General features: G+C 45.4%; 1 protein-coding gene across 4 annotated transcripts; it reads right to left on the bottom strand.

Annotated features, from left to right (window-relative positions):
- Positions 1-13,671: 13,671 nt before the first annotated feature.
- CNPY2 (canopy FGF signaling regulator 2) lies at positions 13,672-69,793 on the bottom strand. Of its 4 annotated transcripts, XM_069758381.1 has the most exons (7): positions 66,735-66,859; positions 59,313-59,377; positions 59,172-59,228; positions 49,048-49,198; positions 36,530-36,727; positions 20,388-20,484; positions 13,672-13,854 (listed from the first exon to the last, which is right to left on the bottom strand). In XM_069758381.1, the coding sequence occupies exons 2-7, from the start codon at positions 59,321-59,323 to the stop codon at positions 13,811-13,813; spliced, it is 558 nt and encodes a 185-aa protein (XP_069614482.1). In that variant the 5' UTR covers positions 59,324-59,377; positions 66,735-66,859; the 3' UTR covers positions 13,672-13,810. The 4 variants fall into 4 exon arrangements, with proteins under 4 accessions (XP_069614482.1, XP_069614484.1, XP_069614483.1 ...); XM_069758383.1 differs by lacking the exons at positions 59,172-59,228; positions 59,313-59,377 and adding an exon at positions 69,620-69,793 and having other exon boundaries at positions 49,048-49,163; XM_069758382.1 differs by lacking the exons at positions 59,172-59,228; positions 59,313-59,377 and adding an exon at positions 69,514-69,751 and having other exon boundaries at positions 49,048-49,163.
- Positions 69,794-72,089: the final 2,296 nt, after the last annotated feature.

Here is a 72,089-nt window from a genome sequence, read left to right as displayed (position 1 = left end):
TCTTCCTGATGTGCAGGAGCCAGGTACATAGTCATCTGTGTCCAGTACTGAGGTTTATCCTTGGCCAAGGGTGTAGGATCAATACCCCTAAAAGGAATAGGGCTCTGCAAAGGCTGCAAGGAAAAACCACAGCGCCTTGTTGTGAATTCTGTTGTCGGGCTCCCTCCTGTGGTCATGAATGGTACTTCGGCTGGTTCTGTCCATGGACTTCCTCTGGTGGGTGTTTATGAGTTTCCTTCCACAGGTGATGAGGTTAATTCGTTAGCTGCTGCTCTATTTAACTCCACTTAGATCTTTGCTCCATGCCACCTGTCAATGTTCCAGTATTGGTTTAGTTCACTCCTGGATCGTTCTTGTGACCTGTCTTCCCAACAGAAGCTAAGTTCCAGCTTGTATTTCTTTGGTTTGCTATTTTTCTGTCCAGCTTGCAATTTTTATTGTTGTCTTGCTTGCTGGAAGCTCTGGGACGCAGAGGGAGCGCCTCCGCACCGTGAGTCGGTGCGGAGGGTCTTTTTGCGCCCTCTGCGTGGTCTTTTTGTAGGTTTTTGTGCTGATCGCAAAGTAACCTTTCCTATCCTCGGTCTGTTCAGTAAGTCGGGCCTCACTTTGCTAAATCTATTTCATCTCTGTGTTTGTATTTTCATCTTACTCACAGTCATTATATGTGGGGGGCTGCCTTTTCCTTTGGGGAATTTCTCTGAGGCAAGGTAGGCTTTATTTTTCTATCTTCAGGGCTAGCTAGTTTATTAGGCTGTGCCGAGTTGCATAGGGAGCGTTAGGCGCAATCCACGGCTATTTCTAGTGTGTTTGATAGGATTAGGGATTGCGGTCAGCAGAGTTCCCACGTCCCAGAGCTCGTCCTTTATTATCAGTAACTATCAGGTCATTCCGTGTGCTCTTAACCACCAGGTCCATTATTGTCCTGACCTCCAGGTCATAACAGTACAGGTGGCCCAAAGTACTAATGCATCTCAATAGAGGGATAAGAGAAGTTCTGAGACCATTTTTTTTCTTTGCAGTGTGTTTTGTTTCTTTTTTCCCCTTTACCTCTGGGTGGTTCAGGACACTGGTGTAAACATGGACATTCAAGGTCTGTCCTCTTGGATGGATAATCTCACTACAAGGGTACAAAACATTCAAGATTTTGTGGTTCAGAATCCGATGTCTGAGCCTAGGATTCCAATTCCTGATTTGTTTTTTGGTGATAGATCTAAGTTCTTGAATTTCAAAAATAATTGTAAATTATTTCTTGCCTTGAAACCTCGCTCCTCAGGTGACCCTGTTCAACAAGTAAAGATCATTATTTCTTTGTTACGTGGTGACCCTCAAGACTGGGCATTTTCCCTTGCGCCAGGAGATCCGGCATTGCGTGATGTTGATGCGTTTTTCCTGGCGCTTGGATTGCTTTATGACGAACCTAATTCAGTGGATCAGGCAGAGAAAATCTTGCTGGCTCTGTGTCAGGGTCAGGATGAAGCGGAGATATATTGTCAGAAGTTTAGAAAGTGGTCTGTGCTCACTCAGTGGAATGAATGTGCCCTGGCAGCAATCTTCAGAAAGGGTCTCTCTGAAGCCCTTAAGGATGTCATGGTGGGGTTTCCCATGCCTGCTGGTCTGAATGAGTCTATGTCCTTGGCCATTCAGATCGATCGACGCTTGCGTGAGCGTAAAGCTGTGCACCATTTGGCGGTACTATCTGAGCATGGGCCTGAGCCTATGCAATGTGATAGGACTTTGACCAGAGCTGAACGGCAAGAACACAGACGTCGGAATGGGCTATGTTTTTACTGTGGTGATTCCACTCATGCTATCTCCGTTTGTCCACTAAGCGGTTCGCTAGGTCTGCCACCATTGGTACGGTACAGTCTAAATTTCTATTGTCTGTTACTCTGATTTGCTCTTTGTCATCCTATTCTGTTATGGCATTTGTGGATTCAGGCGCTGCCCTGAATTTGATGGACTTGGAGTATGCTAGGTGCTGTTTTTTTTTCTTGGAGCCCTTGCAGTATCCTATTCCATTGAGAGGAATTGATGCTACGCCTTTGGCCAAGAATAAGCCTCAGTACTGGACCCAATTGACCATGTGCATGGCTCCTGCACATCAGGAGGATATCCGCTTTCTGGTGTTGCATAATCTGCATGATGTGGTCGTTTTGGGGTTGCCATGGCTACAGGTTCATAATCCAGTATTGGACTGGAAATCTATGTCTGTGTCCAGCTGGGGTTGCCAGGGGGTACATGGTGATGTTCCATTTTTGTCTATTTCGTCATCCACCCCTTCTGAAGTTCCAGAGTTTTTGTCGGATTATCGGGATGTATTTGATGAGCCCAAAGCCAGTGCCCTACCTCCTTATAGGGATTGCGATTGTGCTATTAATTTGATTCCTGGTAGTAAGTTTCCTAAGGGCCGATTGTTCAATTTATCTGTGCCAGAACACGCCGCTATGCGGAGTTATATAAAGGAATCCTTGGAGAAAGGCCATAGTCGCCCGTCGTCATCACCGTTAGGAGCAGGGTTCTTTTTTGTGGCCAAGAAGGATGGTTCTTTGAGACCTTGTATTGATTACCGCCTTCTTAATAAAATTACAGTCAAATTTCAGTATCCTTTGCCGTTGCTATCTGATTTGTTTGCTCGAATTAAAGGGGCTAGTTGGTTCACCAAGATAGATCTTCGAGGGGCGTATAATCTTGTGCGTATTAAACAAGGCGATGAATGGAAAACAGCATTTAATACGCCCGAGGGCCATTTTGAGTACCTGGTTATGCCATTCGGGCTTTCCAATGCTCCATCAGTATTTCAGTCCTTTATGCATGATATCTTCTGAGAGTACCTGGATAAATTCCTGATTGTGTATTTGGATGATATTTTGGTCTTTTCGGATGATTGGGAGTCTCATGTGAAGCAGGTCAGAATGGTGTTCCAGGTCCTTCGTGCGAATTCCTTGTTTGTGAAGGGGTCAAAGTGTCTCTTTGGAGTTCAGAAGGTTTCATTTTTGGGGTTAATTTTTTCCCCTTTTACTATCGAGATGGACCCTGTTAAAGTCCAGGCCATTTACGATTGGACTCAGCCGACATCTGTGAAGAGCCTGCAGAAGTTCCTGGGCTTTGCTAATTTTTATCGGCGCTTCATCGCTAATTTTTCTACTGTTGCTAAACCGTTGACTGATTTGACCAAGAAGGGTGCTGATGTGGTCAATTGGTCTTCTGCAGCTGTAGAGGCTTTTCAGGAATTGAAGCGTCGTTTTTCTTCTGCCCCTGTGTTGTGCCAGCCAGATGTTTCACTCCCGTTTCAGGTTGAGGTTGATGCTTCTGAGATTGGAGCAGGGGCTGTTTTGTCGCAAAGAAGTTCTGATGGCTCGGTGATGAAGCCATGTGCTTTCTTTTCTAGAAAGTTTTCGCCTGCTGAGTGTAACTATGATGTTGGTAATCGCGAGTTGTTGGCCATGAAGTGGGCATTCGAGGAGTGGCGTCATTGGCTGGAAGGAGCCAAGCATCGCGTGGTGGTCTTGACAGATCACAAGAATTTGACTTATCTTGAGTCTGCCAAACGGTTGAATCCGAGACAGGCTCGATGGTCGTTATTTTTCTCCAGTTTTGATTTTGTGGTTTCGTACCTTCCGGGCTCTAAGAATGTGAAGGCTGATGCCCTGTCAAGGAGTTTTGTGCCTGACTCTCCGGGTGTTCCTGAGCCGGCGGGTATTCTCAAAGAGGGGGTAATTTTGTCTGCCATCTCCCCTGATTTGCGGCGGGTGCTGCAAAAATTTCAGGCTGATAAACCTGATCATTGCCCAGCGGAGAAACTGTTTGTCCCTGATAGGTGGACGAATAGAGTTATCTCTGAGGTTCATTGTTCGGTGTTGGCTGGTCATCCTGGAATCTTTGGTACCAGAGAGTTAGTGGCTAGATCCTTTTGGTGGCCATCTCTGTCACGGGATGTGCGTTCTTTTGTGCAGTCCTGTGGGACTTGTGCTCGGGCTAAGCCCTGCTGTTCTCGTGCCAGTGGGTTGCATTTGCCCTTGCCGGTCCCGAAGAGGCCCTGGACGCATATTTCTATGGATTTTATTTCGGATCTCCCCGTCTCTCAAAAGATGTCGGTCATTTGGGTGGTTTGTGATCGCTTTTCTAAGATGGTCCATTTGGTACCTTTGTCTAAATTGCCTTCCTCCTCTGATTTGGTGCCATTATTTTTCCAGCATGTGGTTCGTTTACATGGTATCCCGGAGAACATCGTTTCTGACAGAGGTTCCCAGTTTGTTTCGAGGTTTTGGCGATCCTTTTGTGCTAGGATGGGCATTGATTTGTCTTTTTCCTCGGCTTTCCATCCTCAGACAAATGGCCAAACCGAACGAACTAATTAAAGTTTGGAAACATATCTGAGATGCTTTGTTTCTGCTGATCAGGATGATTGGGTGTCCTTTTTGCCGTTGGCTGAAGTCGCCCTTAATAATCAGGCCAGCTCGGCTACTTTGGTTTCGCCATTTTTCTGCAATTCTGGTTTCCATCCTCGTTTCTCTTCAGGGCAGGTTGAGTCTTCGGACTGTCCTGGTGTAGATACTGTGGTGGATAGGTTGCAGCAGATTTGGACTCATGTGGTGGACAATTTGACATTGTCCCAGGAGAAGGCTCAATGTTTCGCTAACCGCCGGCGCTGTGTGGGTCCCCGACTTCGTGTTGGGGATTTGGTTTGGTTGTCGTCTCGTTATGTTCCTATGAAGGTTTCCTCTCCTAAGTTTAAGCCTCGTTTCATTGGTCCGTATAAGATTTCTGAGGTTATCAATCCTGTGTCATTTCGTTTGGCCCTTCCTGCTTCTTTTGCCATCCATAATGTGTTCCATAGGTCATTATTGCGGAGATACGTGGCGCCTGTGGTTCCATCCGTTGATCCTCCTGCCCCGATGTTGGTTGAGGGGGAGTTGGAGTATGTGGTGGAGAAGATTTTGGATTCTCGTGTTTCGACACGGAAACTCCAGTACCTGGTCAAGTGGAAGGGTTATGGTCCGGAAGATAATTCCTGGGTTTTTTCCTCTGATGTTCATGCTGCCGATCTGGTTCGTGCCTTTCATTTGGCTCATTCTGGTCGGCCTGAGGGCTCTGGTGAGGGTTCGGTGACCCCTCCTCAAGGGGGGGTACTGTTGTGAATTCTGTTGTCGGGCTCCCTCCTGTGGTCATGAATGGTACTTCGGTTGGTTCTGTCCATGGACTTCCTCTGGTGGGTGTTTCTGAGTTTCCTTCCACAGGTGACGAGGTTAATTCGTTAGCTGCTGCTCTATTTAACTCCACTTAGATCTTTGCTCCATGCCACCTGTCAATGTTCCAGTATTGGTTTAGTTCACTCCTGGATCGTTCTTGTGACCTGTCTTCCCAACAGAAGCTAAGTTCCAGCTTGTATTTCTTTGGTTTGCTATTTTTCTGTCCAGCTTGCAATTTTTATTGTTGTCTTGCTTGCTGGAAGCTCTGGGACGCAGAGGGAGCGCCTCCGCACCGTGAGTCGGTGCGGAGGGTCTTTTTGCGCCCTCTGCGTGGTCTTTTTGTAGGTTTTTGTGCTGATCGCAAAGTAACCTTTCCTATCCTCGGTCTGTTCAGTAAGTCGGGCCTCACTTTGCTAAATCTATTTCATCTCTGTGTTTGTATTTTCATCTTACTCACAGTCATTATATGTGGGGGGCTGCCTTTTCCTTTGGGGAATTTCTCTGAGGCAAGGTAGGCTTTATTTTTCTATCTTCAGGGCTAGCTAGTTTATTAGGCTGTGCCGAGTTGCATAGGGAGCGTTAGGCGCAATCCACGGCTATTTCTAGTGTGTTTGATAGGATTAGGGATTGCGGTCAGCAGAGTTCCCACGTCCCAGAGCTCGTCCTTATTATCAGTAACTATCAGGTCATTCCGTGTGCTCTTAACCACCAGGTCCATTATTGTCCTGACCATCAGGTCATAACAGCGCCTGGCGAATTCTAAGTCCATTAAGTTCAGGGCAGCGCCTGAATCCACAAATGCCATGACAGAAAAGGACGACAATGAGCAAATCAGGGTCACAGATAAGAGAAATTTAGGCTGTATAGTACTAATGGTAACAGACCTAGCGGCTCTCTTAGTACGCTTAGGGCAATCAGAGATAACATGAGCCGAATCACCACAGTAAAAACACAGCCTATTCTGACGTCTGAATTCCTGCCGTTCTATTAAAGTCAAAATCCTATCACATTGCATAGGTTCAGGACTTTGCTCAGAGGATACTGCCATATGGTGCACAGCTTTGCGTTCGCGCAGACGCCGATCAATCTGAATGGCTAGAGACATAGATTCGCTCAAACCGGCAGGCGTAGGAAAGCCCACCACAACATCTTTAAGGGTTTCAGAAAGACCTTTTCTGAAAATAGCAGCCAGAGCCTCTTCATTCCATTTAGTGAGCACAGACCATTTTCTAAATTTCTGGCAGTATAACTCTGCCGCTTCCTGACCTTGACACAAGGCCAACAGGGTTTTTTCTGCATGATCCACAGAATTAGGTTCGTCATACAATAATCCGAGCGCTTGAAAATATGCATCTACATTCAATAATGCCGGATCCCCTGTTTCAAGAGAAAAAGCCCAGTCTTGAGGGTCACCACGCAGCAAGGATATGATGATTTTTACTTGCTGAATGGGATCACCAGAAGAACGGGGTTTCAAAGCAAAAAACAATTTGCAGTTATTTTTAAAGTTCAAAAACTTGGATCTGTCCCCAAAAAACAAATCAGGAGTAGGAATTCTAGGCTCTAAAGCCGGAGTCTGGACAACATAGTCCTGGATACTCTGTACTCTTGCAGCAAGTTGATCCACATGAGAAAACAAACCCTGAACATCCATGCCAAAGCATATATCCTGAACCACCCAGATATCAAGAGGACAAAAAAGACAAACCAGAGCACAGAAAAAAAATGGTTCAGAACTTTCTTTTCCTTCTTTTGAGACGCATTTAATTCATTTTTGGCCACTTGTACTGTTATGATACGGTGGTCTAGGAGCAACATGGAACGAGCTCTGAAGGAAGTGGTAACTGTACTGACCGCAGTCCCTAAGCTCAACACAACACTAGAAGTAGCCGTGGAATGCTCCTAACTCTCCCTAGGCATCTCGTCACAGCCTAAGAGCTAACTACCCCTAAAGAAAGAAGCAGGAAAGCTATCTTGCCTCAGAGAAAATCCCCAAAGGATAGATTAGCCCCCCACAAATAATGACTGAGTGGAGAGGGAAAAGACATACACAGAATGAAACCAGGATGAGCACAGAAGGCCAGTCTAGCTAAATAGATAGGACAGGATGGAATACTGTGCGGTCAGTATAAAACACTACAAAAATCCACACAGAGTTTACAAAAAATCTCCACACTTAACTAAAGGTGGGGAGGGCAAATCTGCCTCCCAGAGCTTCCAGCAAGACAGAATAAATTCACACTGATAAGCTGGACAAACATAGAAAGCACAGAATGGATAAGTCCACAATCTATGGACAGAATAGAGCAAGCAAAAACTTAGCTTTGCTGAACTGGTCAGGATAACAGGGAACTCCAAAGAGATGTGAATCCAACCAGGATACAAGTGGCACTGGCTGAAGAAAGAGCCAGGCATAAATAGCCGAGCAGAAGAGACGATAAGTGGAGGCAGCTGATGACAGCTAACTCCAAGGAGCAGCCATACCACTAGAAACCACAAGAGGGAGCCCAAGAGCAGAACTCACAAAAGTGCCACTTACAACCACCGGAGGGAGCCCAAGAGCGGTATTCACAACAGCTGTCCATGCTCGGCGACCATCAAACTTAACTGAACTGGAATTGTTTTGTAAAGAGGAATGGTCAAAAATACCTTCATCCAGGATCCAGGAACTCATTAAAAGCTACAGGAAGCGACTAGAGGCTGTTATTTTTGCAAAAGGAGGATCTACTAAATATTAATGTCACTTTTCTGGTGGGGTGCCCATACTTATGCACCTGTCAAATTTTGTTTGAATGCAGATTGCACATTTTCTGTTAGTACAATAAACCTCATTTCAAGGCAGAAACATTACTGTGTCCAACAGTTATTAGATATATGAAACTGAAATAGCTGTTGCAAAAAAAACAATTTTTATAAAACATTAAGCTTAAGATTAATAGGGGTGCCCAAACTTTCATATAACTGTAATATATATATATATATATATATATATATATATATATATGTTTTCACATTTCATTTGAGCCCATGGATTCATTATATGTCCATGTTGCAAGCCGGCGAGAAAATCTCGCCATACAGATGCCAATTTTTTGTTTTTGAATGAAGCCTAAGTCTGTTATGTGGAACATATAGTATCACCACAACCCCCTCACATATGTAAATTAAAGGGGAAAGAGGATCCATTGCAAAATGATTTATAATAAAAATTACATTTTATTGCAAAATATTAAAAATTCAAGCATGGGAACACAAAACAAGTGATACGTTATTGTTGATGGTATGATAATAAAATCCTATATTAGGACATCATCACAGGCAAAAACTAATTGGACTGTGGATACTTGAATAAAATATTCTAACAAAATTGCACACCACACCAAAGCATTCGGCGAAACGGTGTCGTCCGGGGTCGTGATACGTTATCTTCATTCACAGGTGCATTAGCATTTGTAAGTACATTTATCACTTCACCATTTATCTGCTTTTGCTTTAGATGTCTCTTTTTTATTTCAATCTATGCAGCAATTAAAAACGTTAGCTTGGTGTTTCACTATAGCACATGTGTTTAATATTGAAGAGCGGTAGAACTATTGCCTAATCATCATAGTCATGCAACTTAGTATGCACATATATATACATTTGTTGTACAAAAATATAGATTCATAGCTTTAAATCAACTATATGCACTGGCACGTTATATTTTGATAGCTGTTTATCACATTTTTTTCCTGATTTTTTGATTCTTTTCAGTTTGGATGTGGTGTGCAATTTTGTTAGAATATTTTATTCAAGTATCCACCGTCTAATTAGTTTTTGCCTGTGATGTTGTCCTAATATAGGATTTTATTATCATACCATCAACAATAACGTATCACTTGGTTTGTTTTCTCATGCTTGGATTTTTAATATTTTTTAATATTTTGCAATAAAATTTAATTTTTATTCTAAATTCATTTTGCAATGGATCATCTTTCCCTTTTAATTTACATCTGTGAGGGGGTTGTGGTGATACTATATGTTTAGTAGAGGAAATTATTGCCGCATAAAATATGTGATCTACTTAATACATAAGTGATTTTGCGAAGTCCAGATAAACCACATCAGCCGCATTACCAGCATAATCCGCTGTGGATCCGCAGGCAAAACCGCACTGTGTGCACATAGCCTAAGAGTATCTGGAACCCAAGTCCACCCAACAGCACAAGTGTTTCACAGCTGTTTAACAATCTCTGACAGCGGCATTTAACATAATTGCGCTGGAAGCATGTCTCCAACTCCACCCATCAGCGGCCGTGTCACATAATTGTGGACCCCTGATGTGTTGGCATGAGATCCTGGGGTCAGGAGACTCCCGTGGTTGTCATTGCCAATCTCGTATGAGCGCTGCCTCGAGGCCAGTGTTCATAGCAGATAAGCATTTCTGCTACAACAGAAGGTCGCAGCTTCAAGTTTCCCAAAAAGACTATTGAAGCAAGTAAAAAGTTTAAAAAAGATGTTTTTAAAAATATTAATACAATTAAAAAAATATAAAAGTTCAAATCACCCCCTTTTGCCTCATTTAAAATAACAATATAAAAAAAAACACGTATTTGGTATCGCCACATTCAGAAACGACAGATCTTTCAAAATGTAATAAAAAAATTAAATTGCATCGGAAAATGACGTAATGAGAATTAAAAAAACAAAACAAAAAAAACAGAATTCGTGTTTTTTGGTTGCTGCAAAATTGCAATATAATGCAATAACATGAGATCAAAACAGCGTATCTACACCAAAATTGTATTGATAAAAATTAGTTTGGCGCACAAAAAATAAGCCCTTACCCAGCTCCAGATCCCAAAAAATGGAGACGCTATGGGTCTTGAAAAAGTCACCATTTTTATTATTTTTAGAAAACTTTTGATTTTTTTTCACCACTTACCGTATATACTCGAGTATAAGCCGAGATTTTCAGCCCAAAATTTTGGGCTGAAAGTGCCCCTCTCGGCTTATACTCGAGTCACGGTGGGTGGCAGGGTCGGCGGGTGAGGGGGAGAGGGCACTGAGGCATACTCACCTAGTCCCGGCGGTCCTGACGCTCCCTCTGCCCGTCCCACGGTCTTCGGTGCTGCAGCTCTTCCCCTGTTCAGCGGTCACGTGGGACTGCTTATTAGAGAAATGAATATGCGGCTCCACATCCCATAGGGGTGGAGCCGCATATTCATTTCTCTAATCAGCGGTGCCGGTGACCGCTGATAGAGGAAGAGGCTGCGGCACCGAAGACCGTGTGACAGGCAGAGGGAGCGGGATGCCGGGAGCAGGTAAGTATGTAATATTCACCTGTCCGCGTTCCACCCGCCGGGCGCCGATCTGTCTCCGCGTCCTCTTGCTCTGACTGTTCAGGTAAGAGGGCGCGATGACGCATATAGTGTGCGCGGCGCCCTCTGCCTGATCAGTCAGTGCGGAGAGACGCCGGGACCGGACGCTGGGAGCTGCAAGCAAGAGAGGTGAGTATGGCTTTTTTTTTTTTTTTAAATTGCAGCAGCAGCAATGGCACAGCTTTATATCGCACAGCTTTATATGGCACAGCTATGGGGCAATAATGAACGGCGCAGAGCACTATATGGCAGCTATGGGGCAATAATGAACGGCGCAGAGCACTATGTGGCACAGCTATGGGGCAATAATGAACGGCGCAGAGCACTATATGGCACAGCTATGGGGCAATAATGAACGGTGCAGAGCACTATATGGCACAGCTATGGGGCAATAATGAACGGTGCAGAGCACTATATGGCACAGCTATGGGGCCATAATGAACAGTATGGAGCATCTATTTTTATTTTTGAAATTCACCGGTAGCTGCTGCATTTCCCACCCTAGGCTTATACTCGAGTCAATAAGTTTTCCCAGTTTTTTGTGGCAAAATTAGGGGGGTCGGCTTATACTCGAGTATATACGGTAAATAAAAAAAATCATATACATGTTTGTTATCAGCAAACTTGTAATGACCTGAAGAATCATAATGGCAGGTCAGTTTCAGCATTTAATGAACATGGTAAAATCCCAGTGGCAACATGTGGAAAGCTTAGGGTATGTTTCCACGTTCAGGAAACGCTGCGTTTTTGACGCTGCATAGAGCCACAGCGTCAAAAAAGCAGCGTTCAGATATTACAGCATAGTGGAGGGGATTTCATGAAATCCCGTCTCCACTATGCATTAAAAGACGCATGCGGCAGACCCGCGGAAACGGACATGCGGCGCGTTTTTTTTTAAGAACGCAGCATGTCCTTACATTGCTGAAACAACGCAAGGACAGCGCAGGTGACCTGCCAGTGACCTCAGGTGCAGATTTGGTCAGGATTTTACCTGCATAAAATTCTGACCAAATCCTGATGCAATCCTGAACGCGGACACATACCCTCAGACTTATTCAAAGCGACTTGCAGCTGTAATTGCCGCAAAAGGAGGCTCTATTAAGTACAGACTTAAGGGGGGTGAATAGTTATGCACACTGAAGTTTTCAGTTATTTTATCCTATTTGTTGTTTGCTTCACAATAAAAAGAAAACCAAATGTTCACAGTTGTAGGCATGTACTTTAAAAGATGCAAATCCTAAAAAACAAACAAACAGTGAAACAAACTTGTGAGGTAGCAAAACACGAAAAATGCCAAGGGAGTGAATACTTTCACAAGCCACTGTAGTAGTTCTTTTTGTTATTGTGGAGTTGGCAGCGACTGTATCGGGGTATACACTGATGAGCAAAAGGGTAACAATGTTTTGAACTTTTGACTTTCAGGCTCCATATCTCACCATCCACTGCTGCTTTGATCATGAGGCTACCATAATTTTATATACTGCGTGGGCTGTGTTATATAGTATGTGGCTGTTATATACTGCGTGGCCACTGTTATATATTGCGTGGCCTGTATTAACGCATCGGGTATTCTACAATATGTATGTATATAGCAGCCACATTGGCCTGTGCTATATACTATGTGGCTGCTATATACATACATATTCTAGAATTCCCGATGCGTTAGAATCGGGCCACCATCTAGTTTAATATATAAATATGTATAATAAAATTTGTATTTTTTTCACTAAGAAATCCCCTTACTCTTTGAGATCTCTAGCTGATATGCTGACTTTGGAAATGGTGTCATGATATAGTTAGATGTTGTTTTACCACAGAGATCTAAGTTCTCGCGTTTCTGGCACAAATGTGCATGTGTCTGCACAAACGGTTAGAAACTGACTCCATGAGGATGGTCTGAGTGCCCGACACCCAAAGATGGGGGTTGTGCTCACAGTCCAACACCATGCAGGACGCTTGGCATTTGCCACAGAACACCAGGATGGGCAAATTCGCCACTGGGGCCCAGTGCTGTTCACAGATGAAAGCAGGTTCACACTGAGCACATGTGACAGACGTAACAGAGTCTGGAGATGCCGTGGAGAGCGATCTGTTGCCTGCAACATCCTTCAGCATGACCGGTTTGGCAGTGGGTCAGTAATGGTGTGGGGTGGCATTTCTTTGGAGGGTCGCACAGCCCTCCATGTGCTCACCAGAGGTAGCCTGACTGCCATTAGGTACCGAGGTGAGATCCTCAGACCCCTTGTGAGACTATATGCTGGTGCGGTTGGCCCTGGGTTCCTCCTAATGCAGGACAATGCCAGACCTCATGTGGCTGGAGAGTGTCAGCAGTTCCTGCAAGATGAAGGCATTGAAGCTATGGACTTCCCCAGACCTGAATCCGATTGAACACATCTGGGACATCGTGTCTCGCCCCATCCACCAATATCACATTGCACCACAGACTGTCCAGGAGTTGGCGGATGCTTTAGTCCAGGTCTGGGAGGAGATCCCTCAGGAGACCATCCGCCGCCTCATCAGGAGCATGCCCAGGCGTTGTAGGGAGGTCATACAGGCACGTGGAGGCCACACACACACATTTCCTTGTCTTGAGGCATTGCCACTGAAGTTGGATGAGCCTGTAACTTCATTTTCCACTTTGATTTTGAGCATCATTCCAACACCAGATCTCCGTGGGATATTATTTGTGATTTATGTTGATCATTTTTAGGTTTTATTGTGCTCAACACATTCCACTGTGTAATGAATAAAGATTTACAACTGGAATATTTCATTCAGTGATATCTAGGATGTGGGATTTTAGTGTTCCCTTTATTTTTTTTGAGCAGTGTATATATTCCATGGGTTTGGATCAGAGGTGTATATACACCATACGCGTCAATCAATTATGTAATTGTCCCAACGAGTGGAAGCGGCGGAATTGCGTCTCCTTGACAAACTGGTGGCAGCTGTATGTAGGTAGAGAACGGTGGAGAGAGAGGGGTGGCAGCTGTGGGATCTGCGCGACCCCCACAGATGTCATCCTTGACAATTATGCTTAGTAAAACACTAGTTGTGTCCAAATATTAGTCCACAAAATGTACATTGTAATGTACAGAAAGAAACACAAAATAAATACACAGTGCATGTTGACAAAGTAACTACTTTTTCTTTTAATGTAAAAAATATTTAAGAAACAGAAAGTACTATCATTCACATTGCATTATTTTTCCCCCTTTTCTGTGAAGCTTTAGGGACCATCTAAGAGGTAGAAACAGAAACTCAAAGTTCATCATGTGGTATGTGCACGGCGTGGTCACACAAATCTGTAGAGGAAAAGAAAGTGACAATTATTCATCAGGTACGGTGCTGTAAAACACGCTCCCAACAAAAGACCTAACAATACCCATTTAATGAGCACCAATACATCTTTATGACATGGGGCTGTGTCTTTACAGCCCTGTATAATAATAACTCCTGCACATGTGGTCTCATGCCGCCCTTGGCAGGTTTTCGACTGCATAATTACAGCCTAAATTGTGCTTTAAAGAGTTAAAGACATGGGTATACAGATGAAATTGATACTGTCACGCCGATAACGGCGATAAAGGCAGGACGGCGTACTGGGACCCGCACCTGTCCCTGCCACTATAATGGGGCCCTGGCTTTCCCTTATTTCAGGGGTACCTATGATGGTTAGGAGGCCTGAGCCACCAGCGTATCCCTGTCTCCTGTGCAGGACCTATCAGTGGCCCCCTCTCCCCCCCAGGGAGGTGGACTGCACCAGTGTATAAATACAACAATAAACAGGGTATACAGACAAGGTAACTAAAAGTCTCAAACTCACCAAATGCTCACACAACCACAGAGGAAACACAGAGATGGGAAGAGAAGGAAAAAACTAGGAAGGAAAACAGGTTTAACATGCAACCAAAACAGCAGACACCAATCTCTGTAAATAAACCTCCAAGCTCCAACACTACGCTCCTTCAACCTCCAAGCCAGGCAGCAGAACTGATCACTGACAATAGATGTAGTCAAGGTTGGGTCTATATAGAGTAGGAGATTACAAAATCCACTTCAGCTGAGAGACCCAGCTCACAGCAACTCGGCAACAAGGTTAACTCCTGCACTGCTGGCACAAAGCAGCCAGGTCAGAATACAGGAGAGGAGCTTCTGTTCACCGTGTGTGAACGAGGCCCAGAGCGCTGCGGTTCTCTGGAACCTCTGTGTTGCGGTAGCCCCGTGACAGATACCTTTGGTGAAGAAATCCGCTTTGGGGTTGTTTAATCAACATTTGAAGTTTCCTAGTAATGAGATTTGGGTGCACGGGGTCAGGACTGTACACGGGGTCTTCTGCTCCTGCCCCTCCGCCTGCCTCCTATGTTGCCATGACAGGTCACTGCATTTTCAGTGATCTACCTCCTATCTGAAATTTTTTTACTAGCGCCATCATTGCCACGGATGGAGTGTGCACAGATAGGTTTTCCAGCTGGTGTTCAATACAATGGTGCTAGGGGCTGCACATGTGCAGACTGAGATTTCATCTCAATAATATCTCTAAATGGCTTTTGTCACATTAGACAGCCATCGATCAGTCTTTTCCAATAGAAAAGCAGTTTTCCCATGTCAGGTTTTCAACTGGACAAGATGGATGGACAGGTCAGGTCACATGGTCCTTCACCGCCATCCATTGTACAGACTGGAGACCTGTGCTGTCTGTGAGGAAAGCTGCACTAACAAGAGCAGGAGGAGAACCTATGCAACGTGCCACAAAATCATGTCCTCAACACACCTGTTAAAATAAGGATATTGTGGCTGACCCTTTTTCTGCAGCCAGGACTAGACAGTGTAACACAGCAGCTATAGGAGTCAAACGATGCAACATCTTTAATGAAATCCAATTACCAAAATTATTTTTAGTCCCAACTGCATGCATTTAAGAAAGAAACAAAATTGTCCCCTTTAAAAGTCACCGACCACCAAATGTGTAAGTGGGTATGGACCATCACCCCCTTAGTTAAGCTGGTTCCCCAAGGGAGGTGTCTGATGGCAACTTACTTTCCACTCCCCGATGAACATACATGTCCCTTTGGCGGTGGGTGTATGTGTATAGGGGAGGGGAGGTTACTGTCAGTAGTAGTAGCTCCTTAAGCATGGAGCTTTCCAAAGTGTATTGTTACCCTAACAACAGCCCTTGTCAAATCAACAATGAACAACGATCATAGAATGGTATTGTATTGTTTACCCTCCAAATATAAAGCACAAAAGTGTTTACAGAGGCTTGTGTGTGGCTTGAAGCAGAATGCCATAATGAAGATGCAGACTTCATAGGTTTTACCTTGCAGACACCAAGTTAAAGTCTAAAAACAGCAACTGACCTTGAGAACATAATCTCTAACATGCTAGAAGTCATAATTTTTATTAGGTTATGGATTTATTGTTTTTAGGGTCATTCCATATCAAGTGATCCAAATATGAATATTTTTTTTTTACCTGACGTCTTTAGATTTTTTGTTTTTATGAAGTACAACTTTAGTTAATTACAAATTAAAAGTTTAGAATTTTTTTCTTCATCAGTTAATTTTTTACAGATTTTTAAAGTTTTGAAAAAGTGCAGATTTTGGCCTGGTATGGCTTTACATTTTTTATCATATCTCGGGATAAAGAGGTGGGAGTGGCATCATTTTTCTCAGAACGGTATCGGCTTTCATTTGATATGTCACTAGACTATGTTTCTTGATATTTTGTTTTGGAGAAATCAAATTCAAAATTTTGATGAGCAATTGTGAAAAAAAACGTATGTTTTAAAATTGTGAAATATAATCAAGAACAATGTGTTCTTGATTATATTTGTACAGGGACTCAACTTGGGACCTGTCAAATTTGTATTTTTTTTAAGCCTTGCATCATCTGATTTTATGTTTGTGTGAGTTTCTTCCCTTTTTCTTTTCAAATTACAACTTATTGAATTCAACATTTATATGCAACAATAAAGAAACACAAAAAAAACAAATACCGAAGTGCCAGAATAAATCCATCTTAATCATCATAACACAACTTGCTCAGCATTTTCAACCTGAATTCATTGAACAAGCCAAAAGAAAAAAGGGGATCATATCCTCAAGTGTGATTTTCCAAATACAGTCTCATCCTAATTATATGTTAAAAACAAGATTAAAAGAACCAATATTTTTACCACCTATTTATACTTGTAACAATTTTTTTTCTATTATATCACTAAACATGTCATTTATGAAGTGTTTAAGAAGAATTGTACAGTAGTTAAATCCTCGTTTTATAAAATATGAACTAATCAATTAATAGTAGGTTTTTACACTGGCCTTTTATCATCAATGTGTCCCTTCTAGTGGGTGAAATGTCATCGTGTCCATAAGCGCTTACTAGCAATGTCTGGTTTTCTTGGATACACAAAGGACCAGAAGCTGCAGAAAAGTCCTTTCTACGTCTTAATTTTCACAATCTTTGGAGAGTCCAGTAGCCGCCACCAGCGCCAATCATATTCACAGGTCACATAACCAGTTATGCCATCCATTGCCAATCTTGTGCCGCCTTCTACCACCTCATGGACTTCACAGTCTTTGCTGAATGAAGAAATCCTTGTTTTTATTTCTGTTTCCCTACATGGGATGACAATCCGGTATTGCAGAGTCCCTGTGATGGGTTCTGCTTCCTGTAACTGATGTTTTCACAATCTCTCCTCCTCTTCGTAGTCCTGGTTTGTACAATACATGAACTGGATGTTAAGAATATTTTTTTCCCTCCATTTGAGGAGTTGCCTGGGTGTTAAGATTTGGTGTGAATGTGGCCTCTGGAGGCTGGAGCTGCCAGCCGGTCATCTGCTCTGCAGTCACCGTCTACCCCTGGTCATTCTCAGCCCTAACAAAGCTTTCTCCTCTGTCCTCTCCTGCTTCTAAGCTGTAACAGAATAAAATAATACAGTAATATCTAAAAATCCTGGATTATTGGGTAAATATAGACCCCACACTGTTAGACCACAGGCTGAACAGATCTGAATGCAAGATTTTCGAATTGACACTGTAATAGTTTTATTTTTTAAAATATGATCCCATCAAGATCCCATCTTGTATTTTGGTACAGATGTGGATAGGAGCATAGCAGGCACATGTGCCGTTTTAGAAATTTTTAAATTAAACGTTTTTTTCTGAAATGCGTTTTAAAGTTTTGCGCTTGCGTTCGCATAGGTAAAATATAATCAAAGATACTCTTGTGACATATCTGGTGAAAGCCTGTACAGTTCTGAGTACAATGGTGTTTATTTTGTTTCTCTATCTTTTTTCTAGCCTGAGTTATGGGGAGAAATATAAAGGCAGGCAACACCGAAATTCACACTTTTTCCAAACTTTGAAAATGAATAAAAAAAAAAATCTAGAAATTTTTTTTTTCTTCACATTTTGCATTCTCTGGCACACTATTACCAAATAACACACTCTCAAAAGAATTAAAAATACAGTGGTAAAAATCATTGGTTCACTTGACACGGAATGACCCTTTACTCACTAAAGTGTCACGGGGATACCGCAACAGAGGAGCCAGAAGACCGCAGCGTCTGATTGTCCTACTCCTGTGCTGAAAAGAAGCACTTCACCTTCTTTTTAAATGGAGTTTATTTCGTTTGGCATTACAGGGGTTAATGTGCCATGCTGGGAGCTCTGGGAGTCTGGGCTCTCAGCTGTGCACTGTTAGCCACTATATCAGGGGTGGGGAACCTCAGGCCCCAGGGCCATTTACGGCCCTCGATGACCTTCTATCAGGCCCCCGGGCAGATTCTCAGGGACCGCATTCTTGGGCAGGGAGGTGTATTTTGATTACAACCAGCTCATTAATTTTTTCTTGCTCTGTTAGCACACACACAGTGTTCACCACTGAACACTGAAGGGCATGCAATGAAAGATTACGTCCTGAAACCAGTGCCACAGTCATGATGCACTTTGTGGGTGGAATTTGTACGGCCCCCGAAAGATGGTATGAATATTCAAATGGCCCTTTTCACAAAAAAAAAAAAAGATTTTCCACCCCTGCCCTATATAATCTGGGTCCTGACTGACAGACATCGTCAAAGGATAGCTTAGGCTACGTTCACACTAGCGTTGTGCGCCGCTGCGTCGGCGACGCGACGCACAACGCACCGAAAAACGCGTGCAAACGCACGCAAAAACGCTGCAAGGTTCCTTTTTTCGACGCGTGCGTCGTTTTTTGACGAAAATCGGACGCAAGAAAAATGCAACTTGTTGAGTTTTCTTGGTCCGACGCTAGCGTCAAAAAAGACGCACGTGTCGGAAAACGCAACAAGCAAAAACGCATGCATCCCCCATGTTAAACATAGGGGCGCATGACGCGTGCGTCGCCGCTGCGTCGCCCGACGCTAGCGCGACGCACACTAGCCGAACGCTAGTGTGAACGTAGCCATATGCTGCATGGCTTGTAGGAGAGGTGTTTGGTGGTTATATGAGAAGGTGTATGGTTTATCAGTGACTGTTGCTTGGGTTTGTAAGTGTGCTAATTCCCTTTCCTTCTCCTCCTTTGTTTTTCCCCCCATCTTCCACTCCCCGATGCATTCCTCTGTTATATGTGAGTGAATATTTGTATGCTTGGTATTTTCTATTTCCCTTGTTCGTGTTGCCTTGTTAGCCTAGTTGGTGTACTGCGGTGCACGGCAACGCCCCTCTTCCCTGGGTGGGGGAAGGGTACAGACAGAGAGCAAATATAGGAGATGAGGCAAGGCACATTGCCTGGCATCTTCACCTTCACAAGCGACCCACGGAATAGGGCAAGCTAGGACGCTCCCTAGTGTAAGGGACAGGGAAGAAGCCCCTGGTCCCAGGTCACCCAACAACCGAGTAGTAACATTAAGTTTATTTAAAAAGGACCAAAATACAGGATTAATTATGGAACAAAATTGTACAGCTATTGGGTATTTACATCTAAAATGACATTCTTGTAACGACCCTTTATTTTGCTCCTTTATAGATGGGAAATAATTTTAAATCTAACTAGATGGGTATTTCCTGAAGGAACTACAGATAGTGCTTTGGAATGGTGCCCAGGCTGCCCTTGCAAGACTTTCACACTTGGGTGCCCCCCAGGCGCTGGTTTGGTGGGTGGGGCCACTTGGGGCCCGATTTGGTGGGCGGGGCCACTCAGGGCCCGAATTGGTGGGCGGGGCAATAATAATAAGACTACAGATAGTGCTTTGGAATTGTGCTGTGCTGTCACTTTCACAGCTGGTAGTATATGGCAAAACCTGTGTCCTGGTGGGGTCATGTAGAGTTCGTAGGCGTTGGCATAGTAACTGGGTCTGACTGCGCATATCAATGAGCTAATCAGCCAGGTGGCAGTTGGCAGTTATTTTCAAATTGCCTCAGAAATCAGGCCAATATAATCCTATGGGAAAATTTCCCTATTGAAATACATTGAGACAATGAATTCCAATGAGGGGAAAAAAAATTTCAAACGCAAATTGCGCCAAAACTACAAATCCGATCGACACGAAAAATACTTAGCACATCTCTCGTGGACGCTGGCTTCGAAATGACACCTCACTGGAGTCTGTGAGTGCAGCGGTTCGGGCTGCATTAATTGCGGACTGAATAATAATAAGAAGTTAACCACGTTCGGATTACAACATAGTGCTTTGTGCCAAAGCACTAGAAATATAGGATTACACAGTAATGCCAATTGCCACACAATGTAGTTTCAGGATTGTTCTTCCACTGACCACCATGTGGGGCAGAGTTTCAGCTGAACGGCCAGAAGCATCTTGTAGTTTCAGCTTAATTACCAAGCGTCTATTACCTTGTCCTAGAGAATAAATTACCTGTTCGTTTACTGCAGAGTTTGTCCTTTACATTTTCTTTTTCATGAGAGAAGAATTCTATTAGCTCATCCTCGTATTCCTCAACTATGCGTTCACACTGCAAGGAGAACAAGAAACATTTTCATGAATTTTGTTTTGTAGAAATTCTAATAACAACAGATGAGAATCACACAGTCACACATAAAGCTAGAAGCAAACAGATTGCACCCACTGTATATATCAGTTAGGTAAGTTCACACTAGGTGTTTTTTCAGCATATTTTTCTGCAGCAAAACCTGATGTCTTGGCAGGAAAGAAGCACCAGAAAAAAAGCATGTTTTCCTTGTTTTTATCTTGCATTTTTGCGGCAGTTTTGGCATGCTGGATTTGTCTCTTGTGTATGCTGATAAAGTTTAGTGTTGAAAAAAAAGTCCTATTCCAAAGAATCAGGTTTTGGCACAAAAAGCGCAGCAAAACTCGATACCTGCATTTTTTGGTGTGTTGTTTCACCACCCATTCATTTCAATGGGTGAAAAACACTTAAAAAATGCTGAAAAAAGTGACATGCTCTATTGTGCAAAAAAACATGCAAAGCACAGAATTCGGATCATAAAAAAACTAAGCTGTTTGCATGAGATTTCAGAAATCTCAGACTATGCTGGTACTGTAAAATATAGCCGAAAATTTGTTTTAAAAAACGCATCGAGAAACGCTTGAAAAAACGTGTGAACTTAGCCTTATGGTTTAGGCCGGGCTCACCATTTCCAGCTTTGTGGAGTTCTGACTTCATACATGTTACAACAAGGCAGTGAGCGCCATTCTAAGCAATTTCTTAAATGCACTTAACATAAAAAATGATGCAAAACAACAGTCTTTATTAGAAATATTCTTCCATTTTGGAGTCTCAGTTCCTATACAGATCTATGTGTCTCCTTTGCCAAGTACTACATACAAACCTTGTGTCATCTGGTTGTGCAGTCATCCTTTTCCATACAGTTAAAGAAGCACTCCTCCTCCCATCAAAGTGTTTGTTCTCTTAATACATTGCAATCATTCTTATATAGCACTATGTACTTGCAATTGCTGATTTTGCCTTTCTATCCAGCTAATTCTTCTCTTTCCTCTGCTCTATGTAGAAACAGGAAGTTGCTTGTTCCTGCATTTAGCATTCCCCCTCTTCATTTCCTGACGCAGCTGCTCTCTCCTCCCCACTGCCAGGCACTTTTGCAGTGACTGATGAGTCATACACAGAAAAATTACCTCTGGTTTCTATATAGAGCTTAGAAAGATTCAGCTAGCCTGTTTTTAATCATGTGATGTCATAGACCTAATGGAAAAGAGAAGAATTAGCTGGGTAGAAAGGTAAAATGAGCAGTTGTAAGTACATAGTGCAATATAATATGACTGCAATATATTAAGAGAATAAACATTTTGATGTGAGCGCTGAGGATGTTTTTTGGTCAAAACCGCCATATTTTTTGGATTAGAAGACGCACGTTTTCCTCACTAAATTTTGGGGCAAACAGATGGCACGTCTTAAAATCCGAATGTAGCCTGTCTGCGGTGGAGCGGGTTCCGAGGATTGCTGCAATAGGAAGCTAGCGGCAAGAGGGGGTGTTTGGCGATGCGGGGCTCCGCCGACATTTTGTGAAAGCCCGGAGCCCCCACAATTCACATGGTTTTCAATGCGGTGGATTTTGGAACAATAGTTCTGGAGGTGGTGCATGCGCAGATTGACATCCTGGGTCAAGTTCCCATCAACATAGTGATTTCCCCTGGACACACACAGCTACACACAGTATAATCTGATAGATAATTATTTTTAGAGAATTACTCTCTCAAATTTCAGACAATGTGTGTAGAAAGAGAACTGTACGGGAGCACAGTAGAAGTTTGCCAGTTACTGTTTATCAAGTCATGTGTCCATTGAAAGCACCTTCTAATAAACTCTGGTAATAAGTCACCTCTCTAAATACTAAGTTACATAAAAGAATTCAACAAGCAGAATACCGTTACTATTAAAGGGATTGTCCACTACTAGGACAACCCCTTCTTAAACTAAATGTTTAGCCCCGATAAAATAATAAACCCTATACTCACATCACCTGGCGCCATTTCTGCACTCGCGCTCCCAGGGCTGTGAGGTGGTATTGCGACACCGGCGTCCAATGAGCGCTGGCATCACTGTCCCCGCCTTCAGACAAACTGAACATGAAGAGGAAGTTCGAAATCAGCTGCAGCCTTGACTTCCTCTTCATGTTCAGTTTGTCTGAAGGAGGAGACAGTGACGCCAGCGCTGATTGGGCACCAGCATCACGTCACAACACCGCATCACAGCCCCCGGGAGAGCGAGTGCCAACAACGCAAAAACGACGCCAGCACAGGAGGGGAGTATAGGCTATATTATTCTATCGGGGCCAAACACTTAGTTTAAGAAGGGGTTCTCCTAGTAGTGGACAACCCCTTCAATAAAAACGGATTGAAAAAGGTTTAAAAATTAAAAAAAAAAATAAAATTGAGAAGATATTTTCTGAATTCAAGGTTAACATGTAAGATTTCATAATATAGGGTTCATATTTCAAACCACAAAGGAATACATCAATGACACTGATATAAAATAGATATATCAACTTCACTTTTCTCTAATGAAGCAAGAAGAATATTTTATGCACAATAACCCTTTCATGACATAACTTTTTTTTGCTATACCATTGTTTCCTGCCATCTTTCAAAAGCCATAACTTTTTATGTTACTTCCTGCTGGATACAGCCATATATGAGAGCTTGTCTTATGCCAGACAAATTGTAGTTGTGAATGCCACCATTCACTTTACTATATAATGCAGTGAAAAACAAGAAAAAAAGTAGGCTGAAATGATGAGAAAAAAACAAAACAAAAAAACAACCAGGGATTTATGTGTACTCATTGGGAGACACAGGATGGTGGGTGTATGCTGCTGCCACTAAGAGGCTGACAATAAGTGAATATAGAAAAATTATCTCCTCTACAGTATACACCACCCACTGGCTCCGGATAGAACCAGTTCAGTGACAAAGCAGTAGGAGATCATAAACATGAAATAAAGATACACGTCAACAAAAGAACAAGCAAAAACCCGTCAGGTTAACAAGGTGGGTGCTGTGTCCCCCAATGAGTAGATCGGAGAAAAGGATTTTACGGCGAGTACACAAAAATCCCTGTTTCTCTTTCGCCTCATTGGGGAACACAGGACCATGGGACGTCCTAAAGCAGTGCCTGGGTGGGAAACATCATAACAGATCAAACCCCACATACCAGCTGACAAGAGGAGCGCTACTGCCACCTGCAGATGCCCAGGCCCGGAAGCCTGAGTGTGGATATTGTAGGACTTCGAGAAGGTGTGCAGACCGGACCAAGTCACAGCCTTGCAGACCTGTTCCGCCGACACTTGGCGCCAAGTGGCCCACACAAAAATTTCATTTTGTATTTGGAGGAGACCAGGCCCCTGACCCATTCATCGAGAATGACAGCCAGGCTTGACAAAGCAAAAGTAGGCGACATCCTACATTGCTGGTGTCAACCAGATAATCTACTGTGGACTTTGAGGCAGGTAATCCCTTCTTGTGACTCTTAGGAAGCACAAATAAGGTGCCCGACTTAAGGAGGGATGCTGTCCGCAAGACGTACCTTCTGAGAGCCCTCACCCCATCCAGAGTGTGAAGAGCCCTCTCAATACAATGTACCGGTGTTGGGCAAAACAAGGGCAGAACAATGTCCCTCGTTAAGGTGGAAAGAAGAGACGACTGATCAAGACAGACGGGGACGGCCTGAGAACCACCTAGGCCTGGTGAAAAATTAGGAAAGGGGCTCAATAGGATGAGGCGTTTAACTCCAAGAACCTCCTGATTGACGTCACCGCAACAAGAAAAACGACTTTCCAAGAAAAGGTCAGCGGGATGTACTGCAATGGTTTGAAGAGAGTGTCCTGAAGAACACCCAGGACCAGGTTAAGGTCCCAAATATCCACGGCATAGGGGGGAACCACTTGAGACCCCCTGAATGAAAGTCCTTATTTGCAGATTGGAAGCAATCCTGCCCCGAACAAAACCAGTAGGGCCGAGATCTGACCTTTGAGGAAGCCAAGTGCCAGGCCTGAACCCAGACCGGTCTGGAGGAACTCCAAAATGGAAGGATTGGAGAAGACAAGAGGGGTACATCCCCAGCCTCTGCACCGTGCAACAAAAGTTTTCCAGGTGCCGTGATAGGTGCGTACTGACACAGGCTTCCAGATGCTAATCATGGTACAAACCACCTGTTGGAAGAACCCAGACTGGGATAGGACCCCGAATTCAACGGCTAAGCTGTTAAACACAGGGCCCCTGAGTTCTGGTGGCAAATCGGGCCCTAGGAGAGCAGATCTGGTCGATCCGGCAGTCGCCAGGGGACGTCGCCAACGAAGTGCACTAACTTAGCGTGCCACACCCGGTGTGGCCAATACAGAGCGACTAGGATCCCTGGGACCCCTTCCGCCTTGACCTTCCTGATGATCCACAGAAGTAACGGGAGCGGGGGAAACACGTACGGAAGACAAAACTGACGCCACAGAAGAACCAGTGCATCCGCTCCAATGGATTCTAGATCTATAGACCGAGCTATGTACTCGGGTACCTTGGCGTATAAACTGGAAGCCATCATATTGCCGTCGGGGGTCCCTCAGCGATGACAGATCCGTTGTTAGACCTCCGGATGAAGCGCCCACTCTCCCGAGGAGAGACCCTGTCAGCTGAGGAAGTCTGTCGCCTAGTTTCCCCACACCCGGGATGTGAACTGCTGGGATGACCGAATGCTGATCAGCGCCCCTGGGCAGTGTGGTGATGAAAGACCGCTCCCCAGCCGAGAAGACTGGCGTTGATAATTACCACCAGCCATTGAACCGGGAGAAGGGATTTCCCCTGGTTGAGAGAAGATCTGAACATCCACCCCTGGGCCCCTGCTTGACTCGGGGGGATAAACGGCCCAGCCGGTCAAGAGGATATGGAGCTAAGCATCCTGAATGTCGATGGATGCTAGTAACTCCCCCTTCTCCATCGAGGTGATGACCGAATGGAGGGACTCCATCTTGAAGTGCCGGATCTTGGCAAACTTGTTTAGAAGTTTCAGGTCCAGGATAGGACGTACCATTCCGGCTTTCTTTGGAACCACAAATAGGTTCGAGTAGAACCCCTCGAACCTCTCGTTTTCTGGAACAGGAATAATAATCCTGTGGTGGCATAGCGAATCGAAGACTCGGCAAAAGGATCGTGCCCATGCTCTGTTTTGGGGGGGATGAGAGGGGAAGAACCTTTCTGGAAGACTAGAAGAAAATTCGAGAATGACAGAGCCAGGCGTGATGAAACCAAAGTAGTCGATGGCCTACTAGCTTGTGTCGACCGGAAAATGCCACGAATCATTGCGCTGAAATTCTATGGGACTTAAGAGTTCTAGATCTGGCTGTTTGGGACGGCTCTTTCACGACTGGTTGGGTATATATGAAACCTAGAGGCCCCTGTCCCTACTCGGAGAGTGTCAAGATCAGGAAGAAGTGGTCGTAGTGGACCAGCCCGGATTGTGCGAAAGGACCAGAAATAAGTCTGTTGCTGATGCCGAAATGGCCGCCTGGTCTATTGCTGGGGAAGTAATCTACTTTTCCCACCTGTTGCGTCAGAGATAAGCTGATCCAGCTTCTCTCCAACAAACGACCAGTCTGGTAAGGCGGAGACGTCAAGGACCTTTTTAGAAGCAGAGTCCACTCGCCATTCCCTGAGCCACAATGTCTAATGGAAATGTTGTGTGCAGCTGCAATAGCGGCCCCGTTAGCTGCTTCCAGGGAAGCGTGCACCAAATAATCCCCGGCTAGGGAGATCTAGTTTGCCAGGTCCGCTGCCTCCAGGGGAATGTCACTATCCTGAATGGTTCTGGACAGAGTATCAGCCCAAGAGACCACAGCCTTAGCTATCCACGTTGCGGCGAAAGAGGGAGAGAAAGCTGCATCTGACGCTCCAAAAACTGAACGGGCCAGAGTTTCTAACTGACGGTCCGTGTGATCTTTAATGGAAGAACCATTTGGCCAGGATAGGAGGGTTTTGGTGGACAGATGTGATACCGGAGGATACACTGACCCTTCCTTCCATAGATCCGAAGAAAATAGATATCTCGCTTTAATCGGTTTCTCCATGTGAAGCATTTTTCCAGTCACTCCCTTTGCCACCGGACCATGTCCTGAAATTCATGATGGTTAGAGAAAACCTTATGAGATCGTCTGGTCCGCATGAAGGACACCGCGTCCACTGGGGCAGAATTAGAGTCCAATCTTCAAAGTCTGTTTGACGGCCTCAATGAGGCTATCCACTGTCACTTGATAATCCGGGGAATCTAGGTCAATTGGTATATCAGTCCTGGTTACTACTTTTGAACCCTGGGTTAGGCTAATGATTGGGAGCAAACTTATTCGACAGTATTCTCTGTATTTGTAGTATAGATTGGAGGTAAAAACAAACAAAAAAAAACCCAGAAGGTCACTCTATACAAACAATGATTTTTACTCTTGCTTGAAAAAAAAAATATTCTCAGTAGCACATCATCTACTATATAATTGTCTAAGGTCCACCTTCCGTCTTTCTGTCTGTCTGTCTTTCTGTCTGTAACGGAAATCCCAAGTCGCTGATTTAACACGACCAATCAGTGACGGGCACAGCAAAATGGCCGCTCCATACTCCCTTCCAGTCAGCGCTCACACAGGGTTAATGGCAGCGTTAGCGGACCGCATTATGCCGCGGTGTAACGCACTCCGTTAACGCTGCTATTAACTCTGTGTGACCAACTTTTTTACTATTGATGCTGCCTATGCAGCCTCAATAGTAAAAAGATCTAATGTTAAAAATAATAAAAAAAGTAAAAAAATAGTTATATACTCACCGTCCGTTGGCCCCTCGGATCCAGAACAAACCTTTCCAGCTCCTCGCAACGCTCCGGTGACCGCTCCATGCATTGCGATCTTGCGAAATGATGACGTAGCGGTCTCGCGAGACCACTACTTCATCATCTCGCGAGACAACAATGCACTCTTGGGACCGGAGCACGCGAGGAAGGTGAGTATATAACTATTTTTATTTTAATTTTTTTTTTTTTTAACAGGGATATGATGCCCACATTGCTATACACTACGTGGGCTGTGCTATACACTACGTGGGCTGTGCTATACACTACGTGGGCTGTGCTATACACTGCGTGGGCTGTGCTATACACTGCGTGGGCTGTGTTATACACTACGTGGGCTGTGTTATACACTACGTGGGCTGTGTTATACACTGCGTGCGTGGGCTGTGTTATACACTGCGTGCGTGGGCTGTGTTATACACTGCGTGCGTGGGCTGTGTTATACACTGCGTGCGTGGGCTGTGTTATACACTGCGTGCGTGGGCTGTGTTATACACTGCGTGCGTGGGCTGTGTTATACACTGCGTGCGTGGGCTGTGTTATACACTGCGTGCGTGGGCTGTGTTATACACTGCGTGCGTGGGCTGTGTTATACACTGCGTGCGTGGGCTGTTATATACTACGTGGCTGTGTTATATGCTATGTAGGCTGTAATACACTCCGTAGGCTGTTATATACTACATGGCTGTGCTATATACAACGTGGACTGTGCTATATACTATGTGGCTGTGCTATATACTACGTGGCTGTGCTATGTGCTACGTGGGCTGCTGTATACTATGTGGCTGTGCTATATACTATGTGGCCGGCCACGAACAATCCGCAACAGGCGCAGTACGGCCGCGAATTGGCGTGGGATTTGAACCACGCTTCGCTTATTGGTCGCGGTTGGCCGAATCCTGTGTATTCAATGTATTATTCTAAAATCTTCATAAATAAACTACATACATATTCTAGAATACCCGATGCGTTAGAATCAGGCTACCATCTAGTCTAGTATATATAGCACAGCCCACGCAGTATATAGCAGCCACGTAGTATATAACACTGCCCACGCAGTATATAGCAGCCACGTAGTATTTAACACTGCCCGCGCAGTATATAACAGTGGCCACGTAATATATAGCACAGCCCACGCAGTACATAACACAGCCCACATAGTATATAACACTGCCTATGTAGTATATAGCAGCCATGCGGTATCTAACACAGCCCACGTAGTATACAGCAGTATGGGCACCATATCCCTGTTAAAAAATAATTAAAATAATAAATAGTTATATACTCACCCCTGGGATCCACCGAAGCTCCGGCGATATGCACGCGGCTGCCGCCATCTTCCGTTCCCAGGATGCATTGCAAAATTACCCAGATGACTTAGCGGTCTTGCGAGACAGCTAAGTCTTCTGGGTAATTTCGCAATGCATCGCCCGGAACAAAAGATGGCGGCAGGCGCATGTGGCTCGGCGGACTACGGAGGGCGAGAATAGCAGGCTTTCTGTTTTTTTATTATTTTTAACATAACATTTTTTTACTATTGATGCCGCATAGGCAGCATCAATAGCAAAAAGTTGGGGACACACAGGGTTAATAGCAGCGGTTACGGAGTGCGTTACCCGCGGCATAACGCGGTCCATTACCGCCGTCATTAACCCTGTGTGAGCGGTGACTGGAGGGGAGTATGCGGGCGCGGGGCACTGACTGCGGGCAGTAAGGAGCGGCCATTTTCTTCCGGACTGTGCCCGTCGCTGATTGGTCGTGGCTGTTTTGCCGCGACCAATGAATATCCGTGACAGAAAGACAGACAGAAGGACAGACAGAAAGATGGAAGTGACCCATAGACAATTATATACTACGTGGGCTGTGCTATACACTACGTGGGCTGTGCTATACACTACGTGGGCTGTGTTATTCACTACGTGGGCTGTGTTATTCACTACGTGGGCTGTGTTATTCACTACGTGGGCTGTGTTATTCACTACGTGGGCTGTGTTATTCACTACGTGGGCTGTGTTATTCACTACGTGGGCTGTGTTATTCACTACGTGGCTGTGTTATATGCTATGTGGGCTGTTATTCACTCCGTGGGCTGTGTTATATACTACGTGGCTGTGCTATATACTCCGTGGGCTGTGCTATATACTCCGTGGGCTGTGCTATATACTACGTGGCTGTGCTATATAATACGTGGCTGTGCTATATAATACGTGGCTGTGCCATATACTACGTGGGCTGTGCTATATACTACGAGGCCGGCCGCGAACAATCAGCGACAGGCGCAGTCTGGCCGCAAACTGGCGCGGGATTTGAACCACGCTTCGCTAATTGGTCGCGGTTGGCCGAATCCTGTGTATTCAATGCATTATTCTAAAATCTTCATAAATAAAGTACGGTATTCTAATTTGGGAAAAATTTTAAGTATGGGTTTACAGTGGCGGCCATTAAACAAGCGCCAATCAACTGCTGTTTAATTGCCTGTTTAGATGAAACTTCCTATGCTTAGACTGCCATTGTTGTCGCTAGCACATGTTCTGTTTATACAGAACTAGATGGTAGCCCGATTCTAACGCATCGGGTATTCTAGAATATGTATGTAGTTTATTTATGAAGATTTTAGAATAATGCATTGAATACAAAAGGATTTGGCCAACTGCGACCAATTAGCGAAGCGTGTTTCAAATCCCGCGCCAATTCGCGGCCGGACTGCGCCTGTTGCCGATTGTTCGTAATTGGAAGAATTACTCGTTTTTGTGTCTTTGGATATAAAGATGGATTTTGGACTTACAGTTAGGGCCAGAAATATTTGGACAGTGACACAAGTTTTGTTATTTTAGCTGTTTACAAAAACATGTTCAGAAATACAATTACCGTATATATATATAATATGGGCTGAAAGTGCACACTCCCAGCTGCAATATGATAGTTTCCACATCCAAATCGGAGAAAGGGTTTAGGAATCATAGCTCTGTAATGCATAGCGTCCACTTTTTTCAAGGGACCAAAAGTAATTGGACAATGGACTCTAAGGGCTGCAATTAACTCTGAAGGTGTCTCCCTCGTTAACCTGTAATCAATGAAGTAGTTAAAAGGTCAGGGGTGGATTCCAGGTGTGTGGTTTTGCATTTGGAAGCTGTTGCTGTGAGCAGACAACATGCGGTCAAAGGAACTCTCAATTGAGGTGAAGCAGAACATCCTGAGGCTGAAAAAAAAGAAAAAATCCATCAGAGAGATAGCAGACATGCTTGGAGTAGCAAAATCAACAGTTGGGTACATTCTGAGAAAAAAGGAATTGACTGGTGAGCTTGGGAACTCAAAAAGGCCTGGGCGTCCACGGATGACAACAGTGGTGGATGATCGCCGCATACTTAATTTGGTGAAGAAGAACCCGTTCACAACATCAACTGAAGTCCAGAACACTCTCAGTGAAGTAGGTGTATCTGTCTCTAAGTCAACAGTAAAGAGAAGACTCCATGACAGTAAATAGAAAGGGTTCACATCTAGATGCAAACCATTCATCAATACCAAAAATAGACAGGCCAGAGTTAAATTTGCAGAAAAACACCTCAAGAAGCCAGCTCAGTTCTGGAAAAGTATTCTATGGACAGATGAGACAAGGATCAACCTGTACCAGAATGATGGGAAGTTTGGAGAAGAAAGGGAACGGCACATGGTCCAAGGCACACCACATCCTCTGTAAAACATGGTGGAGGCAACGTGATGGCATGGGCATGCATGGCTTTCAATGGCACTGGGTCACTTGTGTTTATTGATGACATAAGAGCAGACAAGAGTAGCCGGATGAATTCTGAAGTGTACCGGGATATACTTTCAGCCCAGATTCAGCCAAATGCTGCAAAGTTGATTGGACGGCGCTTCATAGTACAGATGGACAATGACCCCAAGCATACAGCCAAAGCTACCCAGGAGTTCATGAGTGCCAAAAAGTGGAACATTCTGCAATGGCCAAGTCAATCTCCAGATCTAAACCCAATTGAGCATGCATTTCACTTGCTCAAATCCAGACTTAAGACGGAAAGACCCACAAACAAGCAAGACCTGAAGGCTGCGGCTGTAAAGGCCTGGCAAAGCATTAAGAAGGAGGAAACCCAGCGTTTGGTGATGTCCATGGGTTCCAGACTTAAGGCAGTGATTGTCTCCAAAGGATTTGCAACAAAATATTGAAAATAAAAATATTTTGTTTGGGTTATGTTTATTTGTCCAATTACTTTTGACCTCCTAAAATGTGGAGTGTTTGTAAAGAAATGTGTACAATTCCTACATTTTCTATCAGATATTTTTGTTCAACCCTTCAAATTAAACGTTACAATCTGCACTTGAATTCTGTTGTAGAGGTTTCATTTCAAATCCAATGTGGTGGCATGCAGAGCCCAACTCGCGAAAATTGTGTCACTCTCCAAATATTTCTGGCCCTAACTGTACGTGCTTTTATTGAAGATGGAATAAAAGGTATTTTTTATGGACATCACCCACGCTGGACTTCTGCTTCATCTTCATACTACTTGCAGCACTGCATGATCTGCGCGCTGGGACTCAGAGAAGGTGAGCTGATCTTTGTTGCTTTTTCTTTTCTGTTTTTTGAGGTTCTCCTAGCAAATAGTCAGTGAGAAATGAACTGCACAAGGATGCCATCAGTGTGCCAATTGAGTTTGCTCATAGCGAGTAGGATTTGTCTCTAATTAAAAATGAACGTGTCCCTCTCTATAGACTACAATGGTCATTCTATCTGCTTCAACCTCAAAAAATCTCCATTAGTTTTTTTTAGCACAAGAAAAATTGATGATCCAAAAATGGTAAAAGTTGACAGACTGACCAAACACTGATGAAAATCTTGTCCAGAGCAGTAATAGAATTTGGATATATATATATATATATATACATATACCGTATATATATATATATATATGCATATATATATATATATATATATATATATATATATATTATTATTATGACACAGGAAGGGAGTTACGGGTCCCTGCCCTTTCAGCGGTTAGTGATGTGAAACAGGAATGTTTTTGTGTTTCCAGCACACTAGGTGCTGAGAGGCCAAGTATAGATTTCAGTGGGCTGGTTTTAGGCGAGTTGGGTGCTCACCGTACCCCTTTCCCTGCAGGTATTTGAGGAGCTGCAGTGATGTCATGATCACGTGACTAATACATGTGATATATACCTCGACCTGTGATTTTGTCTGTGTGGTGTATTGGTGGAGAGGTGGAACTTACCTGCAGTGAAGCCATGTGTCAGACCAGTGGCGTAACTACAAAGTTATGGGCCCCGGTGCGAACTTTCAAATGGGGCCCTCCACCATGCCAAAATATTTTCCACCCAAATTCACATTTTCCCTATTAATATTGCACACTATAGCTTTATTGCAAAGTTGTATAGTGTGACCTCAGTTGCATAACTATCCAGGGCCCCATCCTGGTATATATCTGTCCCCCGTACTGCCATTGTTATGTAATGTATAAAAGAAAATAAACCATTATACTCATCAGGGGCTAACATAGAAGTCATGGGGATCCATATGAGAAGTACGTATAATGCACCCCCATAGTACTCCTTATAGTATAATACACTCCCCATAGTCCCCCATATAGTATTGTACACTCCTCAGTCCTCCAAATAGTATAATACACTCCTCCGTATATTAAAATACACTCCTCATAGTCCTCCATATAGCATAATACACTCTTCGTAGTGCTCCATATAGTATAATACACTGCTCAGTCCTCCATATAGTATAATACACCCCTCATAGTCCTCCATATAGTATAATACACCCCTCATAGTCCTCCATATAGTATAATACACCCCTCATAGTCCTCCATATATTAAAATACACTGCTCAGTCCTCCATATAGTATAATACACTGCTCATAGTGCTCCATATAGTATAATGCACCGCCATCGTCATCTATGTTGTACAATTAATAATAATAATAATAATTTTTATTTATATAGCGCCAACATATTCCGTAGCACTTTACATTATAGAGGGGACTTGTACAGACAATAGACATTACAGCATAACAGAAATACAGTTCAAAACAGATACCAGGAGGAATGAGGGCCCTGCTGCTCGCAAGCTACAAACTATGAGGAAAAAGGGGAGACACGAGAGGTGGATGGTAACAATTGCTTTAGTTATTCAGACCAGCCATAGTGTAAGGCTCGGGTGTTCATGTAAAGCTGCATGAACCAGTTATCAGCCTAAGTATGTAACAGTACAGACACAGAGGGCTATTAACTGCATAAAGTGAATGAGAACATTTTTTTTTATTTTTATTTTTTATATAAATAGGCCACACAGGGATCGTTACGTTAATGCATTGAGGCGGTAGGCCAGTCTGAACAAATGAGTTTTTAGGGCACGCTTAAAACTGTGGGGATTAGGGATTAATCGTATTAACCTAGGTAGTGCATTCCAAAGAATCGGCGCAGCACGTGTAAAGTCTTGGAGACGGGAGTGGGAGGTTCTGATTATTGAGGATGCTAACCTGAGGTCATTAGCGGAGCGGAGGGCACGGGTAGGGTGCTAGACTGATACCAGGGAGGAGATGTAGGGTGGTGCTGAGCCATGGAGAGCTTTGTGGATGAGGGTAGGGTACAATTCACTTCCCATAGTATGATGGACCATAGTTCTTCATATAGTATAATATATTCCCCATAGTCCTCAATTCAGTATAATGCAGCCCACATATAGTATAATACAGCCACCCCACAGAGTATACTGCAGCCCTGCCATACAATACAATGTAACCCCCATAGAATATAATGCAGCCCCCCTCACAGTGTAATGCAGCCCCTCCATACAGGGGCAGTGAGAAAGACATGAGGAAATGGTGACTAGGGGGCAGGGGACAAGGACACAATGGGAGTAGGGGAGACAAGCACAATGGTAACATAGGGGGGCTAGGGAGCAAGGAAGACAGGCACAAGGGGACATGTGGGGGCTAGGAGGCAGGGGAGAAGGTTACAAGGGGACTAGTGAGCAAGGGGGACTGACACAAGGGGACAAGGGAGACTGGCACAAGGGGACACACAGGGACTAGTTGGCCAGGGAGACTGAGAAGGGGACACACAGGGACTAATGGGCAAGGAAGACTGGCACACAGGGACAAGGGACACAAGCATAAGGGGACAAGGGAGACAGACGCAAGGGGACACACAGGGACTAGTGGGCAAGGGACACTGACACAAGGCTACACACGGGGACAAGGGATAGAAGCACAAGGGGACTCATAGGGACTAAGAGGAAGGGGAGAAGGGCACAATGGGACACACGGGGACTAGGGTGCAATGGAGACAGGCACAAGAGGACACAAGGGGACTCCGAGGGCAGAGTAGATAGGGATGCAAGGCGACAGAGGAAGATGGGGGGGAGACTTGGGAGGAGGGAAGAAGGGGGCACAGGGATTACAAGGACAGGGTAGATGGAGAACACACGGTGAGAAAGGGGACAGGGGAGACTTGAGAGCAGGGCAGACGAATCACACGGGGACAAGGGGCAGGGAATGCATGGGGGGTGCAGGAGGACTCAGGGCATGGGAGATGAGGATCATTGGGAGACCAGGGGAGGAGGAACAAGGTGTGTACGGGGAGCCTAGAGGAGCACCATGACCTGAACCTGGGGACCTACTAGGACATGGGGCACGGGACAGCAGGGACGAAACGGGGCTGGTGTCACAGGGGGCCAGGGACGCTGGGGGCCGAGACGGCGACACACGGGCAGCAGACACACCTCACTTCCGCCGGTCCCCTACACCTCCATGTTCATCCCCGGAACCTCCATATGGCTGAGCCGCTGCGGCATCCCCCTCCTGGGCGGCTTGGTCCACGTGCTCCCCACTAGCTCCGGAACCGCCTGTTCCCGGTCCCAGCAGCCGCCACAGGCTTTGCCAATATGGCGGCCACCATCACCTGTGCAGATGCTGCACTGCCTGGGCCCCACACACAGCGGGTGCGCGATGAAGTGATGTCATCACGCACCCGCAGTGTCAGAGGCAGAGGGGAATGATGGGAGAGGGAGCATCAGCTGACGCTCTCTCCTCCATCATTGCTTTGAACTGTACCGGCATCATAAACGCCGGTATAGTTCACTGCGGCGGCTGCGACAGGGGCAGTCGGGTGCCTCTGACCTATCAGGCTCCTGACTTGCCAGTCTGTCATAGTTACGCCCCTGCCTCACACACACTACAGATATCACACACACACTTCAGATATCACAAACACACACACTACAGATATCACACACACACACACACTACATATATAACACACGCACTACAGATCACACACACACTACAGATATCACACACACACACACACTACAGATGTCATACACACACTACATATATAACACACGCACTACAGATATCACACACACACTACATATATAACACACTACAGATCACACACACACACTACAGATATCACACACACTACATATATAACACACGCACTACAGATATCACACACACACACACTACATATATAACACACACACACTATAGATATCACACACAAACACACCAGCTCATACACACATCTCACACTCCTCTCTGGTAAAGCGGAGGCTGATATTAACCTGCAGCTCCTCAGCGTCTCCTGCTTGCACACCGCTGTCATGTCCCGCCCCTCCCCCGCTCTCCCCTTCAGTCCCGGGGCTCAGAGCAGGAGACGCTGTCACAGTCTCACAGTGCTGCTTCCAAGTTCCTCTCCCATACCCCGGCTGCCCCCTCCCCCTAGATACGCCTGGGACTGTTGCCGTGCGGGAGGGATCTCCTCCTGCACTGCAACATGGTGTCGGCCGGTGCCTCTGACCTGCCGGGCGGGGGGCCCTTGACCAGCCGGGCCCCGTCGCAATGGCAACCGCTGCGACCGCGGTAGTTATGCCACTGTGTCAGACTTATCTTAGTTTTACCTTTTAGCCAGAAAGGCTCCGTTTGTTTTTTCTGAACCCTGCGAAGGTTTATGCGTCTACAATAGGCCAGCAGGTGATTTACTACTAGGACCATTCCTGTGTCTACTTTTGCGAAGCAGCGGATCGAGGCAACTCCTCACAATATATACCGTATATAAATATGTCACCAACATCTGAATGAGGCCTTACTGAGAATTAAATAAAGGTAAGCAGACAATAAGTATTAACACGCAGATTTAAACACTAAAAATCAGCCATACTCACGGTAAATTTCAAATCGGATATCACTTCTTTATCGATGTTGGTGTTGGAGGCATCCATAATTTTTCCATCACGAGAAAGGACACGTACGTAGGTTTTTCGCTGCATGTCTGGGTCTACCTTCTCGCCATAATGTTTCATGTTTTCACAAACATGTTCTAGAAGCTCCATAAGATGAGATTCAGTTCGGGCATAGGGAACCTAAATTCAATATATTAAATGGGGAGCCATCATCAGAAAATGACCTTTGGTTTAAAACATGTTTTTGTGTTTTTTTTTTTTAGGCTATGTTCACATTTTGCTTTTTTGCTGCAGCAAAAACCTGATCTCTTGGCAGTGAAAAAACACTGTATACAAAAAGCATGTTTTGCTGCTTTTCCTTAGAATCCTAAAGTTCAGCTTTGCTTCCATCATAGAAGCATGAACAATGCAAGTAGGGTTCAGCGACTTTTACTTTTTTAGGATCGAGTCGGGTTTTGCGAAACCCGACTTTCTCAAAAGTTGGGTCGGGTGAAATCGGCCGATTATTGCGAAAAGTCGTGGATCGAACAAAACACGAAACCTAATGCAAGTCAATGGGGAATCAAAGTCGGCAGTGAGTGGAGGACAGGAAAACACCTACAGTGCCCATTTTTATGCCAAAAACATTAATTCTTATTTCTTAAGCTTGTCAATCTTAATTTACTTTATAATAATAGTTAGGCATTGAAAACAGGGGGTCATTTGGCTAAAGTTGTGGGGGGTAGGGCTGGCTCAAGATGTTCGTGGCCCCAGGAAACGCGGAATACGTCATGTCGGTGGAGCAGGGAGAGGTAAGTATTGAAACTTTGCAAGTGCTGTGATACCGAGCAAGCAGGGGGGCCCCACTCATTCGCATTGGCACTGGCACAGGGCCCCTCAAAGTACGGCAGTGTGTTTGACGGCGGGGGCGCCTCCCACCGGCAGAGACACGTTTGCGTACTATGAGGGGCCCTGTGGCAGTGACGGCGCCAACGAGTATGCCCCCCGACCTGATGAAGGAACCTGCACTTTCATCTGCAGCTTCCTCTTTGTCCCCGTGTAAGGTGGTATAGTATGCGGGAAGGGGAACCTGACTTTCAGCAGGGTCAGATTCTGGCTGTGTAGAGTGCAAGGGGAATGTAATGGTCTGGGTGAATGTACCAGCAGACTCATGTAGCAGTGGCTGGCCAATGGGCAGGAGGAGGAGGAAACACAGATATAGTCCCAAAGAATAAAGTAGGCTAAATGCAGTTAAAAATTGGTAACAGGACTAAACAAGCGGGATAGCTTTGTTCAGTGGCAAAAAACTGTAATGAGTGGCAGACACAGTTAGTAGGCCCAAGTAATAAAGTGGGCCAAATGAAGTTCAAAATTGGTAACAGGAGTAAACAGGCGGCACAGCTTTGTTCAGTGGAGGAGAACACCAAGCAGCCGCAGACACCATTAGTACGCCCAACCAAACCAGTAGCCCAAATTCAGTGTAATATGTGATGTAGGCCGAAAGCCTGAAGATTGAAGCTCAGCTTTGTAAAGTGGAGGAGAACACCAAGCAGCCGCAGACACCACTAGTAGGCCCAACCAAACAAGTAGGCCAAATGCAGTGTAATATTTGATATAGGCCGAAAGCCTGTAAATTTAAGATCACCTTTTTTCTGTGGAGAACACCAAGCTGCGGCTCACACCATTTGTAGGCCCAACCAAAGAAGTAGGCCAAATGCAGTTAAATATCTGACACCGGATGAAAATTGAGGCTCAGCTTTGTTCAGTGGAGGACAACAGTAATGGGAGGCAGACACAGTTGGTAGGCCTTAATAAGCAAGTAGGCAAAATGCAGTTCAAAATAGGTAAGTGGAGTACACAGGCGGCATAGCTTTGTAAAGCGGAGGACAGTTGTAATGTGTGGCACGGACAGAGGCCCAAAATAAAAAAAGGTGGCAAAATGCGGTTCTAAACTGCTACCAGGACTAACCCGGTGGCCTAGCTTGTTTCAGGGGGGTAGGGGGGGGGGGGGGAAGTTGTAATGTGTGGCACAGACAGACAGACAGAGGCCTAAAATAAAAAAAGGTGGCAAAATGCAGTTCCCAATTGGTAACAGGATTACTCAGGTGGCATAGCTTTGTTCAGCGGAGGACAACTGTTATAAGTTGCTGACAGTTAGTAGGCCTAAATACTATAGTTGCCTAAATGTCAGCCAATGAATTCGTCATAATAAATAAACTGGTGGCATAGCGATGTACAGGGGTGGGCTCCTATGCAGAGTTGCAGACAGTGGTAGTTGGCGCAAAGCATTAAGGGGTCTAAATGGAGGCCAGGGTCCCTGTATAATTTAACTATCATCTATCATTGCAACAAACTTGTAATGGCAGTGCCATTTAAGGATTTAACAGCACAGACTACACAGTGGTAGAGCACAGTTCGAGCTGGGGGGGGGGGGGGGGGAACACCCTCTCGTGGGCGGCGGCACTGGCACAGGGCCCCTCATATTACGACAGTGTGTCTGACGTTGGTTGTGCACCACCACCATCAGAAACACTTCATTGTACTATGTGGGACCCTGTGCCAGTGCCGTCGCCCAAGAGTGGGAACACACACCTGTCCAGGCAAATGGCACTCGCACGGGTGCTTGCGCCAAGTTGTGACCACGGCCCTGTGGGGGGAGTCAGCCCATTTAGGGAGGTATAAAAAGGGCCTATGGTGGACATTCGGCACCTGCAAATGGCGGAATTGGAGCAATCAGTAAGAGGAGGCCAAATACAAGCAATTTTTCAGGCAAGCTACGTGTCTGCAGGTGAAGGTGGGGCAAAATAATTGGAAATCCATGATTGGTTCATGTTAATGAAGGTTAGATCATCAACATTTCGGGGAGCCAGACGTGTCCTTTTTTCGGTCAGTATCGAACCAGCAGCACTGAAGACTCTTTCTGAGAGCACACTAGCAGCTGGGCAAGCGAGCTCCTGTAATGCATATTCTGCCAATTCGGGCCAGGTGTCTAGTTTAGATGCCCAGTAATCAAAGGGGAATGACCTGTGAGGGAGAACATCGATAATGGCGGAAAAATAGTTGGTTACCATACTGGACAAATGCGGTGTCCTGTCATTTTGCATCGATGCAGCAGTACCTGTCGTGTCTGCGGTCATTGCGAAATCACTCCACAACCTGGTCATAAATCCCGTGTCCAACGCCACTTCGGCTTTGTGCACCTCTAACATCTCTGCCATGTTGCCCCCTACAGCTCGTGTGAGAACCATCAGCGCCGCTGTGTGCTGGGAATGCCAGAACCAAACGGTCTACAAGAGTTGCTTGTTTGGTAGCCAATATTTGCTCAAGGTTCTCATGTGGCATGATAATTTGCCTTTGTATTGTGGATCCAGGAGGCATGCTAACCAGTAATCGTCATCATTTTGATAATGCGGGGGTCCCGTTTTAGGATACGCAAGGCATACTCTGCCATGTGGGCCAAAGTTCCAGGTGTCAATTCACTGCTTGTGCTGGGTTGAGGAGCACTTTCTTGCAAATCTACATGTGGCCCGCAAAAACCCTGTACCTCACCTTGCAATGCCACCAGTTTCTATTTCCCCGTGAAGCATCCTCCTCCCATAAATATTCCGCCCCATCATCCTCCTTCTCCTCTTCGTCCGCCACCTCGTCCAGGAAAGTTCCCTGAGCAGACAATGGCTGACTGTCATCAAGGCTTCCCTCCTCCTCGGCCGCAGACGCCTGCTCCTTGATGTGCCTCAAACTTTGCATCAGCAGACGCATTAGTGGGATGCTCATGCTTATGATGGCGTCGTCCGCACCGACCAGCCGTGTGCATTCCTCAAAACACTGAAGGACTTGACAGAGGTCTTGGAGCTTCGACCACTGCACACCAGACAACTCCATGTCTGCAATCCAACTGCCTGCCCGTGTATGTGTATCCACCCACAAATACATGACAGCACGCCTCTGAAGCATGTGCAGTGTGGAGTTCCACCTTGTTGCCACGTCGATTATTAGGCGGTGCTGGGGAAGATTCAGCGATCGCTGATGGTTCAGCATACGGCTGGAGTGTACGGGCGACCGGCGGATGTGTGAGCAAAGTCTTCGCACCTTCAGGAGCAGGGCTGGTAAATCAGGGTAATTCTTGAGGAAGCACTGCACCACCAGGTTCAATGTGTGAGCCAGGCAAGGTATGTGTTTCAGTTCTGAAAGGGCTACGGCAGCCATAAAATTCCTTCCATTATCACTGACTACCTTGCCTGCCACAAGATGTACACCGCCCAGCTATGACTCAGTTTCTTGCTGCAAGTACTCGGCCAGTACTTCCGCGGTGTGTCTGTTGCCGCCCAAACACTTCATTTGCAGCACAGCCTGTTGATGCTTCCCACTAGCTGTTCCATAATGGGACACCATGGGTGCAACACTGACAGCTGCGGATGGAGTGGTCGTGCGACTGCGCTCTGTGGACGAGCTTTCGCTTCTGGAGGAGGAGGAGGAGCAAACGCCTACAGCCAACTGTTTCCTAGAATGTGGGCTGGGCAGAACTGTGCCAGTATTGTTGTCCCCTGTGGACCTGCATCCACCACATTAACCCAGTGTGCGGTAATGGACACGTAACGTCCATGGCCATGGCTACTGGTCCATGCATCAGTTGTGAGGTGCGCTTTCTACTGACCGATTGACTGAGTGCATGGACAATGCGTTCTTTGACCTGTTGGTGTAGTGCTGGGATGGCTTTTCTCGCAAAGAAGTGTCGACTGGGTAAGTCATAGCGTGGTACTGCGTAGGCCCTCAGGGCTTTGAAAGCTTCGCTTTCAACCAAACGGTAGGGCATCATCTCTAACGAGATTAGTCTAGCTATGTAGCCGTTCAAACCCTGTGTACGCGGATGAAAGGAAGAGTACTTTCTTTTCCTATCGAGAGTCTCTTGAAGGCTGAGCTGGACTGGAGAGCTGCATATGGTGGAACTAGCAGGGGTGGTGGTGGACATGGCAGATTGAGAGACGCTTGGCGATGGTATTCTTGATGTGGGCCTACCGACAGTGTTTCCAACCAAGAACCTTGCGATTCCCTGACTGCTTTGGCCTTGCGACAATACCTCCACATTTGCTACTGGTGGTGTCATAACCGATTGGCTTCCAGTTAGGGAAGCAATGTTGCATTGCTGACGAGCTTCAATATGAGCAGGTGCACCAACGGTACGGGACGTTTGGTAGTTAGTCCATGCTTCCAAGTGCCTGCTGGTTAGATGTCTCCGCATGCACGTTGTATTTAAATTTTGAACATTCTGCCCTCTGCTAAAGGTCTTGGAGCATTTCTTACATATAACTTTGCACTGATCATTTGGATCTTGGTTAAAAAATTGCCACACTGCACTCGTCCCACTATGGAATACCTTTTCAGGCTTTGCACGCCGTGCTACTGCCACCGGATTGCAACGCTGTACTACACCTGTTGTGGTTTTTGACACCCGTTTTGGGCATGATGTGGGCCTGCCAGATGACAACTTTTGCGATGTAGATGGCTGCTGCAGATCATCCTCCGCTTCTGAGCTACAGGCTGCGGCACCCTCTTCCCCCAATGGCTGCCAATCAGGGTCAACAACTGGGTCATCTATCACCTCCTCTTCAATGTCATGGGCACTGTCTTCTGTGTCACCGTGCAATGTGCTATAGCTTTCGGGACTGGGCACCATAGTCTCATCAGGGTCAGATTCGGGCTCAGTACACTGCGAGGGCAAAGTTGTGATCTGAGTCAATGGAACAGCATAATAATCAAGCTGTGGCTGTGCTTATGTGCACTCCATGTCCGATTCTTCCTGTAATGGGCTTTTTACTATTTCCCTCTCTAACCCAGGCACGGTATGTGTAAAGAGCTCCATGGAGTAAAGTGTAGTGTTGCCTGCCGCATCCTTCACTTTTGTTTTGGGTGAAGGACACAAGGAAGCAACTTTTTCCGGACATGGAGCATCCACTGACGACTCGCTGGTTTTAGATTTCGAAGCTTCTGAAGAGGAGGTGAAAGAGCTGGAGGCTGAGTCAGCAAGGAAAGCCAAAACTTGTTCCTGCTGCTCCGGCTTTAAAAGCTGTTTTCCTACTCCCAGATAAGGGAGCCTTCGAGGCCTTGTGTATCCAGACGATGACGCTGGCTCAACACCTCGAGCCTTTGGTGCTATCTTGCTTTTCCCAGTACCACCAGATGCTCCACTACCACCCCCACCATCATTACCAGTTGGCAACGACCGCCCATGGCCTCTTCCACCAGACTTCCTCATTTTTGCTGAAATGTTACCAAAATAACAACCGTTTTATATGCTACTGTTAAACAAGGTAGAAGGTGTATATTAACTATTGGAGAATTTATATCTTCCTTTTTTTGGCGGGAAGACAGCAGGAGAAAACAGGCCCTGTGTATTACACCACACAATGGACAAGGCAGAACGTGGCTGGCAGATATACGTCAAACAGAACTCGCGTTAATCCACTTAGTGGCAATTTAAAGCTCCCTTTTTTATTTTTTTTGTGGTAGACTGCAGGTAACAGGCCCTCTGTGTTAAACTACACACACTGTAAAAAGCAGAACGTGGGTGGCAGATATACGCCAAACAGAACTCACGTTAATCCACTTAGTGGCAATTTAAAGCAGCCCTTTTTTTTTGTTTTTGTGGGAGACTGCAGAAAAAAACAGGCCCAGTGTATGACAGCACACAATGTACAAGGCAGAACGTGGCTGCCAGATATATCAAAAAATACAAGGGCTGTAGTAGAATTTCAATCTTTTAACAATGATCAAAGGACAAGTATGGCAGCAATAAAAAGGCCTGCTGCACACAAAAAGAGTGTGGACAAAAGAACTGTGTAGAAAGAAGCAACAGTATTTTTGCTTTGAAAAAAGCAGTTGGTTTGCACAGCGGCGTACACACAGCAATGCAGCTATCAGGGAGCCTTATAAGGCAGCCTAATAAGCTACAGAGCTGACGCACCAAAAAAAAAAACCTCCACTGTCCCTGCAAAGAAAAGGTGGTGTTGGACAGTGGAAATCGCTACAGCACAAGCGGTTTGGGGGTTAATATTCCCTGCCTAACTATATCCCGGCTTCTGACGAAGCTGCAGCAACCTCTCCATATGCTCAGATCGGCAGAAGTAAGATGGCGGTCGGCGTGCACGCCCCTTTATAGCCCCTGTGACGCCGCAGAAAGCAAGCCAATCACTGCCATGCCCTTCTCTAAGATGGTGGGGACAGAGACCTATGTCATCACGCTGCCCACACTCTGCGTGCACCTTCATTGGCTGAGAAATGGCGCTGAAAGCGTCATATGAAACGCGACTTTGGCACGCAGATCGCCGACCTCATGGCCGATCCCACAGTGGGATCGGGTCGGGTTTCACGAAACCCGACTTTGCCAAAAGTCGGCGATTTATGAAAATGTCCGATCCGTTTCGCTCAACCCTAAATGCAAGGAGTTAGGTCACATGTGGAACTATAAAACCATTTTTGGGGAAAAAAAGAGCAATTTGACTCAAATTATTTTGTGTATTTTTCCATGAACTCACACTATCACAAATGTAAAAACAGAGGAGGCAGTTGAATTCGTCGGGCATAGTTTACCTAAGACATAGGCAGAGCATTCAGTTTGTAGGACACTGTTTACTTTCTCACACTGGTCAGGCCAAGCCATTCTGGTTTAAACTTGAGAAAATCACAAATAAAAGGCCAATACCTATATAGGGTGCTGCGCTAAAAGAGGATGCTACTATTTGTGACTACAACATAGAACATAAAAACGGTAAATGCTAGGTTATATTACCTTGTGAATGTAACGGACTTGTCCACCGTAAAGGAAGTGAGCTGTTATTGTGACCGTGCCGTTCGCACTGTTGAGAGGAGAAGCGGCGTTTTGCAGACCACAAGAGCAAGGGAGCGTCCTCCCGGTCTGCTGAGTCCCCTGCGCGCACGCTGCTAGATGTGCCGGCAAGCAGCCTCGGCCGATGGCTCCGCCGTGCAGGGGGCGTGGCTAAAGCGGTGACGTCACCTGTCCAACTGACGGACAATAGCAAGGGGACAATAGCAAGGGGACAATCCTGACGCGTTTCGAGGGAACCGTCCCTCTTTCTCAAGGTGTGGCCACCCTGATCACCCTGCCTATTATATAGCCATGCTAACTAGCACTGTGTAAAACAATGAACCGCCCTTCTGCACCCAGAACGCCCACAATGCGCCACACATAGTAAATCCCCAGCCTGTAAACACTGGTATTGCCCACACGTGATTACTATGGCCCTAGCCCAAATGCTAATGCTGGTGGTAAACTTCCACCTCTATATTCGCCTTTCATGTCTAAAACCAAAATTTATTGTTAATTAAAACCATCAATATTTTATTCTAAACTTTAAAACAAATAAGTGTGCGTAAAAACTTTTATTTTGTGCTATAAAAATCCTGTAAAATTCCTAAAAAATCCCTGTAAACTACCCGTTTACGTTACTATAAAATAACTATAAGATTTCCGCTGCATATTCTCTAAATAAGTGATGCCCATAAACGAACTCCACACACCACCTGCATAGGTGCCTGCAGCTTGTGGGGTACAGGTTAGCTTAGCGCCGGTGGAGTTTTTCTTGATCATCTCACATACTGCTGTACCTGCATTTTTTTTTTTGCAACTTTTTTTCTTTTATTTTTTAGCTTACCCATTGCTTACTATAGATGAAAAAAAACGCTGAAAAGGGTCATGCTGAAGTTTTCAAAAAAGCAGCAGTTTTCCAATTCAGTCAATAAAAAAAACCCAATGCGGGCCAATGAGATTTCTGAAATCTCATAGCTTTTGCTGGTACTGTAAAAAGCAGTTTTTAATTTCCATTAACAAAAGCAGCAAAAATGCAACATGTGAACACAGCCTTAAACTCTAGCTTCCGGTTTCAGGAAACAAACACGTACATTAGCCACAATGAACAGATCCAGACTGTCATCTGTAGTGAAGCATCTAATGAGAGTGCGCAAAGGTCATACAGGGAAGGGGAGCAGGGTCAGTTGTGATTTTGCTGGGTCACATATTTTCAGCTGTGTATAGAGGTGTAAAGTGTCATGTAATCCTACATCTACTGATAAGAAGCCTTATGTAATCCAAGGCGGACTTAAATACTATTAGCAGCAAGAAAAGAACCATATTATAAAAGGCAAATAAATCTTTATTTAATTATAGAAGTTAAAAACAACAAGACCAGATGATATAAGATAAAGTGTCCAGAAGGAGAAGAGCCTAACCACTATCTCATACCAGTAATAGCTATCTTAACCTGCAGTGGTGGAATATCTATACATTTGCTGTGGGGAGCCTAGAGGTACCGTTACACTGAACGATTTACCAACGATCACGACCAGCGATACGACCTGGCCGTGATCGTTGGTAAGTCGTTGTGTGGTCGCTGGAGAGCTGTCACACAGACAGCTCTCTAGCGACCAACGATGCCGAAGTCCCCGGGTAAACATCGGGTTACTAAGCGCAGGGCCGCGCTTAGTAACCCGATGTTTACCCTGGTTACCATTGTAAATGTAAAAAAAAAAAACAACACTACATACTCACATTCCGGTGTCTGTCACGTCCCCCGCCTTCAGCTTCCCGCACTGACTGTGAGCGCCGGCCGGCCGTAAAGCAGAGCATAGCAGTGACGTCACCGCTGTGCTGTGCTTTACGGCCGGCGCTCACAGTCAGTGCGGGAAGCTGAAGGCGGGGGACGTGACAGACACCGGAATGTGAGTATGTACTGTTTTTTTTTACATTTACAATGGTAACCAGGGTAAACATCAGGTTACTAAGCGCGGCCCTGCGCTTAGTAACCCGATATTTACCCTGGTTACCAGTGAACACATCGCTGGATCGGCGTCACACATGCCGATTCAGCGATAACAGCGGGTGATCAGCGACCAAAAAAAAAGGTCCTGATCATTCCCAGCGACCAACGATCTCCCAGCAGGGGCCTGATCATTGGTCGCTGTCACACAACGATTTTGTTAACGATATCGTTGCTTCGTCACAAAAAGCAACGATATCGTTAAAGAAATCGTTATGTGTGACGGTACCTTAGTGCTATATAACCATGTATACAAGACTAGTTATAATCTTATCCAATATATGAATATACAGAGGTGATGGCAATCCATCAAGAAATTTTCCCCATCCATATACCATATTGTAAATCATCAGCCAAACATATGCGGTTACAATTCCCCAACTAAATCAGACAATACCTTAAGCAGTAAGTCCCCCAAACCGGCAGGGTGGTACAGTGTATGGGACAGTCACTTCTCCCTAGCTCAAAGGCCAGGAGGTACGAGTCTAAAGGCCCCAGTGACCAGTGATTAAATTGCAAGATTACTAACTTACGGTAGTTTTTTTTTTAAAGAAAAATTATGAATATGAAAAAAATAAATCAAATCAATTTAAATAATTGATCACAGGTTCTATTTATGAAATAAAGCAAGATGAGATATTTTGTTATTAAAGGTGGCCAACAGCTATTCCTCCTGATCACCCATACACATGCAAGTTCAGCTCCACTAGGTGCAGACGAGGGGGCAAATACATGGTTTATATACCCTAAAGGTACCTTCAACACTGAGCGACGCTGCAGCGATCCAGACAACGATCCCGATCGCTGCAGCGTCGCTGTTTGGTCGCTGGAGAGCTGTCACACAGACAGCGCTCCAGCGACCAACGATTCTGGTTCCCTGGTAACCAGGGTAAATATCGGGTTACTAAGCGCAGGGCCGCGCTTAGTAACCCGATGTTTACCCTGGTTACCAGCAATAAAGTAAAAAAAAAAAAAAAAACACTACCTACTTACCTTCCGCTGTCTGTCCCCTGGCGCTGTGCTTTCCTGCACTGTGTAAGCACAGCGGCCGGAAAGCAGAGCGGTGACGTCACCGCTGTGCTCTGCTTTCCGGCTGGCCGGCGCTCACAGTAAGTATGTAGTGTTTTTTTTTTTTTACTTTTACGCTGGTAACCTGCGCTTAGTAACCCGATGTTTACCCTGGTTACCAGTGAAGACATCGCTGAATCGGCGTCACACACGCCGATTCAGCGATGTCTGCGGGAGTCCAGCGACGAAATAAAGTTCTGGACTTTCTGCAGCGACCAACAATATCACAGCAGGATCCTGATCGCTGCTGCGTGTCAAACTGAACGATATCGCTAGCCAGGACGCTGCAACGTCACGGATTGCTAGCGATATCGTTCAGTGTGAAGGTACCATAAGAACGAAACGGTGGGGCCTGTTGAAATTGCAAGCGGCCCTGCGCTTAGTAACCCGATGTTTACCCTGGTTACCAGCATCGTTGGTCGCTGGAGAGCTGTCTGTGTGACAGCTCTCCAGCGACGCTGCAGCGATCCGGATCGTTGTCTGGATCGCTGCAGCGTCGTTTAGTGTGAAGGTACCTTAAGTAGATAACAGAATGATAAAGTGGGCAAGATAACAAAAATACTGCTGACACTTATAAGCTTCATATGTTGGTCTCTGTATTGCTAAAGGCTCCCATACACATTAGATAAAAATCCACATCTGATGTGTATGGGGGTCTCCTGACTCTCACTTGACAGATGGCTTGGGAAAAGAAGGTTCAGGCAGTTGAAATTTCACTGCCCGATCCTTTTGGTTTCAGGATAGATAAACTCCAACTAGTGATGAGCGAGTGTACTCATTTCTCAGGTTTTCCCGAGCACGCTCGGGTGGTCTCCGAGTATTTGTTAGTGTTCAGAGATTTAGTTTTCCTTGCTGCAGCTGAATGATTTACAGCTACTAGCCAGGCTGAGTACATGTGGGGGTTGCCTTGTTGCTAGGGAATCCCCCACATGTAATCAAGCTGGCTAGTAGCTGTAAATCATTCAGCTGCAGTGACGAAAAGTAAATCTCCGAGCAGTCATAAATACTCGGAGGTTACCCGACCGTGCTGGGGAAAACCCGAGCAACGAGTATACTCGCTCATCACTAACTCCAACCACTGCAATTCCTGACTATTGTCCATCATACAAATGCTGCCATCTTCTAATGTAAACTGAAATGTTTCAACAATGCACTGGAAACATCTGCCACTTTTACCAAAGTGAGGATTTTATATATACACGTGACTAATATTAAAGGGGTTATCCAGGACTTATCATTTTTGCATATGGGAGTAAGAATTAACAGGCAGGCAGTTGCCAACTACCTATATTTCCTGCCTGGCATTGATCTCTGCCGGCTGAGAGCTCTCATGGTCCACTCCCAACGGCGATTCCCCTTCTGTTGACGTCACATGCGGAGCCGCCTGTCAATCAATCAGAATATCTGTAGTGACACCCATTGACAGAGTAGAGCTGAAGAGGAAGAGCTGCTCGGATGATGAGAGGTGAAATGAAGAAGGAATCGTCAGCTGAGGCGGCAGAAATCATACCGATAGTGCTTAGCCTACACACAAAAATTAGAAAAGTCCTTAATCACCCCTTTAATAAGTGACATGTACAACCCTTATATTAGTACTATGTAAATGCCCCACTGTCAGCATACCTCTGTTATTGACTGGGAGCCATCAGGGTTTATCCTAAAAGATCCTTTCTGAGTTGTCTTCTTAGGGTCCACTTGTGAAATCTCCCACTCCATTTCATCCACAAGAGCCCGACAAGCTGGCAGAAGAGAGAAGTCATTATTCTGAATGAGTCTATGAAAGCGACAGATCAAAAAAAAGAAAGACGGCAAGAATACGAATATGGCACATACACAGGGATCAATGCACAAACAGCTTCTAGACTGATTTGTACAGGCCTCCTGCCTGCTACAGGGGACATCAGATACCAGATCATGGGGTCAAATTTTGACACAAAGAAAGTTGGAACACATGGATATTAATGAGAACAATATTAGATTTAAATGATGCAAAACTGAAGTCGGTTTAAGTAAATTACATAACATGCTTGATATTCGCTTCTATCTTCCTAGACACGATGCTACATGTTTGCACACGGTATAAAGTCACACCTACATTACTCCCATTGGGATCGGATGATTTGTAGCTTTTGTGGTTTCGTATTTTTCTCATCTTATTCCAAAAGCCATAACATTTTTATTTTTCCGTCAATTTAGCAGTTCGATTAAGTATTTTTGTGGAATGAGTCGTAGTTTTGAATGACACAATCATTTTACCGTATTATGTACTAAAAGACGGGGAAAAAATTCAAATGGGGTTAAATTGAGAAAAAACTGCAATTGCAACATTGATTTTCTAGGTTTTGATTTTACAGTGTTCAATGCCCAGTAGTAATAACCATGGAACCCGATATTCCAGGTAAGGGCTCATTCCCACTTCTGTTGAAATCAGACAAATGCAATTCGGCCAAAGTTATTCTATCGTTGTGTGTTCATCTGCGTTTTTTTCCCAGCTTGGATCGGATCACGATCGGACTGGAAAAAATTGAAGCTTGCTGCGTTTGTAATTGGAAATCAGATCACATCCCGCAATAGAAATCAATGGTTGTGAGAAAAAAAGAAAAAAAGTTTATAGCCTGGGAAGGGGGTAATGCTCATGGAGATTCCCAGGCTATTAATATCAGTTCATAGCTTTATACTTAGCCTTTACTGGTTATTAAAATGGGGACCCCCCAAAAAAATATGACCTAGGGTCCCCATATAATTAACCCCTTCATGACCTTGGGATTTTCCGTTTTTCCGTGTTCGTTTCTCGCTCCCCTCCTTCCCAGAGCCATAACTCTTCCAGGTCATTACGAGTTCATAGACACCAAAAATGTCTAGGGTATTTTTTATCTAAGTGGTGAAAAAAAAAATTCCAAACTTTGCAAAAAAAAAAATTGCGCCATTTTCCGATACCGGTAGCGTCTCCATTTTTTGTGATCTGAGGTCAGTTGAGGGCTTATTTTTTGAGTGCTGAGCTGACGGTTTTAGTGATACCATTTTGGGGCAGATACGTTCTTTTGATCGCCCTTTTATTGCATTTTAATGCAATGTCACGGCGAACAAAAAAATGTAATTTTGGCGTTTCAAATTTTTTTCTCGCTACGCCGTTTAGCAATCAGGTTAATCCTTTTTTTTATTGATAGATTGGGCGATTCCAAATATGTGTATATTTGATTTTATTTTGAATGGGGCGAAAGGGGGATGATTTAAAACCTATTTTTTTTTATTTATTTCAGATTTTTTTAAACATTTCTTTTTTTACTTTTGCCAATCCCCAACAGTGTCTCAAGCAAAGCACCCCCACACCATCACACCTCCTCCACCATGCTTCACGGTGGGAACCAGGCATGTAGAGTCCATCCGTTCACCTTTTCTGCGTCGCACAAAGACACGGTGGTTGGAACTAAAGATCTCAAATTTGGACTCATCAGACCAAAGCACAGATTTCCACTGGTCTAATGTCCATTTCTTGTGTTCTTTAGCCCACACAAGTCTCTTCTGCTTGTTGCCTGTCCTTAGCAGTGGTTTCCTAGCAGCTATTTTACCATGAAGGCCTGCTGCACAAAGTCTCCTCTTAACAGTTGTTGTAGAGATGTGTCTGCTGCTAGAACTCTGTGTGGCATTGACCTGGTCTCTAATCTGCTGTTAACCTGCGATTTCTGAGGCTGGTGACTCGGATAAACTTATCCTCAGAAGCAGAGGTGACTCTTGGTCTTCCTTTCCAGGGGCGGTCCTCATGTGAGCCAGTTTCTTCGTAGCGCTTGATGGTTTTTGCCACTGCACTTGGGGACACTTTCAAAGTTTTCCCAATTTTTCGGACTGACTGACCTTGATTTCTTAAAGAAATGATGGCCACTCGTTTTTCTTTACTTAGATGCTTTTTTCTTGCCATAAAACAAATTCGAACAGTCTATTCAGACTTCTGCACAACACACCTGATGTTCCCAACCCCATTTATAAGGCAAGAAATCCCACTTATTAAATCTGACAGGGCACACCTGTGAAGGGAAACCCATTCCTGGTGACTACCTCTTGAAGCTCATCAAGAGAATGCCAAGAGTGTGCAAAGTAGTCATCAAAGCAAAAGGTGGCTACTTTGAAGAACCTAGAATATAAGACATAATTTCAGTTGTTTCACACTTTTTTGTTAAGTATATAATTCCACATGTGTTAATTCATAGTTCTGATACCTTCAGTGTGAATGTACAATTTTCATAGTCATGAAAATACAGAAAAATCTTTAACCCCTCTGTGACCTTAGACGTACTATCCCGTCGAAGTGCCCTGGGCTTATCTGACCCTGGACGGGATAGTACGTCATAGCCGATCGGCCGCGCTCACGGGGGGAGCGCGGCCGATCGCGGCCGGGTGTCAGCTGCTTATCGCAGCTGACATCCGGCACTATGTGCCAGGAGCGGTCACGGACCGCCCCCGGCACATTAACCCCTGGCACACCGCGATCAAAGATGCAGGGATCCAAGATGGCCGCGGATCCGGGTCCTGCAGGGAGGGAGGTGGCTTCACAGAGCCTGCTCAGAGCAGGCACTGTGAAGCCTGCAGCGCTGCATATCAGATCAGTGATCTGACAGAGTGCTGTGCAAACTGTCAGATCACTGATCTGTGATGTCCCCCCCTGGGACAAAGTAAAAAAGTAAAAAAAAAATTTTCCAAATGTGTAAAAAAAATAAAAAAAAATATTCCAAAATAATGAAAAAAAAAAAAAAATATTATTCCCATAAATACATTTCATCTAAATAAAAAAAAACCCAATAAAAGTACACATATTTAGTATCGCCGCGTCCGTAACGACCCGACCTATAAAACTGTCTCACTAGTTAACCCCTTCAGTAAACACCGTAAGAAAAAAAAAAAAAACTAGGCAAAAAACAACGCTTTATTATCATACCGCCGAACAAAAAGTGGAATAACACGCGATCAAAAGGACAGATATAAATAACCATGGTACCGCTGAAAGCGTCATATTGTCCCGCAAAAAAAGAGCCGCCATACAGCATCATCAGCAAAAAAATAAAAAAGTTATAGTCCTGAGAATAAAGCGATGCAAAAATAATTATTTTTTCTGTAAAATAGTTTTTATCGTATAAAAGCGCCAAACCATAAAAAAATGATATAAATGAGGTATCGCTGTAATCGTACTGACCCGAAGAATAAAACTGATTTATCAATTTTACCAAACGCGGAACGGTATAAACGCCTCCCCCAATAGAAATTCATGAATAGCTGGCTTTTGGTCATTCTTCCTCACAAAAATCGGAATAAAAAGCGATCAAAAAATGTCACGTGCCCAAAAATGTTTTCAATAAAAACGTCAACTCGTCCCGCAAAAAACAAGACCTCACATGACTCTGTGGACCAAAATATGGAAAAATTATAGCTCTCAAAATGTGGTATTGCAAAAAATATTTTTTGCAATAAAAAGGGTCTTTCAGTGTGTGACGGCTGCCAATCATAAAAATCCGCTAAAAAACTCGCTATAAAAGTAAATCAAACCCCCCTTCATCACCCCCTTAGTTAGGGAAAAATAAAAAAAAATGTATTTATTTCCATTTTCCCATTAGGGCTAGGGTTAGGGCTAGGGTTAGGGCTAGGGTTAGGGTTGGGGCTACAGTTAGGGTTGGGGCTAAAGTTAGGGTTAGGGTTTAGATTACATTTACAGTTGGGAATAGGGTTGGGATTAGGGTTAGGGGTGTGTCAGGGTTAGAGGTGTGGTTAGGGTTACCGTTGGAATTAGGGTTAGGGGTGTGTTTAGATTAGGGTTTCAGTTATAATTGGGGGGTTTCCACTGTTTCGGCACATCAGGGGCTCTCCAAACACGACATGGCGTCCGATCTCAATTCCAGCCAATTCTGCGTTGAAAAAGTAAAACAGTGCTCCTTCCCTTCCGAGCTCTCCTGTGTGCCCAAACAGGGGTTTACCCCCACATATGGGGTATCAGCGTACTCAGGACAAATTGGACAACAACTTTTGTGGACCAATTTCTCCTGTTACCCTTGGGAAAATACAAAACTGGGGGCTAAAAAATAATTTTTGTGGGAAAACAAAAAGATTTTTTATTTTCACGGCTCTGCGTTATAAACTGTAGTGAAACACTTGGGGGTTCAAAGTTCTCACAACACATCTAGATAAGTTCATTGAGGGGTCTAGTTTCCAATATGGGGTCACTTGTGGGGGGTTTCTACTGTTTAGGTACATTAGGGGCTCTGCAAACGCAATGTGACGCCTGCAGACCAATCCATCTAAGTCTGCATTCCAAATGATGCTCCTTCCCTTCCGAGCCCTCCCATGCGCCCAAACGGTGGTTCCCCCCCACATATCGGGTATCAGCGTACTCAGGACAAATTGGACAACAACATTTAGGGTCCAATTTCTCCTGCTAACCTTGGAAAAATACAAAACTGGGGGCTAAAATATAATTTTTGTGGAAAAAAAATATTTTTTATTTGCATGGCTCTGCGTTATAAACTGTAGTGAAATACTTGGGGGTTCAAAGCTCTCACAACACATCAAGATGAGTTCCTTAGGGGGTCTACTTTCCAAAATGGTGTCACTTGTGGGGGGTTTCTACTGTTTAGGTACATTAGGGGCTCTGCAAACGCAATGTGACGCCTGCAGACCATTCCATCTAAGTCTGCATTCCAAATGGCGCTCCTTCCCTTCCGAGCCCTCCCATGCGCCCAAACGGTGGTTCCCCCCCACATATGGGGTATCAGCGTACTCAGGACAAATTGGACAACAACTTTTGGGGTCCAATTTCTCCTGTTACCCTTGGTAAAATAAAACAAATTGGAGCTGAAGTAAATTTTTTGTGTAAAAAAGTTAAATGTTCATTTTTATTTAAACATTCCAAAAATTCCTATTAAACACATGAAGGGTTAATAAACTTCTTGAATGTGGTTTTGAGCACCTTGAGGGGTGCAGTTTTTAGAATGGTGTCACACTTGGGCATTTTCTATCATATAGACCCCTCAAAATGACTTCAAATGAGACGTGGTCCCTAAAAAAAAAATGGTGTTGTAAAAATGAGAAATTGCTGGTCAACTTTTAACCCTTATAACTCCCTAACAAAAAAAAAAATTGGTTCCAAAATTATGCTGATGTAAAGGAGACATGTGGGAAATGTTACTTATTAAGTATTTTGTGTGACATATCTCTGTGATTTAATTGCATAAAAATTCAAAGTTTAAAAATTGCGAAATTTTCAAAATTTTCGCCAAATTTCCGGTTTTTTCACAAATAAACGCAGGTACTATCAAAGAAATTTTACCACTATCATGAAGTACAATATGTCACGAGAAAATGTCAGAATCACCAGGATCCGTTGAAGCGTTTCGGAGTTATAACCTCATAAAGGGACAGTGGTCAGAATTGTAAAAATTGGCCTGGTCATTGACGTGCAAACCACCCTTGGGGGTAAAGGGGTTAAATGAGGTGTGTCCAAAGTTTTGGTCTGTACTGTATATTCTATTCTAAGCTGTCACGCTGTGATTTTACTGTAAGTAAAGAAGCTGCGGAGACACCATCACGTATTTCTCGACGCAAGCAGTGAATAGCCAGGCCTTTCCCCGGGAAGGAACAACCACGGGAAGGGCAGCATCCTATGAAGGAAAGCCACCTATGCCAAGCATGGTATCCATCCACAGACAGCTGTTTCGGGGTTTTTGCCCCTCATCAGTGTGGAGTAGGAATCTGGCTATTAGGAGCAGTGCCTAGTAAACGATGATGCTGCCACCACCATGTTTGACAGTGGGGATGGTGTATTCAGGGTGATGAGCTGTGTTGCCTTTACGCTGACATATTTTGCATTGTTGCCAAAAAGTTCGATTTTGTTTTCATCTGACCAGAGCATCACCTTCCACATGTTTGGTGTCTCTCCCAGGTGGCTTGTTGCAAACGTTAAACACTATTTATGGATATCTTTGAGAAATATCTTTCTTCTTGCCACTCTTCCATAAAGGCCAGATTTGTGCAGTGTACGACTGATTTTTGTCCTATGGACAGACTGTCCCACCTCAGCTGTAGATCTCTGCAGTTCATCCAGTGATCATGGGCCTCTTGGCTGCATCTCTGATCAGTCTTCTCCTTGTTTGAGATGAAAGTTTAGAGGGACGGCCGGGTCTTGGTAGATTTGCAGTTGTATCATACTTCTTCCATTTCAATATGATCGCTTGCACAGTGCTCCTTGGGATGTTTAAAGTTTTGGAAATCATTTTGTATCCCAATCCGGCTTTAAAACTTCTCCACAACAGTATCACGGACCTGCCTGTTGTGTTCCTTGGTCTTCATGATGCTCTCTGTGCTTCAAACAGAACCCTGAGGCTATCACAGAGCAGGTGCATTTATACGGAGACTTGATTACACACAGGTGGATTATATTTATCATCATTAGGCATTTAGGACAACATTGGATCATTCAGAGATCCACTTCTGGAGTGAGTTTGCTGCACTGAAAGTAAAGGGGCCGAATAATATTGCACACCCCACTTTTCACTTTTTGAATTTCTACAAAAATTTCAAATAAGAAATTTCATTCAACTTCACAATTGTGTTCCACTTGTTGTTGGTTCTTCACCAAAAATTTACATTTGGTATCTTTATGTTTGAAGCATGACATGTGGGAAAAGGTTGAAAAGTTCCAGGGGGGCGAATACTTTCGCAAGGCACTATATGTGTGTGTGTAAACGATGTGTAAATGACAGAGAATTGCTCTATGTAGAAGCTCATGTTAAAATCGAATTGAAATCGCACTGCACTCGGATGCAAATTAGATTTTAAAATTTCTAGGGTGACTCCCGCCTCAGTATGATTATGCAATACCAAACTTGGGTAGTTTTTTTAGATTTTATTTTTCCGTCAATGGAGTTGTGGTGAGGGCTGACTTTTTTTTTTATTGATACATTATGTTTTATGAACCCAATATGTTTTTTTTTTTTATTACATCACATGGGGCGATGGGAGCCACACACTGATCGATCATGTCACTTGGTAAGCAAGCTGATGTTGTTGTTACAGGTAGATGCTGACTGTTTATTACAGTTGGCTTCTACCAGGTATGGAGGGAGCTCAGCTCCTGAGCCAGGCTTTATAGGCTCCTGGTTGTTCATACAGGTATGTCAGGTGCGCAAAGGGGTTAAATGGTAATTAGTAATGTTAGATAAGGACCATTTATGATTTCCATTTGATTCTCCTTGCCTTTGCATTTTGCTGTCATTGTGTCAAGTTCCTTAAAGGGAAAATGTAGATATTATATGTATGTAATAAAAAGATAACTTCTTGTTTAAATCAAGTTTTTGCGTTACATTTCTTTTTGTATAAACATTTTTACAATTTTTTTTTCAACTTCAATGTCATGCTGTGTATTAAAAATAAAAAAAGATTTGAAATGTTGTTCTCCATCTTCTCCTCGCCTTTTCTACTATTCTACTAGCTGACAGTCTGATCAAACTCTGAGGAGAGTATATATACAGTTGCCAACCCCATGCTTCACAGTAGGTATGGTGTTCTTTGGATGCAACTCAGCATTCTGTCTCCTCCAAACACAACGAGTTTTGTTTCTACCAAACAGTTCTACTTTGGTTTCATCAGACCATATGACATTCTCCCATTACTCTTCTGGATAATCCAAATGCTCTCTAGCAAACTTCAGACGGGCCCGGACATATACTGGCTTAAGCAGGGGGACACATCTGGCACTTCAGGATCTTAGTCCCTGGCGGCGTAGTTTGTTACTGATGGTAGCCTTTGTTACGGTGGTCTCAGCTCCATGCAGGTCATTCAATAGGTCCCCCCGTGTGGTTCTGGGATTTTTGCTTATCGTACTTGTGATAATTTTGACCCCACAGGGTGAGATCTTGCGTGGAGCCCCCAATCGATGTAGATAATCAGTGGTCTTGTATGTCTTCCATTTTCTTATTATTGCTCCCACAGTTGATTTCATCACACCAAGCTGCTTGCATATTGCAAATTCAGTTTTCCCAGCCTAGTGCAGGGCTACAATTTTGTTTCTGGTGTCCTTCGACAGCTCTTTGGTCTTCACCATAGTGGAGTTTGGAGTGTGACTGTTTGAGGTTGTGGACAGGTGTCTTTTATACTGATAAGTTCAAACAGGTTCCATTACTACAGGTAATGAGTGGAGGACAGAGGAGCCTCTTAAAGAAGAAGTTACAGGTCTGTGAGAGCCAGAAATCTTGTAAGTTTTTAGGTGAGCAAATACCTCTTTTCCACCATAATTTGCAAATCTTGCCAAATCAGACAAGGCGATTTTCTGGATTTGCTTTCTCATTTTGACTCTCGTAGTTGTGGTCTACCTATGATGTCAATTACAGGCTTCTCATCTTTTTAAGTGGGAGAACTTGCACAATTGGTGGCTGACTAAATACTTTTTTTCCCCCACTGTATGGTCTTGTGAGCAAGCCCTTAGAGCAGGAATGCACAACATGTTGTGTGGCCAGCAGAACTACCCGAGAGATGCCGCTCCTAACTTCAAATGTATTTGCTTCTTTCAGACATGAATAGATTTGAACACTGTGGCATCGGGACAGGAGCAGCATAGTGCTTGTCAGCCTTGACGTGATGAGGTTAGCACGAGGTTGCCATCACTACACTGCTGCTGGAACTGGGTCGTAGAAGAGGCGAGGACACGGAGGGAACCACTAAACGCTCCAGGAGGATCCAAAGGTGAAGTGTGTTTGGAATTACTTTTCAGTGTAGTAAGCTTGGTGCTACATACATATACCAATGGCTGTGCCGACAGCGCTTCCAATGCCAGTTGTGCGCCGACGGCGGTTCTGACGCCAGAGTCATGTGCTGACGGCAGTTCCGACGGTAGTTCTGGTCTCGTACACATGTAGAAATCCAAAACATGCTTCATGGCTATGTTAACATTTAAAAATCCTCAAAACTTAAGAGAATATGAAGAATATTTGGGGAGATTCTGCTTAGTTTCTGCTCCAAAAATTCAGTGTAAGTTAGTGTATGTTCACTCTTATTTTTTTGAGTAGAATCTCTCCTAATCGTCCTCAAACACTCAAAACTTGTTTCTGGTGATGTTGTAATGTACTGATGGTGGTTTTGGTGATGTATTCATGTAAATATCCCTTTAATTTTTTTTAGGCAGTCATTGGGATTGGTTGAGTTTGGCATTGCGACCCTTGCACCCCTGCCTTAGAGAGATCTTTTGCCTTGAGAGTGTAACTTATTGTGTAAAGGAAGGCATCTCTACTCTCAGTTTACAATGCAATGTGCCCTGGGCTTTGTGAGGGTTCGTAACAAGGGTTACCACAACTTTAAAAGCCCCCATACCAATTATCGAAAGGTCGGACCCAGTGATATTGACCAGATCAGCTAATCTGAATTGGGGAAAATAAGGGAGAAATAAGGGTCAAGCGGTTTGAATTTTAAATGCCCGAATCTTGTTTTTCAGGAGTTAAGTTGCTGCCAGAGCCGTTTAGCAGCAGCCTTCGCCACAATTTGCTGTAAAAGCGCATGAATGCTTGGTGCACCCGAACATTCTTGTGTATGGAATGTCATTAGAAATAATAGACAGCTGAATGAGCACGCGGACGTCAGCTATAGTATCTGTATAACCAGCTTTATTCTCTGGAATGGAGCCAACATTCCAGGAGAGGAAAATAGAAATCAGTTTATTATTTTGCCTGAAATTAATGCAAGACATATATTCTTTATAATCAAAAGGCTCAATTTACCTGAACTGTATCACCTTGTTTTGTTTGCAGTCCCCCTCCCCCAATGAAAGTAGCGCTCTATGTAAATGAGAGGGAGGAGTCAGATTAGGCGACATTCTATTAGTGTGATGAATATGGCTGTCCTGTAATTGGCATTCGCACCCGGTCACCATACAGAGATTGCAGCATGTTTGTGGAAAACTGTTTTTAACTTCAAGACCGTGTTACTAAAAAGAAAAAGAAAGCTTTTGTTGATACACTACTTCGCTTTTGGATTCAGTGATAGTTCCTTTATAAATGATCTGTCTATTTGAACACTGTATAGATATTACCATATCTACATACTTACAGTAGTGCTTGAAAGTTTGTGAACCCACCAGCGTCTTCCATACTTCTACATTACTTTTACAATAAAATCAACAATTACAGGAAACATTTAGATGCAGTTATTAACACAGAAGGAAGTCGCATCAGATCCTGAAAGAAGAGGTTCATACTTTGTCACTCACAAACATGATTTTGGACTTTTGTGAAAACCTGATGTAGCGGAGAGCAAAATATATGGTGAAATGCGGAAAATTCTGAAGGATTCACAAACTTTCAAGTACCACCAGGGGCGTAATGACCGAGGTTGCAGAGGTTTTGACCGGGACCGTGGGGGTGAGCAGAAACTTCAACTGGATATGTGTTGTCAGATGCACATCCAGTTGAAGTGTATTGCAGTGCGCAGTCCCATCATATCCATGCATGGCAATACACGCTGCTGGTTTCTAACAATCCTACGGGCAGCTATCACTGAAATGTTGCTTGGTCTTCCAGACCTTATCTTGACCTCCACTGTTCCTGTTATCTGCCATTTCTTAATTACATTTCAAACTGAGGAAAGCGTATCTTAAAAAAGCTTTATCTTTTATATCCTTCTCCTGCTTTGTGGATCTCCACCATTTTCATTTTCAGAGTGGTAGGCAGCTTATAAGGGTATGTGCACACATAGAATGGTCCACTGCGGATTTTTCCGCAGCGGATTTGATAAATCCGCTGCGTTTTTTCCTGCGGATTTATCGCGGTTTCTATTGCGGATTTACATCTGCAGTTTTCTATTGGAGCAGATGTAAAAACGCTGCGGATTCCGCACAAAGAATTGACATGCTGCGGAAAATAAAACGCTGCGTTTCCGCGCGTTTTTTCCGCAGCATGGGCACAGCATTTTTGGTTTCCCATAGGTTTACATTGTACTGTAAACTCATGGGAAACTGCTGCGGATCCGCAGCAAAACACCGGATTACGTACCGGTAATGCTCTTTTATAGAGCCACGACAGCACCCACTGAGAGGGGATCCGCCCCTAGGAACAGGAAACCCTACGGAGAGATAAAAGGGGCGGTCCCCCTCGCTCCCACAGTTTGGGTTACAGAGATTGCGAGGAACCGCCCACCAGTTTTAGTAGACAATTCTTTATCATCATTTATTATAATTTAACTACGTATAACTACAAGAATCCACCACCCTTAACAGTGCTCATATGTACACTAATATATATAAATGGGAGGGAAGTGAAGGGGTGCTGTCGTGGCTCTATAAAAGAGCATTACCGGTACGTAATCCGGTGTTTTCTCTTCGCCACGACAGCACCCACTGAGAGACTTTCAGAGATAGTTATTTGGGGGGGGATGATTGTATTAAGAACGGATCCACCAAAACACAAGTCAGTGGAGGCGGATAGATCTAATCTATAGTGATTATAGAAGGTAGAAGGAGAAGACCAGGTTGCGGCCTTACATATGAGTTCTATAGGAACCTCTGCTCGCTCTGCCCAGGATGATGCTATTGCCCGGGTGGAATGTGCCTTCACAGTCTCAGGTGGACTCTCTCCTTTAGACGAATAGGCCAGGTATATCGCCTCCCGAATCCATCGGGATAGTGTGCCTTTTGTAACACCAGATCCTTTCCTTTGACCCTGGAAGGAAACAAAGAGAGCCCTGCTCTTCCTCCAGGCGCTAGTCCTATCCAGATAAGCTATTATAGCCCTTCTAACATCTAAAGTATGGTATTTCTCTTCCTCCTGGTCTGTAGGATTATTATAGAAAGAAGGAAGAAGGATCTCTTGAGATCTATGAAATTTTGTACACATCTTAGGAAGGTAGGAAGGGTCTGTCTTCAGGACAATTCTATCTGGAAATATTGACATAAAGGGAGGATCTACAGATAGCGCCTGTATGTCACCTACTCTTCTTGCCGATACTAGCGCGACAAGAAGAACGGTCTTAAGTGAAATATATTTAATGTGAGCTGAGTCTAGAGGCTCAAATGGGTGACCTGTTAAGGCTTCCAGGACCAAATTAATATCCCAAGGAGGCATCTGCGGAATCTGAACTGGCTCTGATCTCTGGCAAGCTGAAATAAACCTGGCTATCCATCTATTACCCGCAACATTGTGACTATACAAGGCCCCTAGAGCAGAAACTTGTACCTTCAGAGTATTAACTGAAAGACCTAGGTCACGTCCTTTCTGAAGAAATTCTAGAATAGTGGAGACGGGAATTTCACTAGACAACGCTGATGGATAGAGATCTAGAAATTTCTTCCACACTCTCACATATATGGCAGTAGTGGATCTTTTTCTACTTGTCAACAAGGTATTAATTACATTATTGGAGAAGCCTCTTAGTTTTAACAGCTGCCTCTCAAATTCCAGGCTGTCAACCTTAGTCCCTTCACATGAGGGTGGTTGTAGGGCCCCTGGGAAAGAAGATCCTGATCCTCCGGGAGGATCCACGGATCCGAGATGGACATGGCTCTGAGCAGGGAAAACCATGGTCTTTTTGGCCAAAATGGGGCAATCAAGATTATGTTTGCCCGGTCCTCCCTTATCTTCCTGATTACCGTTGGAAGAAGAATCAGAGGAGGAAACGCGTATGCTTTTTGAAAGGTCCAGGGAGCCTGAAGGGCATCGAGAATATTGGGATTGTCGGCCCGGAACATTGAAGCAAACCTCTTTAATTGCCGGTTGTGTCTTGTGGCGAAGAGATCTATCTTGGGTGTACCCCATTTCATAGTTATCATTTTGAAGATGTGAGGATTTAGGACCCACTCCCCTTGGTGGAGGGTATGACAACTGAGGAAGTCTGCTCTTGAGTTGTCCACTCCTCTGACATGTAGCGCTGACAGGGACAGAAGATGTTCTTCGGCTATAGTTAGGATGTCCTCTGTTATAGACATAAGTGTTCCCGATCTTGTTCCTCCTTGATGATTGATATAGGCGACTGATGTCATGTTGTCTGACAGAATTCTGGTATGTGTCCCGTGTAGCAGCGGAAGGAATTCACATAGAGCATGATAGATAGCTTTTAGCTCTCTTATATTAGAAGAGTCTTCTGACTCCGTGACTGACCATAGTCCTTGGACTAGGTGGTTTCCTAAATGTGCTCCCCAGCCAGTAGGACTGGCATCCGTATATATTATGTTTGAGGGTTTAACTACCCAGGGGACCCCACTACCCAAGTTTCTTGGTTCTAGCCACCAGTTCAGAGATTGGACTACTTCATTAGAAAGGGAAATCTTAATATTTAAATGACCATGAGATTTTTCTTCATGTAAAATTGCATACTGTAAATGCCTCGAATGGAATTGGGCCCATGGGACCGCTGGGATACATGACGTGAAGGAGCCAAGAAGGGACATGCCTTCTCTCAAGGAAATTAGGGGTTTATCTATTACCGACTGAACCTTATTTCTAACCGTTATTTGTTTATTTTCCGGAAGGAAACATCTCTGGCTTGTAGAATCTAATATAATCCCCAGAAAAATTTGCCGAGTTGTTGGGAGAAGTCTAGATTTTTCCCAGTTTATTATCCAACCCAATTTTTGCAGAGATATTATCATATCACTCAACCGTTGTTGACATTGTGAAGGAGAATTTCCTACTACTAAGATGTCATCTAGGTAGGGAATCACGAGAGTGTCTTTTAATCTTAGATACGACATTACCTCCGCCATTAGCTTAGTGAATACTTTTGGGGCTATAGATAGCCCAAAAGGCATTGCAGTATACTGAAAGTGTCGGACACACCCATTCAGTACAATCGCTACACGTAGATATCGTTGATGCTCTGTATGAATAGGTAGATGGTAATACGCATCTTTAAGGTCGAGAACTGTCATAAAGCAATAGGGAAACAGGAGTTTAATGGTGGACCGGATAGACTCCATTTTAAAGGTTTGATTTTCTAGGTAGATTAATAATAGTTCTGAATGTTCCATCTGGTTTAGGAATTAGAAATAACGGGGAATAGAATCCTTTTCCCTCCTGTAGGAATGGAACCTCCACCAAGACTCCCTTGGATAGGAGATTCATTACCTCCTGCTCCAATGCCTCTTGTTGTAACTGAGACTTTAATGAAGTCAATAGAAATGAGTCCGGAGGGACTTGGGAAAATTTTAGTTGTAACCCAGAGGTGATAAGGTCATTTGCCCAAATATTTGCTGTTATCGCCCGCCATTGATTTGCGAAGGAGCACAATCTGCCTCCCACAGGTAGATCTGTCCTAACGGGGTTTGTCTTCAAACTTGAAAGGGCGCTTCCCAAAGAACGCACCCCTTTGTTTTGTATCTCTTGTGGCCCGGCGATCTTGGTTCTTAAACTCCTTCCTCTTATTAAATGCGGGCTTTCTGAACGCTCTCCTATAAAACGGAAGGTAATTATTACTATTAGGAAAGCCTTTCTTCCTCTCCCCTGCTTTAGTCAGGATCTCATCCAGTTTGGTACCGAACAGGTACTCACCCTGACATGGAAGGCCGCATAACTTAGACTTGGTTTGGGGATCACCCTTCCAGCCCTTAAGCCATAGGGCCCTACGTGCTGCATTTGTTAATCCAGCCTACTTGGCTGCCAGGCGTATAGAATCGGCAGATGAGTCCGCTAGAAAGGCTGTGGCACCTCTAATTAGGGGTATAGAGGACAATAATTTCTCTCTCTCTCGAGAGAGAGAGACCTCCTTTCAGCCCTTCTTCCAAGTCACTCAGCCAGACAAGCATGGATCTTGCGGTGCATGTGGCTGAGATTGCCGGTTTAAAAGCCCCTGCAGAAGTCTCCCATGCTCTTTTAAGAAGTGAATCGGCTTTACGATCTAGAGGATCTTGCAACGAGCATGAATCCTCCACAGGCAGTAAGGATCTTTTTGATGTAGACGCCACAGCTGCGTCTACTTTCGGGGCTTTTGACCATGTTGCGAACTCTTCATCATTAAAGGGGTAGCGTCTTTTTGAGGACGGTGGTAACCCCCTCTGCCCCTGGCTTTCCCACTCTTTTTTGATTAAACTCTTTACTGCCGTTATTACCGGAAAAGAGGGTCTCTTCTTTTCGGATAGGCCAGCAAACATAATGTCTTGCTGAGATCTAGGGACTTTAGGATCTTCTATGCCCATGGTATTGCAAACTGATCTCACCAGATTGTCAATGCTATCTGTGGGGAAACACGTATCCTGATCCTCATCTGAGGATACATCTTGCTGCGTTCTATCTGAATTTGCCTCCTCTAGCTCAGAGGGCTGATCGGATACAGGTGAAACGTATCCTCTCTTCTCCTTAATACGTGGCTCTCTGTCAACACTTTGTAGGGCTCGTAATTCTTCCCTGATCATGAGTCTTATATCCTCTGATTTAACTGAGGCTTCTTCCTGTAACGTGATCTTTATGCATGAATCACATAGCCTTTTAGAGTAACTGTCTGGAAGGGGCTGGATACATAACGCACACTGCTTGTGTTTCGCTTTTTCCCTTCTTTTTGCCTATGTAAAGGGAGAGGGACAATAATCAGGCTAGTGGGGTAGATGCACACTCACCCAGAAGCTGACCGATCAGGTACCGGCTGAGGAGGAGACACAGGTGCAGGTGGCTTCCTTTTGGACGATCCGCTCTGCCTAGAGCGGCTGCTGCTGTTGGTACGGCTGCAAGGGGTGACAGCGGTAACCTCTAGAGAAGGTACCGCAGGCTCTCTTGCAGAATCCATTTTTGGACGCCGGGATGCAGCGCCGGCGTCCTTTTCATATGGGGGCCGCCATGTTCTTCCTGTTGAACCCGGAAGTGCTAACCACTTCCGGGTCGTGGCCATATTGTGTGTGCCGGCGCTGTTACCCGCTTCAGCGCCGGCGTCGTCTCACTCCTCCCGCACCCCGGAAGCTTACCAGTACTTCCGGGGGCATACGCTGGGGCTCCACACCGCACAGGCGTCCGCCGAGGACGGCGCGACGCTACCACCTGGTGCTTGCCCCGCAGACCGCCGGACATCTGCCGCGAAACAGCCCCAGCACGACCCGGTCTCGCGATGTCTGCCAGCAGAGGGGGGAAAACTGAATCAGCACCCCCGACGCTGCATCCAGTCCTGGAGCCCTTGCCGTCCTCACAGGTAAACTGCGCAAGCGGCGTCCAGGCTGGGAATCCTCTTCTCCGTGGATCTTCCCGTAGGAACAGGAAACCAAAACTGTGGGAGCGAGGGGGACCGCCCCTTTTATCTCTCCGTAGGGTTTCCTGTTCCTAGGGGCGGATCCCCTCTCTCAGTGGGTGCTGTCGTGGCGAAGAGAAAAATCAGCATCGTGTGCACACAACCTTAGACAAACTCATGGCTGCTATTTTTTGGCACAAGGTTAGAATTTGCTGTTTTTTGTTTATAAAACTGGGAGATTTGCATCACCTGGCCTTTCCTAACGACGATAGTTAACAAGCCATAACCTTGTCAGGCTAAATAAGGTCTAAAACCTTTCGTAATTATTAACATGTAAAAAATAATTTCTTTTTTTTTTTTTTGCCTAAAATACAAAAGGAAATGTGTCATCTTTAACTTTATGCCTTTTAGAGATCATTTAATCTTCAACTGACTTAACTGTGCACAATAACAGTAAATATATATGTATGGATGGGGGGTCAAAATCTTGCACTTGGGGCCCATCATACTATAGTTACGCCCAGTGTGCGTGTATATACAGTATATGCTATACATATATATATTTTTTTATTAGACACACATACATACACTTGCCTGGTCCGTAAATGACATCAGACCAGCAGCTGCTGCGATGCCTTCTGTACGGACCTGTGCACCAGCACGTGGGCTAACATTGGTCTGTATACAAGCCACTGAGCACACAACCAAAAATATGTTCTTGTCAATGTAGCCTAATTGGCAGAATAATGTACCTGGGTGTGTAATGCATTAGTGATATCTGCAGCAAATACCTTGTCTGGATGTTAAAGTAATTGGTAAGAATTTTGACAGCAGATTTACGATAAAATCTGTAGTGAAAAATTTCTGTGGCGCACAGTGCTCCTGATTTATCTGCTAAAGTCATTTTATTAGACAAAGTAGGTTAGTGCATTATGTCTGGATACCGATTTTCTACTTTTCATAAAATAAATAAATGAAACCCTTCAAAAAGATGATAACTGTATATTAATGACAGTAAAGAGGTGATAAACTTCATGGTAATACAAAAACAGTTACACTTAGAAATTATAGAGCGTTCTATATAATACACTACACAGGTAATGTAAGGCAGCGTGAAGCACACAATGCCGGCCGTCACGTCTCACCTCCGCAGTGCACATCCTGCCCTCTTCTGGCCAGCGAACAACTGAATAATGGAACCAAAGTAACGGCAAGCAGAAGCCAGTGGGATTTAGGACACACCATCTTTATATAGTGTCCACCCCAAAACCTGCAGATTGATCAAACACATAGAAAATGACTCAATGCTCAGAACCAGACAGACAGCAATATCTTCTCAAAGTTTTTGCAAAAAAACCCCCAAAAAACTAAAAAAAAACTTTTTTAATTTTGAAAAACCAACAGTGAATACAAATTGTAGAATAGTTGCATAATATAAATCTACATTAGGCCAAATTCATGTTATTTTTTTTTGTATGACCCCCCCCCCCCCCCCACAAAAACAAAAAGCAAAACAAAACCAAAGAGACTGATTTTCATCAATGTATCACCAGTTTTTCTCATATGGAGAAGAAAAAAAAAACAACAATACTAAGGCTATGTGCGCACGATGCGGATTCGCAGCGTTTTTTTCCACGCAGAAACGCTGCAGATCCGCACTGTGATTTACAGTACAATGTAAATCAATAAGAAAAAAAAATGCTGTACTAACGGTGCGGATCAAAAGAAGGAGCACGTCACTACTTTTGTGCGGATCTGCAGCATTTCTTCACCCTTCCATTATAGAAATCCGCAGGGGTAAAAAAAAAAAAGCAGGAAATCCGCAACAAAAACGCACAAAATCCACATTAAAAAAAAGCATCAAATCTGCATTTTCTGCCAGGAGATGCAGATTTTGTGCAGAAAATTCTGCACCCCAATCCGCAACGTGTGCACACATCCTAAAGGTCTGGCGATCTTTTCTGATTATCAATTCAGAGGACAACATGCAGCGAATGCAACGAACATGGCTGATAGTCGCATCATACTTTTTACTTTCGGCTCCCAGCCAAGCACCGCTACACTGCTGGGGACGGGGCTTCCAGCCGAGCACCGCTACACTGCTGGGGACGGGGCTTCCAGCCGAGCACCGCTACACTGCTGGGGATGGCGCTTACAGCCGAACACCGCTACACTGCTGGGGATGGCGCTTCCAGCCGAGCACCGCTACACTGCTGGGGATGGCGCTTCCAGCCGAGCACCGCTACACTGCTGGGGACGGGGCTTCCAGCCGAGCACCGCTACACTGCTGGGGACGGGGCTTCCAGCCGAGCACCGCTACACTGCTGGGGACGGGGCTTCCAGCCGAGCACCGCTACACTGCTGGGGACGGGGCTTCCAGCCGAACACCGCTACACTGCTGGGGATGGCGCTTCCAGCCGAGCACCGCTACACTGCTGGGGACGGGGCTTCCAGCCGAGCACCGCTACACTGCTGGGGATGGGGCTTCCAGCCGAGCACCGCTACACTGCTGGGGACGGGGCTTCCAGCCAAGCACCGCTACACTGCTGGGGATGGCGCTTCCAGCCGAGCACCGCTACACTGCTGGGGACGGGGCTTCCAGCCGAGCACCGCTACACTGCTGGGGACGGGGCTTCCAGCCGAGCACCGCTACACTGCTGGGGACGGGGCTTCCAGCCGAGCACCGCTACACTGCTGGGGACGGGGCTTCCAGCCGAGCACCGCTACACTGCTGGGGACGGCGCTTCCAGCCGAGCACCGCTACACTGCTGGGGACGGGGCTTCCAGCCGAGCACCGCTACACTGCTGGGGACGGGGCTTCCAGCCGAGCACCGCTACACTGCTGGGGACGGGGCTTCCAGCCGAACACCGCTACACTGCTGGGGATGGCGCTTCCAGCCGAGCACCGCTACACTGCTGGGGACGGGGCTTCCAGCCGAGCACCGCTACACTGCTGGGGATGGGGCTTCCAGCCGAGCACCGCTACACTGCTGGGGACGGGGCTTCCAGCCGAGCACCGCTACACTGCTGGGGATGGCGCTTCCAGCCGAGCACCGCTACACTGCTGGGGACGGGGCTTCCAGCCGAGCACCGCTACACTGCTGGGGACGGGGCTTCCAGCCGAGCACCGCTACACTGCTGGGGACGGGGCTTCCAGCCGAACACCGCTACACTGCTGGGGATGGCGCTTCCAGCCGAGCACCGCTACACTGCTGGGGACGGGGCTTCCAGCCGAGCACCGCTACACTGCTGGGGACGGGGCTTCCAGCCGAGCACCGCTACACTGCTGGGGACGGGGCTTCCAGCCGAGCACCGCTACACTGCTGGGGATGGCGCTTCCAGCCGAGCACCGCTACACTGCTGGGGATGGCGCTTCCAGCCGAGCACCGCTACACTGCTGGGGACGGGGCTTCCAGCCGAGCACCGCTACACTGCTGGGGACGGGGCTTCCAGCCGAGCACCGCTACACTGCTGGGGATGGGGCTTCCAGCCGAGCACCGCTACACTGCTGGGGATGGGGCTTCCAGCCGAGCACCGCTACACTGCTGGGGATGGCGCTTCCAGCCGAGCACCGCTACACTGCTGGGGATGGCGCTTCCAGCCGAGCACCGCTACACTGCTGGGGATGGCGCTTCCAGCCGAGCACCGCTACACTGCTGGGGACGGGGCTTCCAGCCGAGCACCGCTACACTGCTGGGGATGGGGCTTCCAGCCGAGCACCGCTACACTGCTGGGGATGGCGCTTCCAGCCGAGCACCGCTACACTGCTGTAACACATTACTTTATGAAACTCTCTATATAAGTAAGATGGAGTATCATGTCCTCCATTCTCCTCGCACTGCATGAAAGCTTTGCCCCCAACACCGAACTCCCTAGCATCCTCCAAAGGTCCCGGATCCCTCCCCCGACCACCCAGCAGGTTACCGGCTCCTGTACACATCGGCAGCTTCAGCAACACTGAGAAGCCCCTCTACGAGTGTGCCCAGCACCCTGCCTCATGACAATGGGGAGAAGTGGTAGACGCCATCACCTGTCCCGCCTCTGGACGCCCGCACTTCACGTCATAAAACTGTCCCCGACAATCAACTCATTGATTAGCTGCGATCAGGCAGAGCGGAGACAGCTACATCTCCCTGAGTAGGCCCCCAGAGAACGTGCGTGGCGATGTAGAGCCGCTACGCTCTAGAAAGACTTTGGAGGTATCATGGTCACGTGACCGTGACGTCAGAATCATGTGACACGTAAGCGTCTAAACACCAACCAGTGTCCATACCTGCAGAAAGCTGTGTGCGCAGGCGCAGTAGATGTAATGTACTTAATGGGATGTATATACTCACATAATAACCAGTTTGTATTGGGGCTGAAGGTGGCGACTGAGGGACCCTGGTGCTCAGGAACACTTCTTTATCAAGGGGCAACTTTCATCTTTCCTGGCTGTGAGGAACCTGAGGATGCTGCTGCACTGATGTTTCACTTAGGTCACACTACAGCACGGACGAGTGATGTGCGACAGAAAATCACATCGCACTCGGACCAGTATTCGTCTATGGGGCAGCTCACATCCCCAGTTTTTTCCTCAGCCGTTTTCAGTGTGCGAGTGAAATCACAGCATGCTGCGATTATCACCGACACTCGGCCGAGACTCGTCTCCCTCGCACCCATATAAGCCTATGGGTGCGAGTGAGAGATCGCACATCACTCAGATATCATCCGTGTGCTGTGCGTTATACGCTGACCCCGGCAATGGAGGAGGCGGAGAAATTCATCCGATTCGCTCTGTGCGGAGGCTCGGGGCACAGACGCATGACACTCGGCTCGCGCTCGCAGTAGGGCAGGAGCCGCGGGTCATTAGCATATCACAATTTTCCAACGTGCAGAAAAACGTTCCTCTGAACGTTTTCTCTGCACGACAGACCGTTATTTTCCAACAGATCCAGTGCACGACGGATGAAACAGATAGCCATCCGTCACAATCTGTCCCTAATACAAGTCTGGGAAAAAACAGGATCCTGCAGAAAAATTTGCAGGACCCTGTTTTTTCAAAACTCAACAGATTTCGACGGGAGGAAAAAGACCTTACTGTGAGGGTATGTGCACGCGCTGCGGATTTTGCTGCGGATCAGCAGCGGTTTCCCATGAGTTTGCAGTACCATGTTAACCTATGGGAAACAAAATCCGCAGTGCACATGCTGTGGAAAAAACCGCGCGGAAACGCAGCGGTTTATATTCTGCAGCATGTTAATTCTTTGTGCGGATTCCGCTGCGGTTTTACACCTCCTCCAGTAGAAAACAGCAGCGGAATCCGCAGTAGAAACCGCGATAAATCCGCAGAAAAACCGCAGCGGTTTTTCAAAATCCGCATTCCTCCAGAATACGTGTGCACATACCCTGAGGATGATGCTGCCCTCGCTCTGAGGATGATGATGTTTCACTGGCTGTGAGGATGATGATTTACTGGCTGTGAGGATGATGATTTACTGGCTGCGAGGATGATGGCGCACTGGCGGTAAGGATGAGGTTTCACTAGCTGCGAGGATGATGCCGCACAGGCTGCGAGGAGGATGCCGCACTGGCGGTGAGGATGATGGCACACTGGCTGTGAAGGTGATGCCGCACTGGCTGCGAGGATGATGGCGCACTGGCGGTGAGGATGATGCCGCACTGGCTGCGAGGATGATACCGCACTGGCTGCAAGGATGATGCCGCACTGGCGGTGAGGATGATGGCCCACTGGTTGCGAGGATGATGAGTTTTCTTTACATCATAAATGGAAAACGGAGATTTCTTTATCGCCTCTCATTGGGGGACACAGGAACCATGGGTGTATGCTGCTGCCACTAGGAGGCTGACACTATGCAAATAAAAAAGTTAGCTCCTCCTCTGCAGTGTACACCCCACCGACTGGCATTATACTCTTCAGTTTAGCTTAGTGTCAGTAGGAAGTGGACACGGGTCTTTCATTAGACCCTTATCTACCTCAATGTGCGTCGTTTTTCTTTCAGGTTTTTCCGGAAGGGATACAGGGTGAGCAGTCACACCTGTATTCCCACAAGCGGACTATGAGTACGGTGTGTACTGCCACCCCGTATCCTCATAGATCCCTCACCAGGACCAAGATCCTGGCACACAAGCGTGCTCAGAAGTCCGGTCCTGGCTCCGTCCCCCACCCACTCGCCCACCAGAGCCTGTCGGTTGGAGGAGACGAGGACGTCCATCAGCTCCCTGGACGTCTCACCCCCTTTTAAGGTTAGTACCGGCGTGGGATGTTTAGGGGAGTATTTCCCCTATCCCGTCCCAGATCCTTATTAGGAGGGGGGGGGTTCTTGTTAAGGGCTCCCAGACGGTGACCCTCTCTTACCCAGTCATCGCCTGTATCCTTGCGGCGCAGCCGATATTTTATCGGTGATCCTGGAGTTCCAGCATTTTCCCCTATTCTACAAGGGCCTTCTGCTCTCCAGCGCGGGGCCCCTTTCTGGCCGCAGCGCTCTTATCCCGTGACC

Source organism: Ranitomeya imitator, chromosome 3 (assembly GCF_032444005.1).
Source record: "Ranitomeya imitator isolate aRanImi1 chromosome 3, aRanImi1.pri, whole genome shotgun sequence".
NCBI lineage: Eukaryota > Metazoa > Chordata > Amphibia > Anura > Dendrobatidae > Ranitomeya > Ranitomeya imitator.
Note: the sequence above shows the minus strand (reverse complement) of the source record. Positions and strands in the feature narration are given on the sequence as shown.

Bases quoted from the DNA above. Each gene is read 5' to 3' on its own strand.
- CNPY2 (XM_069758380.1), bottom strand. From the start codon at position 59,323: ATGGTGACCGGGTGCGAATGCCAATTACAGGACAGCCATATTCATCAC. The intron at 20,485-36,529 runs GTGAGTATGGCT...TTCTCCTTGCAG, and splicing joins TATCCGATTTGAAATTTACC to TGTGAACGCATAGTTGAGGA. The intron at 13,855-20,387 runs GTAATTTATTCT...TTTCCTCTACAG, and splicing joins ACTCTGCAGTAAACGAACAG to ATTTGTGTGACCACGCCGTG.